Source organism: Hippoglossus stenolepis, chromosome 8 (genome assembly GCF_022539355.2).
Source record: "Hippoglossus stenolepis isolate QCI-W04-F060 chromosome 8, HSTE1.2, whole genome shotgun sequence".
Lineage (NCBI taxonomy): Eukaryota > Metazoa > Chordata > Actinopteri > Pleuronectiformes > Pleuronectidae > Hippoglossus > Hippoglossus stenolepis.
This window is the reverse complement of record NC_061490.1, coordinates 25,299,074-25,366,418: the sequence shown is the minus strand read 5'-3', so window position 1 is coordinate 25,366,418 and position 67,345 is coordinate 25,299,074. Positions and strand designations below refer to the sequence as shown.

General features: G+C 43.8%; 4 protein-coding genes across 9 annotated transcripts in view; 2 read left to right on the top strand and 2 right to left on the bottom strand.

Annotated features, from left to right (window-relative positions):
* lingo4b (leucine rich repeat and Ig domain containing 4b) overlaps positions 1-15,794 on the bottom strand; it is a 17,955-nt gene extending 2,161 nt beyond the window's left edge. Inside the window, exons 1-3 of one of the 5 annotated variants that reach the window (XM_047341010.1) lie at positions 14,204-15,794; positions 1,516-1,631; positions 1-1,204 (exon numbers count right to left, since the gene is read on the bottom strand). The exon at positions 1-1,204 is cut by the window's left edge and continues 2,161 nt beyond it. In XM_047341010.1, the coding sequence (XP_047196966.1) occupies positions 1-1,192 (1,192 nt within the window). In that variant the 5' untranslated portion in view covers positions 1,193-1,204; positions 1,516-1,631; positions 14,204-15,794. The other 4 variants (XM_047341012.1, XM_047341011.1, XM_047341013.1 and 1 more) reach the window with 4 other exon arrangements.
* Positions 15,795-28,061: 12,267 nt separating this feature from the next.
* On the top strand, positions 28,062-37,884 carry ctsk (cathepsin K). 2 transcript variants are annotated; one of them, XM_035164220.2, is made up of 8 exons: positions 28,062-28,199; positions 29,666-29,789; positions 32,514-32,636; positions 34,395-34,547; positions 36,152-36,370; positions 36,479-36,644; positions 36,895-37,003; positions 37,166-37,884. In XM_035164220.2, the coding sequence occupies exons 2-8, from the start codon at positions 29,667-29,669 to the stop codon at positions 37,263-37,265; spliced, it is 993 nt and encodes a 330-aa protein (XP_035020111.1). In that variant the 5' UTR covers positions 28,062-28,199; position 29,666; the 3' UTR covers positions 37,266-37,884. The 2 variants fall into 2 exon arrangements, with proteins under 2 accessions (XP_035020111.1, XP_035020110.1); XM_035164219.2 differs by lacking the exon at positions 28,062-28,199 and adding an exon at positions 28,680-28,949.
* An 874-nt stretch (positions 37,885-38,758) lies between these two features.
* On the top strand, positions 38,759-46,007 carry ctss2.1 (cathepsin S, ortholog2, tandem duplicate 1). The gene is made up of 8 exons (XM_035164176.2): positions 38,759-38,978; positions 39,643-39,767; positions 39,885-40,007; positions 40,408-40,560; positions 41,470-41,694; positions 43,675-43,840; positions 44,043-44,145; positions 45,498-46,007. Exons 1-8 carry the CDS (start codon positions 38,957-38,959, stop codon positions 45,595-45,597), a joined length of 1,017 nt encoding a protein of 338 aa, XP_035020067.1. The 5' UTR covers positions 38,759-38,956; the 3' UTR covers positions 45,598-46,007.
* A 3,098-nt stretch (positions 46,008-49,105) lies between these two features.
* On the bottom strand, positions 49,106-61,037 carry onecutl (one cut domain, family member, like). The gene is made up of 3 exons (XM_035162937.2): positions 60,933-61,037; positions 59,087-60,473; positions 49,106-52,408 (listed from the first exon to the last, which is right to left on the bottom strand). The coding sequence occupies exons 2-3, from the start codon at positions 60,132-60,134 to the stop codon at positions 52,098-52,100; spliced, it is 1,359 nt and encodes a 452-aa protein (XP_035018828.1). The 5' UTR covers positions 60,135-60,473; positions 60,933-61,037; the 3' UTR covers positions 49,106-52,097.
* Between the last annotated feature and the right edge of the window lie 6,308 nt (positions 61,038-67,345).

Genomic DNA, 67,345 nt, shown 5'->3' with positions numbered 1-67,345 from the left:
TCTCCGAGAAGTCTCTGAATTCACGCTGCCGCACCGAATCTGGGGAGGAACAAGCGGGCTGATGTCCGTCAAAGTTCAAGCGTAATCTGCGACGGACCACCCACAGAAGGCGGCAGTCACATGCTAGGGGATTCCCATCCAACCGCAGCACCTGAAGGTTCCCCACGGAGTGGAAGACACTCTCCTCCAAACTGGTGAGCTGATTGGACGTCACATTGAGCATGCGGAAGTAGGCCAGGCCCCTGAAGGCCCCGGGCTCTATTCGTAGCAGGCTCCCCCCTGCTAGGTGTAGCTCCTGGAGTCTCAGGAGGTCCCCGAGCAGATTCCCTTGGATAGCAGTGATGGGGTTGTAGGACAGGTCCAGGTAGCGCAGGTAGACCAGGTGACGGAGCGCTGAGTAAGGAACAGCGCTGATGTTGCAGCTGCTGATGACGAGCGAGGTCAAATTGAGACCAATCAGGCTGTTGCTAGCTATCGAGTCCAGGGCTGGCCAGTTTGCTATCAGGAGGCTGCGCAGACGGTGGAGTCGTCGGAAGGCGTTGTTGGGAAGTGTGGTGATGGTCAGGCGCAGCATTCGAAGACGCGCCAGGCTCTGGAGCTGCGACAGCGCCTCAGTGGGAATAGACGTCAGATTGCTGCGATCTAAGTTGAGCTCCTGCAGATTCTGGAGACCAACGAACGCCCGCTGCGAGATGAACACTAAGTCGTTCTCTCCGGCCTCCAGCGTTTGCAGGCTCATCATTTCTCTGAAGGTATAGTCCAGGAAGACCAGAATCTCGTTCTGGCTTAAGTCTAGAAGGCGCAGGCCGGACAGGCCAGAGAACACCCCGACCGGGAGGATCTTCAGTCGGTTATTCTTAATCCGAAGCGTCCTGAGATTCTGCAGGCCCTGGAAAGCCTCTACCTCAATCATGGAGATTATGTTATCGCTGAGGTCCAACTCTTGAAGTTGCAGGAGTCCAGAGAACTGGCGGCGTCCCACTGTCTTAATCTTATTGTGGGAGATGTCCAAACGCCTGGCGTCACCGGAAAAACCCTCTGGCACCGAACTGAAATGTTTGCCAGCGCAGATCACTTCTCTGGCCTCGGGTCGACACACGCAGCGGGACGGACACACTCCTGCAGCTACACCCAGTCCGAACTGGAGCAGGACGCTCCACGCCCCCCACCGGACGACTGACTCCACAAACATCTTACCCCCTGCCTGCAAACACAGAAAGACAAGTTCGGATGTTTTCACATGAAATATATTCATTTTGAAATAAAAGAGTTGTGTGCATAAAAGTGTAAAAGCTTTTTCACCCCCGTCCATTTGTTTGCTGCTTTGTTTGTAAGCAGGATGATGCAAAAAACTACTGAACTGATTTCCATTTCATTTTGTGGAGGGGACCAATAATCAGGCTTGTTTAGAGAACTTGTATTTGTGTGAGTGTGTGTAGTTTGGTGCACATCTAAATTAAAATGTGGACCTTTGGGCCTCGGCAGAGTTATGAGCTCGACTGAGCCTCGACGTACCGTTTCAGTCTCGATGTGCAGATTTTCATAACCAGTGGCAGTCAAGTTGGAATCCGACTCGAGTTAAGTCCCGTGTTTGGATCAAGTTCCGTCAGTAACTTGCCCTTTAGAATTTCCTGGACAGAGAAAGAGACAGAAATACAAGATTAAAACCAAAACCACTTTCTTTAACACAGGTCTGATGAGAGTGAGTGAGTGAAAGTTGGTGCAGCTTGAATCTGAGGGGACTGTTTGGAGATATGCAACATTCTAGTTCTAAATTTAAGAGTTTTATCATAAAATAACAGTTACTATTATCCATCATCCCTCAGATTGTTGCTCCAGCTTCCACTTGTTCCTGCTCAGAACCAGGACATCAAGTAGACGAATTAAAAGACAACACAAATACATTTTATTTACAGACTGTCCCGTCCTGTGTGCGTGTGAATAATTCATTTTACAGCAGCTGGTCTCAGAGAGAACAACGAACATGCAGAGACACAACGAGACTCTTGAACAAAAGCTTTTCAGCCTCTTCTGTTTGATATTTGTCTCTAATGTCCCGTATTCATTTCCCGATGTGTTTTGTTCCTGGATGTGAGGGATAACCCAACAGAGAGTGCACATGTTGTAAATCAGAGTGAGTCCAGTGTGAAGCAGATGTCGCGGCTGATAAGACCGAGTGACATCTCTGTACCGCAGACGACCAAATCCCTACTTAACTGATTATCAAAGAACACATCTCACTTTGTACTCAGGACATTTCATCCCCCAAAGACTGGAAAAGAACCATTAATAGAACTTAATACTCTTTGAAGTGTCCGCATATGGTCTGTCCTACCCCCCAAAACACAGAGAGATATAAGTATTAATGCATCCAGCCCCATGTGTGGAGCCTCTGAGAGAACAGATGAGGCCTCGGTGAGAGGAAAGCTTTGCCCTCTGGGCCGGGCATCTGGATTTAGGCTGAGCAGCTGCAGTCGGCGACAGCGTCAGAGTCGTATAGATTCTCTCAAAAACATGAATTGGTATAAAATAAGAAAACACGTCTGACAGTTAAAGTTTAATAAGCAAAAACACTTGAAATCTAAAGTTAAAGAAAAGTGCCACATGCTGCAGGTGGTGAAGAGAAATGTGTGATTTCAGGCTCCTCACTGTAAGTCACAGTTATTTATTATCATATATATTATTATAGTTCGGTCAACTAAAGTTCAGTTAAATTTACGTAACATTCTGTTTCCATCAATTCCAAAAGAATCCATATATTTAAGTAATGAGATGGATTTAATATTTTAACTTCGTATCTTTGTTCCGAGGTGAGAAGCTCGTGTCCAATATTGCGATTACTCTCCTCTGATCACTGGCATGAGCACAGAGCATATTCTGAAGTAGAGTTAGACAGTGACTCATCTGAAGGGAGGACTGGCCGGTTTTCAAAAGACTGAGATTCATCTGCAGTAATTATCTCCCAGACGCATAATGCTTTGGATTGATATCCTGAAATAAGATTAAAAAGAAATAAAAATAAAACAGCTTAAAAATAGTTCTCCAGATGGATCAAAAATATGAAGAAGTCCAAGGAGTCTCTGACGTGAAGCGTTGGACGGTGCAATATCAAACACTATTCTGCAAGTGTCAGTTATATAAACAACCACTGCTACAGGACGAGCAACAGAAGTAACCTGAAAAAAAAAAAAAATCCACAACGACCACGTCCCAGAGCTGCACAGACGATAAAAAAGACCAAAACATAACTGTAAAGTTTCCTCTTCAACCCACACGAGTACAATCCAGTTGGAGGAAAAAGCTGCTGCGGCTCCTCACTCACCATCAGACACTTCGGACTCGCTGCAGCTTCGCCTCTGAGCGGCAGAGCTGTCGACGATCCCAGAGCTGCAGAGTCTTTGTCTCCACCGGCTCCTCGTGCAAACAGCTCTTATAACCGACCGGCCGGAAGCGCTGACTCACAACCCCAGAGTTGTTTCTCTCAGACGACAACAGACACACACCAACACTGACCTCCTACATGTTGGAACTCACTAACAAATGACCACGCAGATGTTTTCCTTCATCACAGCGACAACAAAACTGTCTGCAAAACACTTTAATTACATTTTACTTTCATTTATTCATAAATTTGTCTTGTTTTATGTGAATTCTTACATTATCACACTGATTTTGTGTATTCAATTTGATGCACAGCCAGCGATCGGTGCAAAACAGACGATCCAAAAACTACAACATTAACAATACAATATAAAAGAGTCACAAAGCCTCATTTAAAAGGACAAATGAGCTTTCAAATGCATCGTCCTGCATTTAGGACGAGAGAATCTGCAGCCAGAGGGAATCAGCATAAAGTCTTTGAACTGGCTTGAATCGGACAAGACGCCCTGCACTCGGTGTCTATTTCCAAACCAACACATAAAAGCCAGAGTCCAATTAGACACTTGAATAAAAACAATCAAATGTGAAAAAGCTGCAAAGATCTGTTGACTTTTCAAACTTTAAACCCCTCATCAGTGTGTTTAGTGTCTCATCTGTGTGTAATACATGAGGGGGATTCACAACTTAAAAGTGTAGACCCCCCCCAGGGGGCCAATGTGTGAGAGACGGAGTCCGGCAGGTGTGTGATATCTCACAGAGGGTGGTGGGGGGGGTGTTCCCTCAGTTGCTGAGCCCTTGCAGCCAATCAGGGATCAGCGTCGCTCTGCACACATCGTAAAGCTGCAGTTTGTCCGCAGGTCGCGACCTCGGAGTCACGGCCGGGTCTGACCCCGTCCGTCAAATCAGAATGTGAAGGAATAAATGCGTTTGTAATTTCGAGCTGAATTTCACACCCGTCGTGAGAGCGCGGTCACATGGGTGTCGCGTTGCAGTGTTAATTACGCTAACTATTTTCTATTACACGCGGCCACTTGTCGTTTCTATTAATGACGTTTCGAATTAGAGCGGACGCCGGTCACCGGAGGAGCCACTAATGCCGCGGTTTAAATCCCTGGAACTCCGAACTAAAAACAACTTGATGAACGGCGAAACATTTTACAAATCTGAGGTGGATCCATATAATGTTTTAAACCTCCTCATGGGGCTTACACCATGTATAATCATTATATAGATACATATTGGACGTTTGCTATATTGTTATTGATGAAAATTACAATGCAGTAATTATTGCTGCTCCTTGTTATTCTGTGTATATCTCAATTTATAAAAACATATATAAATGCATATTACACAGTAGTTTCTACTTTCAGACATTGATCATGTTCATATATATATTTCATAACCATATAAATCTCAAACTGTTAATCTCACACACCACAGAGATTAGATCCGAAACTCAAAGAAACACCGAGACCCAGAAGCTGTGATTATGTTGCAGAGACATGAACTGTATAATCAGTATTTGTATAATTTGTGTGGCTGGTAATTGTTAAATAATAATAAATAAAATTAATCAAGTTTCCAAAAGTTGCTTTATAACTTTACGAAAATGAGAATAGAAATAAATTGACGGACAGAAAGTAATCTTAGAAAGCTGAGGGTTTTAAAAACTAATTGGTGAAAAGCTGTAAACAGGTGGGTTTTAAAGATTAATTCAATATATATGAATTTAATTTACTAAAATTAAAAAATACAATTTAAAACGATGGTTTTGTTGTAATGGATTTAGGAAATGCTTTTTTACCGTATTCAGCCAAGTATAAAGAAATTAAACGATTTCCAACATCTGTTTATTTATTTTTTTTGCCTTAATCAAACGTCCTGCTTCCATTGATCCTCTCGGTTTAATTCCTTTAATAACGAGGATGTTTGATGACTGACTTTCACCATCTGCTTGTGGATGTGTTCAGTGAAAGTCTGGACAGACACAGTCGAGTCTGTCTGAACCAACATGAAGCTGATGTCCCTGAATAAATAAAAAAAACAAGCCGAGCGAGTTCCAGCTGTTTCCTTCGTAAACCAACAAAGTGCAAACGACATCGCAGCCAATCGGACGTGACCTCTCCCCAGACAATCCTCTGGCAGAGATGCAGTCGTCTTTTGGACGAACTCCCGCTGTCGCTTAATTCTCTGAGTTCATTCAACTTCTGTGACTTTGCTCAGTTTGTGCTCGACTCTGTCGTCAGAGTGAACTCATCCAGTGTCTCAGCTCGGCTCCTCATCATCTCATCCACCTGCAGACACTGTCCAGCCTGTGGTAGAATCAGGAATCTTCTTCAGTGACTTCACTTCTACTCGGTTGCTCTATGTTCCTCCGATGGTCTCGATTACGACAGAAATGTGTTCATGAAGCTGCCGGTGAAATTAAAAAATCAATCAGCGGAATGATTTCACCGGGCATCGCATCACCGGAGTGTAATTATCAACGCGTGAGGTTATGATGCTCATTAACAGCTCTGATGTTTTCACTTCAAACAGCCGGCGTGGGCATCGCTGCTCAAAGTGCTGAGCAAACAACCAAAAGACGACAAGGAGGACGAGATCACATCCAACGATGAAAAATAAATACTGAATCCACTCCAAAATCTTTCTTTTATTAAGATCCACTAATTATTCTCTGAAAAATCTCTGAAAATATTCAAGAAAGTGAAAATCTGTACCAAAATAGAATGGGTTCTACCCCCAAAACACGATACATCCTTCCAACAAGTTTCCTGGTAATCCGTCTAGTACTTTTTGCGTAATGCTGCAAACAGACAAACAAACAAATCTCCTCCAAGGCTGATGTCCTGTCATTAAATATCTAGACAGTTGTTGCCGCCATGTCCTAAAATCTCTTGCCATAGTTTCACAATGAAGCAAAGATACTTTTTCCACTTCTCATAATCATATGTGATCTCTACCTTGGTGTTTTGCTCTGCTGCTGCAGGTTGTAACTGTGTGCAGCGCTATTTTCAGCGTGTCCATAAAGTTGTTACTGTCCACGCGGACCTAATAGTTGCTGTTGCAGTCGTGCACGTTCCTGGATTTGCCCTTTTGCACCGATCCATTTTAATGGGTTCTTTCATGAATCACACCACGTCCTTCCACCAAGCTATGTGGTAATCAGGCAAACAAACCAAACACAATCTCCGGCCTCACCTCTCTTAAGTTTTTCCTCATCTGTCATTCCTCAACACTCGTGGAAACCTTCGGCCAAATGTGAGAGACTGTGACAGACATCGAGCTTCATCGCGATGCAGACTCCAGGCGGAAACGTGAATTGCGACAGGTGAACGAAAGAGGAACACGGGCCCACAGGATGAGTTTGGACGCTGCCGAGCACGAATCCCCGTGCGAAGCGGCCTCTCTGCCGGGGGTTTCTGACACTGGTCTGAAGGTTATTTTTAGCTTGTCCCAGTGAGAAAGACAAGAGCCCGGCTCAAATCCCCAATTAAAGCGGCTGGAACAGAACAACAATGCAGGGATCACAGAGAGTCGGCCTGTGCCTTTGCACTTTTGTGTAGTTTCTGTGTGTGTGTGTTCCAATTGTTGAATGTGTGTTTGAATGTGTGGTGGAGTTGTGTGTCCGTGTGTGTGTTTTATGGGCTTCTGGCACCTGCTGCAGTGTGACGGCCCCGGAGACCTCCTGCATGCAAGGAGCAAATATTAAAAGGTTTCCTGGCAGAACAGCTGTCGGCTGAAAAACTAAAAGTGCCCCGCTCGCTCCTCTTCGGGTTCGTCAGGGGAAAGGACTCGTACACAAGTTCAAGTCGGGAGACGCGTCTGCGTGAATAAGACAAACAAAAGGGGACTTTGACACAAACAACAGCAGAAATATTAAGTGGGTTGATATTGAAACATCGAGACGCAAAACAAAGGTGACAGAGCTTCTGTGGTCGAGGCTCCTCGGCTCGGGAACTCACTGTCCGAGGATCTGAAGCTGCAGAATCAGTGATTTCTTATTAATCACATTTTATTCATCATCGTCCACTATTATTACTACGTTGTTTTACTGACTGATCTTATTTACCTTAGTCCTGATATGTTTTAATCCAGCTTCAACCATGTAAAACACTTTGTTACCGTGTTTATAAAGTGCTGTAAGTGTATTATTATTATTATTATTATTTTACAATCCAGTTCTCATTCTCTATTATAGGACAACCACAGAACCAGAGCCCGTCCACAAAGAACCTGTCCACTACTGTCATTGTTCTAAAATTGGATGAGACAGCCCATAACTAGATTAATGGAGCTTAACAAGTAGTACGAATATTTAAAGCTGGTACTTGACAAAAAGCCGTTTCAATTTGAATTTTGCCAAATAAAGTATTGATTAAATATCAGATCTGAAATAAAGTAGAATTACTGCCCCGCTGTGGTAGGCTTCCACCTTCCAGTGCAGCTTCTGTCTAATGACCTTGACCTTCGACCACCAAAATCGAATCAGTTCATCTTTGAGTCCAAGTGAACGTTTGTACCAAATTTTAAAAAGAGTCTTTATAAGTGTTCCTGAGATATTATGTTCACAAAGCAAAAAAATGTGTTTGTGAGGTCACGGCGTCCTTGACCTTTGACTGTCGGCCATCAATTTCTTCTTTGTTGAGTCGAAGTGAACGTTTGAACCAAATTTGGAGAGTTCTGCTAACGCTTGCTGACATGTCACCTTCATCGATTCTTACAGAAACGTATCTCCCTACGATTGAAAAGGCCCAAATCTAATCTGATGGAACCGTATCTGTTGCTTCCACCTCGTAGTTATTACATAATCATACAGGTAAACTCTCACATGTCGTCCCTCAGCCGCTGTTATGACACAATCCAGTTTGAGGCGGAGCAATGAAATGGTCTCGTACTTCATGTCTGAATTACATCATCTCTGATTGCAGGACATCTTGTGGACATTGAGGACGTCAGGCATCTCTAATGTTAATTTAACAATGTCGTGAGGAGGGTGACGTCACGGAGGAGGTTGTGTTCGCCTTGTTGCATATTTGACACTGACACAGAAAATGGAAAGTGAATGTCGGCGTGGCTGTGAGCGTATGCGCCCGTGACTAATGGGATTATATTAATTTATTTGCCTCTGTTTCATCTTAATGTTATGAAAATGGCCTGAGAACGTTTTCCATTTCCCTGGTTTGTGATTCGTTCCAGTGCGCGATGCTGAACGTCTGTGCTGGTTTGTGAGTGTGGGTGGTTTTCAACTGTCGTCTGATTCGTTTAACTGTCGTCTACGTTGAGTTTACCTGCAATAAAATATGCAACATTAATAAACTAGTTTTCTTCACCTGTCTCCTCATTCAATTCAGCGACTCACGTGTAGTTTGGATGAAATGCAAAGTCAAATATTGATGAAATCGAAAAAAAGAGGGCGAATGAGATGTGGAGAAGAAAGGAAGATAAACAGAGGGACGCTAAGTGTGTTTGAGTATTTACACCCGTGTAATGTGCGATGGAAGTGGGTCACAGTGACGGATCCACTCCCGTCGGTCTGGTTCCAGACTGCGTGTTGGGTAAAGCACTCTGCTTTAATTCCTCATTCTGACGAGGAGAGAGTTAAGACTCTGTGGGATCGTCACGCAAAGTGCTCCGTCTGCAATATTAATAATAGCACAAATAAATGAGGGAAGGGAATTAGTCTCTCAGCGCGGCGCCTATGCGTTGTGACAAATTAGGTCGTCTCAGCGAACAGAGGCGATGCGACGCATCCATCGCCGCGCATCAGAGGGACGATGGGAGGTCACGCACCGAAGGAGAGGTGACTGGTGGAAGGAGCCGGTAAAACTAATTCAGGGCAACGTGTGTGAAAGACTTCAACTGCAATCAAGTCCCGGGAAAATCTGGGACAGCACCCAGCAGATATAGGAAAACACACGGCCTCGTGTTTCTGTCGGAGAAGAATTCTGACTCCAACAGAAGAGAAAGACTCATGTTCAAGTATTTATCACAGGAAAGATATTTGGGTAAAAGTGTCGAGAAGAACAACAACGTCCAAGTTTGTTTCTAAGATGAGATAAGAAATAACTTTGTTGTTCCTTCGTAGAGGAAACTCAGATTCGACCGAGCAGCGTCAGAGGAAGTGTCATAAGAAATAAAAAGATGAACAGAAACAGAATCTAAAATAAATAAAGACGAGCTGATAAAAGTAAAAACCATAGTAGGGTGTTCTATAAATGAAGTTGTGAGAATTGGCCAAATTCATTTGTAATAAACAATATGTGAAAGCCGTCTTTCGTGAGATTTTTGATCTCATCATTTGGAAACACAAAGGAGAATGTAATGACGAGAAAAGGAGGGAAACAGAGGGAGAGAAATCAGAGAGAAATCAGAGGAAAGGAGGTAAAGATGGTGTGATCGGAAAAATATACATAAGAGGGACGAATAAAAATGGGAAGAATGGAAATAAGGTGGAAGAGGAGGAAGAGGAAGAGCAACAACCTACTTAGCAATACAAAGGGGAATAAGGAGTGAGGAGACAAAGTCGAGGAAAGGAGGGATAGAAACCACTAAGGGGATAAGAGAGGGAACAAAAACACGAAGAATAAAAAATGGGTAAATGAAAAACCTAATAAAATCAAGTTTCCAAAAAATGGAAAATCTACTCACGTACAATTTAATGTCCTCAGTTTCTGCACTTTGCACTTTTGTCCTCGAGGCTCTGTGATAAAAACAAATCCCATCTGTCCCCAGATGCACTTTGTTTAAAAACCTCAAAGTTACGTCAAAGAAATGAAAGTTTTTTGAAGCTGAGGAGTAAACTGACGTCTCGAGGACAAAGAGAACAAAGGAGTGATGCTGTTATTGTTTTATTCCGCATGAAAGCGATGGTCTGTGTAATCTCCTCTCACTCGTGTGGAGGTGGAGCTTTTCCTCTTTGGCGCACTTGAAGGCCTGTTCGCTAATCTCACGATCCCACCTGGTTCCCAGCTGAGCCCGAGCCAGGAGCGCTGGTGCAGAGACCAAAACAAACAGGAGGCGCAGACCAATCATCCAGAGAGACAGTGTCGTCAAACCTGTCTCACTCGCATTGTGTCTGCAGCGGCTGCACCTGCGGGGGCGGGGTTCAGACGGACGCTCTGCGACTGGCAGGTCACAGACTCGATTCCCCACAGACGCTCACATCTGGGACCAAACGTTACGTCCAATTCATAAACATTTTCATTAATCTTGATTAAATCATATAATATCGAAGATTTCTTTGCCTTATAACATGTTTGTGTTAAATGTCAGTGGATATTCTCCTGAGGAGTTTATGATCTAAATCTCCAGCTTCAATTCTTCTTCAATACAACACCATGTTCATTTTGTAAATAAGTGCTGTGCCTGTTTGGCCTGTGGTAAAACTTATGGAACTTTATTTCTAAAATGGCAGAAGCCGGGGGAACACATGCACGTAAACGAAGGTCGCAATCATGTTCAACAGATTCCGAGTGACAGCTACACAGAATAAAGACGAGTTCTACTGTGGGAAACACGCACAAACGCACAAACGTACAACTGCAGCTGAAACTATGAGGTCTGACTGTCTGTGTGGACAGTAAAAACTTTATGGATGCTGCACACACAAAAAAACTAAACACCAAGGTGACTCTCTGGTTCTTTGCTGCTTCCTTTGTCCATGAAAAAAGCAACCAGCTGGAATGTGGTTTAAAAGCCAGTCACACAATCCAAACACAGGAGAAAATAATCAGACCGGAAAGGACAAACACGTCGTGATAAAATGAACGAGAGAGAACTTGAAAGAAACTCTGATAAAAAGATGTTTTTTTCACGAGGAAACAACACGAAGCTGCTTCCAGCCTGAGGCCGGAGCCATTCAGCTCCTCACTGCATTCCTCCAGGGCCAGTTAACGATTGTCATTCATGTACAGAACCGTTACAAAAGGCTGAATAGTGCTCGTGTGCACGGCGGGTTCAAGGGTGAAGTCCAAAGTTCAAGAACGTCACGAGAATGAAGATGGATTTCTTGGTTGAATACACAAGTGAGAATTGGAGCCTCGCATTGTGCAAGTTGTTGGTTTATTAATGTTTGTTCATTTTCATCCTTTTCTTGGCTCGTACATTTCATCCTTTACATTTTATCTCTGGTGAATTAAATCGCCTGTACATGTTTTCACGTGCGGTTTCACAGCATCAGATGTAGAATCAGAGATTTATCTAGAAACAGGAGCAGAACCTGACTCTAATCTCGTGGCGGTTAAAGCTGGAGATGTTGTGGGTGGATGAGCAGACGAATTGTTCCCGGCTCAGATTCACCTTCTCTCCAAAAGCTCCGCACTTCTTCTGGTTAAGCCTGGAATTAAGGAGCCGGAGTTGGAACCAAGTCAAAGCTGCAGAGAAATTCTCTCTCATTCAATTTTTCTCAATTCCTCTAATAGGACAATGAGCAGGAAGCAGATTCTGGGATGGTTTTAAAACCTTATTGTCAAACTGAAGTCACTGGATTTACTTTCCGCTGATCTGGAAAATGTTAAAACACAAAGTCTTCAAAACGTATTGATTATTTTTTTACTTCTTCTGTACTTTAAATACAGGGAAGAATAAAAGAGTATTTCCCAGATTCACAGGCTGATGCATCACCGAGTTACTTGGATATTTATTACGTTTGAGTATTTAATCTAAGAGAGTCTAAGATTAATTCAATATCTGATTCACTTTAAATTTGGCAATGTTTCATATGAGAATTAATATTTGATACTTGTGGTGAGTTTACTTTCAGAGAGGGTGAATGAGGATAAACTGATTGTGTTTATATTGTGTATTTCCAGTGTTATCAACCACTCAAAGCTCTTTACATTCACCCATTCATGCAGCACTTCTATATGAAGTACTTCTATGTACAGCACTTCTATATGCAGTATTTCTATATGCAGCACTTCTATATGCAGTATTTCTATATAGAGCACTTCTATATGCAGCACTTTTTCAGTCACACACTGTCGGCACAGCCCTTGGGCAGTTGGGGTCCAGTATCCTGCACAAGGACACTTCAGGAAGGCAGAATTGATGAGCCGGGGATTGAACCACCGACCTTCTGGTTAGTGAACGACCCTCTCTACGTCCTGATCACCACAAAAACGGATATATTGTTGTCTAGTTGTGGGAACTTTACCGGACTTGACCAGTGAAGCTTTTCTCAGAAACCACGATCAAAGTTCCACAAGTGACCGAAGTGAATCTGAAAACCAGCCACAGAACTACAGATGGAGTTTCTTTATGATTTAAAGCAGCGCCGTGAAGCTTTTTATCTTCCACCAGCAGCTTGATTAAAATGAGTCTGGTGGTTGAGTGAGTGTGAAGTAAAGCTGAACTCAGTTAATCAGTTAAAAAGACTTGGAATTCATTTAAAAAACCAGAGTTTATCTCCACCAGTCAGCAGGAAACCTTTTAGAATATGAAGGATCCATTAATCAGATGAAGTCAAAGTGCTCCGATACAAACAGCTCAGATTACATTCACAACACCAGCGACAACACGCAGGCGAAGCGAAGACGTTAAAGCTTTGTCTTGTTGCCTGCGGCTGAAATCAATGGAGGAGTGGAGCGACACACCAGTCCAGGTAAATCCCCCTAACAAGGAGACTGACATACTTCCTGTGCATAAAGTGCCCTCTGATTAAATTGCCCATTTGGCAGATTCCCAAGCGTCAAATCCTCGGTTCTCCCTTGATGGTGATCTGCTCCTCCAGAGGCGCACCGTAACCGACGTGTCCTCGTTAAGGCGGGCGACCCAGAGTTTGTTCACCTCTGTGGCCTCAGCGAGCTGACGTCAGGCTGAGGGGGTGAAGATCAAACGTAACGCCAGGGAACCGGTTCGAGAACAAAACGTTTTTTGGGTGACATGTGGAGGTTTGCTTTTAAAACACACACACACACACACACACACACTCACACACACGCACGCACACACACACACACACACACACACACACACACACACTGCGTCTCACACTGCGGTCACTGCCCGGGCCCTTTTTAGGTTTATGGAACAAACTCTCTGGAGGATTACTGTTCACACGGACACACACTGTGACTCCACAAACAACAACAACAACAACAACAACAACAACAAAACGACAAACTGAAATATGTAATGTTAAGTTTTTCTAAACTTTTATATTATTTTAAGAGATTTAATAAAACATACTTAGAACCTATTTGCACTGAATACAACACATGTTACTGTTGATATAAAAGTGTTATGGATGTTTCTATCATATGAATTGTTGGACAATGACCAAATCTGACTGAAAATCAAAATGTGAAAACACGTCTTCAACCTTATCGTCCAAATGACGACTAAACTTCCACAACAACAACAAATAAGTATAATAAAAAAATTTGAAATGTACTTTTTCACGTTTTTGTTCATAAATGCAAACGATTTTGAAAATACGAGTTAGTCTTGAGGAATATTTATAATATTTATATATTTATTTCTAATAACATATTTTTGATAAAATGTGATATTAGAATATTAAAGCACATTAAGGGTGAAAGAAGCGACCGAGCACCAACAGAATTACTTTATAATAATAAATGAAGTATAAGTACAATAACACACTATGTCTATAGGAATATTACAGAGACTGTGGTGGAGCCTATATGTGAGATTCAGTCAGATTAATACCTAAATATGAACTGGATCCCTGCTGTAAATAAATAGACGCAGGAAAATCGTGGCAGCTTCAGAATCAAATCAAACTAAAAAGATTGTTCCAGATTAAAAAAAAAGAGAAATAAAGTTCATATATTTACATTTTACAGATTAAACTCACCAGATGAAGATTTCAGTGAAGGAATCATTGCAATAAATCATCCTCGTCGTTTGTCCGCAGCAGAAAAACATCTCTCAGATCTCTGTTCAGGACAGTTCCTCTGCTCTTCCTCCTCTTCTTCCTCCTCTTCCTCCTCCGCTCTACATCCAACCAGACTTTCCCAACATCTGTCACATCCTCCGTCCTCCTCCTTCGTTAATTTCTTCTCTCTTCTCTTTTTTTTCTTCCTCCGGCTGCTGCTGAATACCCAGGGGCAGCTTCGGGATAATTGCGTTACTAAATTAATTTAGGTCGACTGTGTGAGTCTGCGTCGCTGCTGTGCGTTTGTGTGCGGTGACGCTGCGGCGAAGCTGCTGCTGCGTTCTGACCGAGCCGCTGCTGCTGGTGGTGCTGAGGCTGCGTCCTCCTCCATCCCTCCCCCATTCATCCCTCCTCCATTCATCCCTCCTCCCTGCTGCGCTCAGCGGGATCAAGAGTCCCACAGATTGAAAGGCTGGATCTGCGCCATGTGTTGCCACCGTATGATGCTTTAAATCCCCCGTGTAACGAGTACGGTAACGAAGAATGGACGCCGCTGCTCGTTCTCACCGGGGCTCCGTGGTCACCATCAACAAAATGAAAGAATTCCCATCATTCTGCTCATATCTCTCATGATTAAATCCATTTTATCTCAGAGTGATATTAAATCATTAAAAGAATAACAAATGAACACTTCAGATCCTCAGAACACGGATTCATTTGATCCAGAGCTTTTCCAAGTTTAATTTGAATGTGTTGCTCTACATTTTTCTGCAGTTACATTGATTTGCTGGGTTTAATGGTTTGCATATAAAACAAGTGCATTGGTTTCGTAAAAGTTTATACCTGATGAAAGTAGGTTTAACATCCAGCTGCGGGAGCTGGCAGCGGTTTGAGCTGCGACACCAGACAAACATTATTTGGACAAACATGTATTGGCTCAAACATCCCTTATCCCCCCAGTGGATTTGTTTTGGTTGACCCCTCTGCGTTAACTAACTTGGACTGATTGGACCCAGACTGAAAACGTGAAAGATAACCCTCATATTTCACCACCGTACTCGTCTTTGAATAATAAAGTCTGAAACCAACAGATTGATAAAAGCAGCTTCACATCCGAGGTGCAAATAATAATATGGGTGATAAACCCCCCCCAAGCTGTCGGTCCTGAGGGGATTAGTGAGTTTCTCTTTTTTTTACACTGAGTGGCGTGTTTCCAGGACAGTACGTTACTATCGCAGCTCGGAGCGAGAGGCGGGGTCAGCCAAATCTCTGGTTTCAACCAAACAGCTGGATACGACAGAAACGAGTGGGCCTGTAGTAGTAGTGTGGAATACCCCCCCACACACACACAAACACATATAATACCAACACACATGGCCTATTAACGAGGCTGCCAAATGTGAGCGTCCATCACACTCCTCAGTTCAGTCGTCCTGTGGAATCAGCGTCGTCGTGGTTACACCCACAGACTGAGGTGAGAATTAAAATGCAGAGCTGTTGTTTATCTGCATCACAATATCTGGAAAATAACCTGGAACAAAGCGACTTCTCCTTTTTCCTCATCACCGACTCGTGTGGTTCCCCCGGCTGGACTGACCTTTTGTCCCTGGTCAGAGCCAAAGAGACGCTCCTCACTCTGCGAGGCTGAAGACTCACCTGATCAACATGGACGTCACGTTGCACACAAACAAACATGCAACGTTCTCCACATACCAAAGTGTTCACAGACACAAGTTTGGATAACGGTGGACTTGGTCTCATGATGTGTTCACAGACTGTAAATAAAGATGAATGCAGCGTTACTCCCACCATCCAGACTAAATAAGTCTAAATAACGCTGCCATCTTGCAGGGACTGAGGAATACTTATCTCCGTCATCGTACACAAATCTGTTATTATCCACTCTCGGTCCAGGATGCCTGTTGCAGGGTTCAGGGTTCAGGGTTCAGGGTCAGCTGGCATCTGTCCCCAAGGATGGAGACGACAAACTGAAAATCTGAAAAAGCTGATTTCTTCAAAGACGACAATTGCCATTTGTCCGAGGTCCCTGTTACGACTTTACTCTAACTCAGTTTCCTCCGAATTTTGTTTGCAGCACAAAGTTCCCCTCAGCCGTTAAAGAGAAGAAGCGTCGAGTGACACAGAGAACAGCCTTTCTAAGTTCGTGTGTTCATTAGCGGTTTCCTTTTTCCTGTTGTTTTGTCACTCTGACATTTTTCTTTGGGCGGGGGGGGCTGCAGGAAAAGATATGGAAAATGTCTGACATGACATTTGTGTTCTCATTTACAGCCTCTCTAGTTTCAGGCGAATATCCGGACTTCAGCGCAGCAAGAATAATAAACTTTCAGTCCAGTTGAAGCGGTGCCAGGTGAAATAAAGTAATTTAAAATGGTTGTTTTAACTTACAGGAAGATGCATCTATTCAAACTTTGAAACCAAATTGATATGAAAATGTAAGCTGCCCTTTAAAGAACCAAGCAGCAGAACATTTGCCCCTGACTCCAAATGAATCACAGGGAACATTGAAAATGAATGAATGCCTCCCTCCTCCTTTTGTTTGTGTTCTGCTGCAGCTGCATTCATTCTCAGTCTGGACCCAACCGCCCCCAACGGGAGCCGGCGCACCTCAAAGGCCGCTGCTCAGCGAGGCCCGACTATTCAAGCATCCAGCTGTTGTAAACAGGTGCAAGGACATTTTCACCTGAATGCATCCCGGTCTAAAATGCAAAGTCACCCATCCACAGAGACGTCCCCTCCGGAGCTGTGCCCGTCAGAACAGGAGTGCACCGAACAAAACAGCCACACAGACACCGAGGTGGGGGCAGACAACCGGAACCGAGGCCGACGGCAGAATTTAAATGAAATTCAGCTCATACGATGAAAAGTGGATTTAAAAGTTATGCTTGTAGAGCTCTGAGAGCAAGTTCAACCAGGACGACTCCGGTCAACAGCTTCAACGGATCATCACACTGAGTCTTTACCTTCCTTTACCTTATTTGGTCCGGACATTCAGACTTTTCAGTTTAGTCCGAAAATAAAAACATCGGGTGCGAAAGGTTCCTCGGACCAAAGGACGTGTTCTGGGTCTGGATCAAACTGAACCGTGGTTTGGTTCTGAAAGGGAAGTACGGCTTTTTTCTATGCACTTTATTCAAAAAAGTTGGTGAACACATTAACTGAAGTGACAACACGCCCACGTCAGACACCGTCTACAAACCAATCAGAGTCAAGTACAAGTAGACTCCGCCCACGTAGGTGATGACGACAGGATGTACGTATGTCAGACAAAATTTTTAAGTCCCTAAATTACAATGAGAAACCAAAAGTAACAGATCAAGTGAAACTATGGAACAAACACATGAAGCTGGTTCAGACTCTCAGGTGAGACAACGACCTGAGGCTCCACCTACTTTCCTATCATCCAATCACCATCTTCGCTGGAGAACATTTAAACCAACTCACATGTGTCATCTCTCTTCTCTCAGTGCTGTCAATCAACCTGCAGCCACCAGCTTCTCCGATTGGCTTATTCATTTCAGTTTGTTCGTACTTTTCTGTCACTTCCTGTTTTTACTTTGAAGTTTCCAACCATTGTGTGGTTTGCTTGTTTCACTTCCTGTCTTTGCTTTGTCAATTTAGTGATTGACAGCCCCTGACGTGTGTTTCACCTGCGCCTCCCTCGTGTCTGTGCTCCTCTGTCTGTGTGTCTCTTCAGGTCTGTTGTTTCCTCCACAGACTCTAACCCTCTCTGATTAAATCCTCTTTGTCTGCACAAGCCCTCACTGTCTGGGTTCTGCAGTTTGGCTCCAGTAAAGTAACAGATTGGGAAATTAAAGCTAAAATAAGACGTCACATTTATCTTAGAGTTGATCTGTTTTTGCTTTCAGTTATTATCACTGTGCAGGGACGCAGCTTTTTGGTTAACAGACCATAATCATCTGTTTTGATTAAAACCTGCCAGAATAAAATGTTAATTTATTACCTGGACAACCGCTCTAGCAAATTAAATGTCCACTCTGTGGGCCTTAAAAAGCCCCCCCCCCACACACACTGTTTTTAAGGCTGTAAGCAGATTTCCAGGATGCGTTGCGTTCAGCGCTCCCAGTGGGCGACGCTGGGTCGGGGCTCAACCTCGCGTTCAATTTTAATTAGTCCTCCCCCGTTGGATCGTGGTCCTGTGATATGAGCGAGGCGGACTTTACGCTTCGTCTTTTCCCTGAAGCGCAACGCGGAGCATCTGCGGCGCAGGAGGCTGATCTCCATGGTCAAGAGGAGGCCGCGGTCGATGCAGAGGTAAGTGCAAGAAGGTTGTTAAGCAAGTGGGCAACCCGGAATCAGGAGGAGAAGATATATAAATACTAAAACTATGCAGAATTATGATATGTTTAGATACCCACCCTGCATTAAAGGAACAGACGGCATGTGGACACGTGGAGCCTGGAGGCAAACTGGAAATCTGCACGTGGAGTTCCAACCATCAGTGTTTCAGGAGGTGAATGGTGCTCGCTGCAAATTCCAGAGGGTTCAATTAAACCGGGCACGAAAGGGTCAGCACTTCCTGAAATGAACAATGTGGAAACTGATGCCAATTAGAAGGTTGGAATCGTGGCGCTTGACCTTTGGCCCCAGGGAGGAGCTCCTGTCGAGATCCTGGAAGCTGCAGCGGCGCTGACGGGAGTCAATACGGAGGCGTTTATACATTCACCCTGTGATCAGGAAGAAACTTGTTAATCACTTCCTTGATGTTCAGATGTACCTGTGAATCTAATTTGCTTCCACCCCCGATGATTAGAACTGGTGTAATTTGTAGAGAGCGGTTTCTACATGATTAAGCAGAAACGTGAGCGGACTCTCAACAGCACGAGGCCGATTCGCTCCGACAAAAATAAACAGCTGACGTCCGTCGTGTCCGTGAGTGTGAGGAGAATAATTTTTCAGGGTTGGTTACTTCATACTGCTCCTCGTCTGTTTCCCCGTCTCTTTGTGAGTGAGTGTGTGTGTCTGTGTGTGTGTGTATGTGTGTGTGTGTGTGTGGGGGGGGTGTAATATCATTATTTGCTGGAGGAAGCAGCAGAAAACACGATTAACATGAGCTTAGTTTTAACGCTTGTGTCTGAAATGCTGTTTGAGGACATTTTCCTCATTGTTGTCGCCACGCAAACGTCAGTTCATATTGTGGTGAGCATATTATCCCACTTAAATAGAAAACATGTGGTGGTGTCGTCTTTTCTGTTTGTCGCTGGAAATGAATTAGAATCACACTAAATGCAAAAGGTAGAATATGTTGTGTACAATGTGATGTAAAGAGTCTGTGGCCTGAATCTCCTCGGGAGCCAGGAACAGACCAACTGTGCTCACTTCAGTGAAGCAGTATCTCTGCCTCAGTGCTGACTGGCTCATATAATATTTAATGTAATGGTTTTTATCAGCAAAGAGACGCTGGCTCCTGCCCAGCATGCAGGGGAGGAGACTGGGAGCGATGGTGGAGGTGGTGGTGGGGGAGATTCTCATCCTTTTTGTGTTTGCTGCCAGAGACATCTGCTCATCCTGCTGCCGTCCACGGGCCTGTTTCCTCCAACCATTCACATCCTCTTCTTCACAGCAGATCTGGAGCAGGATGGTGAACAGGTAGAAATGTGTGGGATCGTTTTGTGGAAATTAAAACCAAGGAGAAGACTGAATGCTGCTTGTTCCTGTTTCTGCAGCAGCAGAATTAAGAAGTGAAAAACGGAACCAGAGCCTTGATGATGAGGATTAGAAAATCAAACTGCAAATAAATATTTAACAACAAACTTCTCAGAAACATATGAACACTTGAACAAACAGCAAAATAAGAACTATCTGAAATGATAGAAACCATAATATCTGCTTTTAGGACAATCATGGGTTCACAGTGACAATTTTAGACAAATAAATCAAAAGATCTGGAATTGTAATTGTAAATTTAAATTCAGTTCAGGTTTAGATTTTACAAACCAAAGGAATAAAAGTGATGGGCTATATTTGGATATAATTTTAAGCTCTCGATAAGCAGAGTCCATCTGTTGGTCTGTAAGTGAGGGAGCATCAGAATAATTATGAAAATACAAATAAATACAGACGGTGCATTTCCTCTTCCTCCAGTTTTACAAACATTAAACCCAAATATTCTGGATTTCTTCGCCGCCATCTTGTGCTTTTGACGTCATTTGGAGCCAGAGTCTGCTCAAAGGTTATATCAAAGGTTTTATATCATCAAATAACTTTCATTAAAACCAAATTTTAAATATAAACACTTGTACATACATAGAATACTGCAGCCAGCCTCCAGGGAGGAAGTTTGGCTTCACTTGTGGAAGCTGTGATGTCGTCGATCTTCACGGTTCAAACTGAAAACCATTGACTGAGCTGACGGATTTAAACATAAATAATCTGCAACACCTGATCTGAGCAGAATCACAATGTTCTGTCATGAAGGTCGGCCGTAAATTCTTTGATTCCTCTTTTATTGTCTTTCTATTAAACGCTCTCCGACATGGATCTTCTCGGAAGCCCCGAGGCTCCTGACGATTAAAACCCGCGGATGTAAATCTCCGTCTTTATGAATGAGGCCGTGATGGACGATCAGCTGGTTTCAAAGGTCGCACTAATGCTGGTTGATGGAACAAAGCGCACGAGCACCAGTCGACCTTCTGACTTTTAAATCCACGCTGAGGCCTCAGCTGTCGCTTCCTCTAATGACAGTCCGGCTGATGCTGAGTGCACAAATAGTGGTTGGGGTTAAATTATTGGCACCGCCACAAAAAGAGTGTCACTTAAGCTACGAGCATTAAGCTCATTCAATTTTACCTTCGGGCAATTTTTCTGCGCAACCCCTCGTCTAAAAATATGAATTAGAAGTGTCGACGCAGCGCAGTACTTTGAAAAACCTCCTGTGGACGTCTAATCCCCGAAGAGCCAGCCTGGAGACGGATCAGCACGTGACTGATCCACCGCTGGACAAATTATGAATGTGCGGGAACAGCTTGTGTTTGTGAAGCGGGTTTTCATCCTGGTGTGCGTGAGATGGGGGGGGGGGGGTTCTCTCTCTGCTCGGAATCAACACTAATCCCCACAAAGAGATTAGAGGCCAGAAACCATGAATGACTTTGTTTTTGTGACGGGATTCTTTGATAATTTTCTCCTCGGGACGGGACAGAGATGAGAGATGTAAAGGTCAACGGAGGGTTGATGGTGCAACGCCACACACACACACACACACACACACACACACACACACACACACACACACACACACACACACAGTTACTGGGCAGATAACAAGGCTGGATTCAGTGAATGAGTCCAGATGATTATGTTGTTGAACTTTATGAGTTGTGGGTTTTTTAATAATATTAATAATAATAATAGATTTTATTAATAAAGCAAAGGCTGCAACGGTTATTTGATTGGAGGTGGGACATGTCGGTGGACGTTAGAAATTTAAAGCAATCAAACTAAAAACTGAATTTATGTATTTACCAAAGACTGTAAATAAATATGAACGACATGACAGCACCCAAAATGAAGCCAAAACATCGCCCCCTGGTGGCTGGCTGCAGAATAGGTCATAAACTTCACCTCCTCCATGTTAGCAGATGGGACATTACCTTAAATAAATGTTTCTCCTGGATGGTTTCTGTCATTTTGGGTAGTTCTTATCAAATGATCACTTTCTTATACCTGATGGACATTGATTTAAAAAATGCTGCATATCCACAAATATTATTTTTAATTTTTTGGATGTGAGGCATGAATTTCAGAACCCGATTTTCCAAAATGAAAAATCTCCTATTTAAAACATTATCAGTGATTGTCGTCATGAAAGAAGATATTAAAACGTTCAATCACCAAATATAACACAACATGGAAAATAAATAAATGAAGAAAGGAAGAAGAGCAATGTGGTTAGAAAGCAGATGAAGAATCTGCAATAACAAGTTGTTTTGTCTGAAAAACATTTTTCTAATTTACTAAACAAAGAATCATTGAAACTCAGATCAGTCCTTGAACCACCCACACAGAAAATGTTTCAATGTTTTCTCTCACTTATCAATATTCGATTTGTTGAAAACACTCATGTCATGCTCCATTAGTTTGTTTTTATTGACACAAAAAGCAAAATCAATCCCGACCGCGTCTTTAGAAACAACGTAGGATTTATTTGACATGTGTGACAGCCGCCTGTTACCCAGCATGCCCTGTGCTTTCTGACGGTTAACGGTGCAGATCACAGGAAGCACATTGGATGCAGAACCTGCCCCCCCCCCCGAGGCGTGAATGCTAAAGAGGATGATAGCAGCGCTCTGATCAATGCTCTCGCCCTGAACACCTCCCACATGCTGCTCGTCTTCTTCTTCTTCTGGATTTATATGGAGCTTTGTTTTCCACAGTTTTTCAGCCACATGATAAATCGTGTGAGCTGTGAGTTAACCAGTTTATTTTCAATAAAACAGTAAAATATCTCGACAGCTGAATCGATGTCCTCGGAACAAGGAGAACAGATTTACTGTTTTTATTCTAATCCAACTGTTCCTCGTACTGTGTCGGGATGATTCCAATTCAATTTTATTTGTGTAAAACCAAGTTAAGACGTAAATTATCTCAAAGCTTTTTACATCGAGACCTTAACATTATTAAAAATCCCACAGTTACGACTTCGAGCAAGTTTATAAATGATGATGATGATAAAAAACTAGTTGGGAAGTCGTGTCGGGGACTTTAACACAATACATCTCTTAATATTAAAATATTTTCAAAGCTTCACAGGTTGAATACATTTTTCTGCAGATGAATTTGAATAACTTTACTAAACACAGGTCAAACCCCTGTGGTCGTGCCTGTGACTCACTGTGCTCCAGTTTATTGTTTGTGTAGCGTTGTGTCCTTGTGTCCTTGTGTCCTTGTGTCTGTGGCCTGGAGGTCGTCCTGTTTCCTCCGGGCTCGTTCGTCTGCCTCCGATTAACCTACTGAACCGTCAGCTCCTTGTTTTATATTCTGATCCAGTTCCCTTCACGATCACGACCCCGGTTACATGGATACGCTTTATTTTTATATTGAGGAAAAACTGTTTTTCATTGCCTCTGGCAGGGAAAGTGATGTGTTCACCTCTGCGCCCATTGGCTTGTTGTGTGTCTGTGGCCAGAGGCATCGTGTTTTCAGGTTGTGCGACCATTCATCCCATTCTTGTGCAAATAAGATCTCAAAAACAGGACAAGGTAATTTCTTTATATTCATTTGTTCTCACAGATTAACTGATTGGAATTGGTTGGTCGAAGGTCAGAGGTCTGAACAGGGACTTTCTTCAAAATGTGACTAGTTGTCACTTGGACTCAAAGAAGAACTGAACTACTTTCAGGGGTCAAAGGTCAGAGTGACCTCATGAGTCTGGGGAAAATGAAAACTAGTCTGCAACAGCAGGACAGTAATTCTAGCTTGTTACTAGTGAATATTTAGTCCGATATTACGTCTCTTCTGGCTCCGTTTTTGGTCTCCACCAACTCCTGAAGCAAGTATCCGACTCTTTAGCTTCTAAATGCTCCAAAAAGTCTGGATGCAGTGAATTTGGTTCCATAAGACGACTGTTGGGCCTCGGTGTTGCACCTTGATTCACCTGGTGGCAGAGCTGACTTCATTCTGTCTGAATATCACAAATATAACATATTCACAATAATTAACAAAGTACTTTAGTATTTAAAAGTAAGAATCGACATTAAATGGCATAAAGTTTTTTCTGCTGCTCTCATATGAAGTTGTTAGAAAACAGAACACACACTTCTGTTCAGAATCAATCACAGTGACGTATTAGAAATGTGTCGAAAAGACGCTCAGAGTGCGGTTGTCGTGAATCCGAGTCTCCACCGTCTCACGTCTCGTCCGGTGCAGCTGAGTCTCCTCTGGCTGAGGGACCGGACTCCTCCGAGGATGAGGAGTCTCCTTCCTCCGTCTGTTCTCTTCTCAGAATCCATCCGTCACCGCAGCAGCTGAGGCCAAGAGTCAGAGCTGATTTAAAAACCCAGCTTCTCTGCTTCTTCAGCGCTCATCTCACATTCACTGCTCGGAGCCCTTTTGTTTCTGGGTTTGTTTTTTTTTGGAGACTTCACATTGTGCTGGTGAACGTGGACAAAATCAATATGAGAAACTCATCTGGATCCTGGGAATCGAACACACGAGCAGTAACCTGGAAAAAGAGAATCGGAGATATAAGGAGAAAAGGAGAAATAGATTTATTCCCAAGGATTCAATTCAATGCATCACAAGCTGCCTCAGTTTATTAAATGTGATCTGATCGAGTCTTAAAGTCTTCATCCACCTCTTTTCATCTCAGATTATAATTACTTTCTGATTATGTCGGCGAAGGAAATTTAAAAAGTATTAAACTTTCAAAGTTTATATATAACCCATCGACCACAGTGCTGAACAGGCTTGAAATATGAAAATAAAAGAATATAAAAAATACATATACAAACCACAGAGTACATAGAAAGTACAAAAGACATAAAGTGTTAAACAGCATAGATAAGTGGATCTTTATCACAGTTTAAATATCTCATCACCTATCACTTTATTTCTTTATTTTTAATATACAGAAACTTCAGTGTGCGACGAACATTTTAATAGTTTATTTCTCCTGGTAAAATATAATCAAACATTCAGAAAAACTGACAACAAAAAAGACAACAAGTTCTCCTCTGGATCCAGTTTCCTGTTTTTTCTTTTTCCCCCCGACAAACAATCTGAGCTGAGATTGAAAAAAAAGACAACACAGTCTAATCTGCTGGAATCAAAACAAGCCTTTAAAACCTCTTTGGTGTCTGGCGCTCTAATCTCTGCACCGGTCAGTGAAGAGTGCACCGAGTGGAGATCAGGATTTACAGCCTCTGTCCGTCTCTGTCTCCGTCTGAATGAGGCCTGATGTTCCTGCTGCTTAAACTCTATTCACTTCAACAGGGAGCGATGTTAGAATGACGTAATGTGTCCCCGGGGGATGGGTATAGATCGGGGGGGATGCATATAGAAAATGGGATGTCATTGGTTTTTCCCCACCGCTGTGATGTAAGATCACTCCTCGCCATTCCGTTAATAGCGAGGAGGCTGCATCCCGTGATTGGTCTGAGTCAGCGGGTTGGTCATGTGACGGAGCAGAGCATCCTGGGATCCTGCGGTTTTGTGGTTTTGATGGTGGGCGACGAAATGGGGAACAGATGAGGCCCCACACAGGGAAGAGGAAGAAGAGGAAGAGGAAGAAGATGAACAGGTGATGTAAAAGAAGGAAGATAACGAAGAGGATGATGAAATAAAGACGGTGACGAAGACGAGGAAGAAGAAGATGAAGAAGAAGAAGCTGGGCCTGGGATGACATGTCGGTGTGAGCACCACGAATCGATCACATCAACCGGATAGTGGCGGCCATAAGTACAGAGACGCTGTTTCAACATCGGCGTAAAACAGAGATATTAATAGATTTTCTAACGCTCCAGGTAAAAATGGAGCCATCGACCGCTCGGTAACAGCCTTAGTCAGGAATATTGGATTATAAATCTATCACCGCCTGCAGCCGCACACACACACACACAGGTCGTGACCTCCTGCCTGATGGTATGTTCACCAGCGGTGCTGAGATCGGAGGGTGGAGCTGGATAATGGATCAGTCCGACACCCTCATCCAGCAGTCTCATTATCTAAAGTGACCACACAGGAACCGGGAGGGTCTGAAAGCAGCTTAAGACGCTCGCTCCCGCCTGGTGCAGCCCAGCGAGGGGAGACTTCAGAGGAAAGAGGGGAAATCGATGGATGGGACAGATAGTGAGCTGTGAGTGATGAGAGGCCGAGGCTGCAGCCGCTCGCCGGCGGCCGCCGCTGCACTTAACACGCCACAGATCTTAACTCGGCGCAGCTCCCGGGTTCTCTGCACACGAGGGAACGCCGTGACCTTGAGGAAGCTGCGGACTTCAGAGGCCGAGAGCTCCATTAGTGATGCTCATCACTTCATGTTGTGCTGCTGACGACGTTGTAGTTGTGTAACTTCTGACCCACACGTACAACACAGTGGTTTATTACTGTGGGCAACAGGGGAGGGTTGGAACTGAAAGGGTAAAACTCTGCCCCCTAGAGGCAACAATGATTACCTCGTTAAAGACCTTAACGTGGTTCTGGAAATAAAAATCCTTTTCATTTTCTGAATAGAGGTTTTAATAATCAGCTGTAATATTTTAACCATCCGAGGTAGATCTACCATGAGATTGTGAATTTATGTTATTTGCTCCTGTAGAAGCTTTATTCAGGATATTAAAGAGAAATACTACACTACCCACAATCCTCAGGGGTAATCGTACACATAATCAAACTCACGATGGAGTATTAGGGACAAATTGAAAAAAGAAAATGTTAGATTTCCTGAATAAGGCCATAATATTACATCATTAGGTTCATTTAATTAGTTAAGTCTAGTTAGTAACAAGTTTCATAACTTTTGAGCCTTGGCAGCGATATGAGCTCAACTGAGTTCCCTCCAGTTAACGTCTGAAGCAGCGAAGCTTCTTCAAACGTCTGTTCAGCTACATGAATGAGTAAGAGCACGGCCGTGTGTCACTCAACATATGAGGTACACGCGACGCTCCTATATTTAAACATGTGACTCTGACGGCTGCAGGAGTCACACGACATGTTCATATTTACACACAGACCTGACGGACGTTGACTAACAACATGAGGAAGTGTGAGTCCAGACAAAAATAATCATGTCAAAGATATTTTGGCTCCTTCGTGGGCAATGTCGTCAAATCACTTGATGCTCGTGATGAAGTTTTTTAAAATATGTTCATGGACTATTTAACGATTCTTAAGCCTCCGTCCGACACACGCAACGAGCCTGACTGTTCAATTAACCATCAATTATAAATGTTGTTATAATGTTTAGTGGCAACATCGACAACAGTGAATAATAATTGAATAAAAGCTTCATAATCTTGATTATTCTCAAGTGTGTGTTTGTCCTCCACCTGCTCGAACACAAGGTTTTTATATATTTAGATTTTTAAACACGTCTGTAATGGAAGAAAAAACTAAAGTATGAATGAACGTCAGCTTTTCCACTCCGAGTCCTGGTGGACAATCACAATATAAACTTAGTGATGTTCCCTGTACGAAAGAAGAAGTGATCTGTGTTTCATGTATGATGTAAATCAATCAGAGTCGGGGCCTTTAACGTGTATTTGTACGTCTCCGCCAAACATTCAAGTTGCATTTACTTTAATGACTTTAAAGACTTAAGGGGATTCACTTCAACTATTACATTTTGTCATGAACATACATGAAATGTTGAGTTATGCTTTGCACCAATAAATCAGTTCATCCTTGAATTCTGATATGTTGCCTTCACAAGTGTGGGATAGACATTAGGTCATCGTATCCTTGACCTTTAACCTCCAAAATCCAAACAGCTCATCCTTGAGTCCAAGTGAGCAACTGAGCCAAATTTGAAAAGATTCTCTCGAGGCGTTGTTGAGATGTCGTGTTCACAACAACAACAATGATGGAAAACCATAAAACCTGAAGCCTCCGACCACAGATGTGAAAATAACGAAGAACAAAGCTCATGTTTGTGTTTTTAATAGTATAATAAATATTACACTTGATGTTTGAGGTGAGAATGAAGTCCCAGGTTTTTTTTTAAACGTCTTCTTCAGCTCTGCAGCAGTGACTGAGCCTGCAGCTCTTCTCCTCAGACGATGTAACGTGACACCTGACATCATCTGGTTCAGAGACCTTCATCCTCTGAGTGAAACCAGATGTGATTCCCCTACATGGAGACTAGACCCTCCTCCTCAGACCTGGAGCTCCCCTCCAACTTCCTCAAAATCCAGCTCATATAACCTCACACACTGACCCACTGTGCAGCAGAGGACCAGGACGCCAGACTCAGGACTTCACCAAACTCTCAGACTTTGAACTTAAGGTAAAGTTTATTGTTTATTACTGATCCTGATTTACTCTGTTTTGTGAATTTGAGGGAACAACGAATGTACCAACTTTAAACCAACGTGTGCATGAGCTGAACTGCAACAATACAGAACTAGGAACCAGTAACTTCCCAGTAAAAACCTCGGGTTTGACTCTTAACATTCATTCCCTTTAAATTCAGCCTCTGATAAATTCTCAATTCCCTTTTCCAGCTATGAAAGAAATCAGTTTTGAGCAGACGAGGATGAGAGAAAGATCTTTGACCCAGTTGCATCTCAATAGAAGGATTTGTGGGAGTCGGGGCTGCAGCTGTAACTCTGCTCAGTTAATGTTAATGTCACGAGACACAAATGAACAGACTGAAGTCATCACCAGGAGAAACGTCACGACCCGTGCAGCACCAGGCACAAGCCACTTCCTGTAAACTATTTTCACACAGATCATCAGACTGTGACATTTAAATCGAGAGATTCAGTTCAAATCATCTGAAAGTGAAACGTGAAGCAGCTCATTGTACAAGTTACTAGACAAACAAGACGTTTACTGCTTTTAGTTCAGTTCAGCTAAACTCAGCAGAGCGGTGAACTGGAAACACAGTGAGAGGGAGAGTTGATGAATAACAGATGGCAGGAAACTGAGGGAAGGAAAGAAAAAGTTCAGACTGCAGCAAAACTTTGTTTTTGTAGTCGAGAGAATGAGACACAGATGAGAGGAACTCTGAAAAACTGCAAAAACTTATACATATGTAAGTATAAGTTTATAAATAGGAAACACTTGTTTCCAATTTAATTACATTTTAATTTAAATTGATTTAATTAAAATTTTAAATCCTGCTGAGTTGACCCCAACACTTGTCTTGTGTTAACTTACACACGACAATACAAGTTGAAACTTCACAAAACAATTAAAAAGCTTTTTTTAGATGAATTCTTCGTGTTCGGGCTTCGGAGAGAAAATGTTCATTTTCTCCAAATGTGATCGTGTCTGTGCAGAAAATCCAGAAAAGGCGACTTCAGTAATTCCTCCAGACTTTTGTTTGTGTGGAAACTGTTCTCACAGCAGCTGCAGATGTTTGTGCTGAGTCACTATGAAAGTTGTTTTCTCCAGAATCAGCTGTGTGAAGTTTTCGATAGAAATAAAAACTAGTTCCTTCCTCCTGCTCCTTCATCCTCCAGATGAGAGACGAGCGACACTGACAATAAACCACTCGACGGAAACACACGCACAGTAACGTTAATGTGAACATTCAATAAATGGTTTATACTTTTAAAATGCAATGAAGCAAACATCAGAAGCTTTTATAGCCGGAGTCAAAACAAAGCTCAGGGTTCATTTGTCAGTTTGAATCTGAGCCAACACCCGTCTGTTAGTGTAGTGTGGCTGCAGGTAGTGTGTACTAGGTGTACTGGGTGTCGGTGTTGTGTTTGTAACATGAGATCTTGTGCGTTGCTGCTCCTGCAGGATGTTGTCGTGCGTGTGCGTGCTGCTGCTTGCGGCCTCGGCTCTGAGCCACATGGACGAAGCCTTCCTGGACTCCCAGTGGGACGAGTGGAAGATCACACACCTGAGAGAATACAACGGCCTGGTCAGTGGATTCTTTCCTCCTGTTTGTGAAATGCCTCATGACAACATGGGTTAACCTTCAATTTAAATTCTAAAACATTTCACGTCAACATGTTCTGGGAAATTTTAATATCTGAAAACCGCAGAGCTTCTTCCTCTCTTCTTCTTCTCCAAACTTAAACTTCTGTTCCTCTGTGATATGAATGTGAACGTACGGCTGCATGAGTGACAGCGGAAAGCAAAGATCAGAGACGAAGCAGCATGTGGTGAATCATAAACTGCATCTGTGGTGAACATGAAACACATGTACAGAATAAATGATTCTTTTTGACAAAAAACGTCTGCTGTTCCAACTTCTGATGCAAATTCCTAAAGATATAAAAAGTTCTTTACAGTTCATTCAACATGTTCAGGGAGCATTTACCCAGCTTCTCTTCTGCTCTGGTCTCCTGTCTTCAGTCGAGCTTTGTTTGTTCCCTCTTGTCTCTCTGTTCTCCAGCGAGTCTCTCAGCGAGGACGTCTCTGTGTTTGACTCACTGTCTGCCTGCGTCTGACTCACTTTAGCAGCCGCTCACTTCAGAGTGAGTCCGCTCCGTGTCTCAGCCGCTCTGTGTCCGCTGGATATTTACTCTGCTGAAAACTCAGCACATCTTCCTCTTGGAAATTGACACCAGCATCAAATCTCTGGTTGCTTTTTCAAATTATGATCTTCATTATCTCAAGGCTTTAAAAAGTTTTGAAGAACAGTTTCTACAAAGAGCAGCACTGACGACTGTGGAGAGAAAAACCTCCTCATTAACTGGAAGAAACCTCTGGGACCAGAAATCTGCCTCGACCAGTTGAACGGAGAAATTAAATGAATAATCATGGAATATAATAATGAGGGATATTTCCAGTTCAATGACCAGTGCTGTATTTTAACTCTCTGATCTCAAGCTGTGGTGATGCTGGTCACATGTTCTCTCTCTGAAGCTGTGACCTGCACTGAAGCTTGAATAGGAAACGTCTCCGTCCTGGTGACTTCAGGTTAGTTTGTCTCTAATAACGAAACCTCCCTCGAGCAAATTAAACAAATAAACAGGAACTTCAGTTTGCGGCCTTTTGGAAATGAACCTGCCTGAGTTACTGGCTGAGGACGCGGAGGACGTCGAGCTGTCCATTCTCATTGTGCTCGTCCTGCTTTACTTTTACTTCTGTGCTGACTCCATCTGTCTCGCTTCCACTTTGAGCCCAAACACAGAAGTAGAGCGAGCGGTGCTCCTCCCTCACACGCGACGGCACACGGGCTGAAGAGAACACGAAGAATCACTCTTATACACAACGTCTACTCGTAGTGACGATGCAGCAGCAGCAGCTCTGATTCCAGTTCCATCAGAGAGATGCTTCCTGTCTCGTATAAATCCAATAAAACATCAGGTGAATCTCAAACTGTGGAGCGGTTCTCCAGATATATTCTGGACCTGATAGACGTTCAGTCAGTGCAGCCGTCACCAGATGTCCCACATTTCAGTGGAACGGAGGAAATTACTCTTTCCTCTTCCTCTTCCTCTTCCTCTTCCTCTTCCTCTTCCTCTTCCTCTTCATGTGTTTTCCTTCCTGTCTGTGAAAAAGGAAACAAACACAGTTTAGCTGGTGTTAAACATCTGCTTTCTTCGCCTCCAGCCAGAGGTCAGCGCTCCACAGCTGCAGTGTGTGATGTGTGTGTCTGTGTGTGTCTGTGTGTGTGTGTGTGTGCACTTTATCCACAGCGCAGTTTGTGTGGACGTGCACTCACTCGTTTGAACGTGTGTGCGTTCACATGCTCACGATGTGTTGTTGCCAGTCAGCAGAACAGACTCTTCTTTAGCTCTCTTTCTCTGTCGGGGTGATTCTAATCACTCTCCCTCCATCGGTTCCTCGCGGTAATAGAATCTGTCTTCGTGCACAATTTGCATTTTCCATTAGCGGGAGGGAAATAAGACAGAGACAATGATCCTTGTCTCTCCAGTGGGTTTTAAGACCATGGATGTGAAGCTCGGGCGTTTTTTCAGGGAACCAACCAACCAAGCAATTGACTCAATTAAATCCTGTACTGAGACTTTAAGCAGCACTGACATCATGTGAACGTGTTTAACTGCAGCTCAGTCTCTGATTGGATGTAAAAATTCTGTAATAGACAATGATTGCTTAGGACGGTTGTGTTGCAGTAACTATACAAGCAGCTCGAGGGAAACCTGCTAACCTGCACCAGTTTAACTGTCCCAATTAATGAAGTGGGGCACTAACACAGCTTCCTCGTTTTTTTTTTCTTTTCGCTAATTAAAATGTAAATTTGCCCTATTTGTCCAGATTGATTTCTCTCAGCTGTCAGGTGCTGGTGCACGAGTTAAATAAAACTTCAGTTTGACTGTAGGAGAATATTCGTTGATATTTCACGGCCTCGTTATGAAGCCAGAGCTCAGGTGATGTGACCCAGTGAAGATCCTCCACACTGAATATCTGTTAGATGTGTTATATCCTAAAGAAATGCAGACTTCAATACGTCCTCATGATCCCATAATCCTCTGGGGTTTAACGATGCCTTCAGGTGAATCTGTCAACTTGTAAATTGGGAATTACTCTGAGATCACTTCATTTTTATTCCAGATCTTGTTTCGTATTTCGCTGCATCAGAAGGATTAAAATCTAAAGCTTCTCAAACAGATATCCTTCATCTCTCGAGGTGTGAAGAACACATCCATTTACTCTGCTCCTGTGTCTGTGTCAGGGCGAGGAGGGGATCCGCAGGGCCGTCTGGGAGAAGAACATGCGAATGATCGCGGCCCACAACGAGGAGGCAGCGCTGGGAATCCACTCGTACGAGCTGGGGATGAACCACCTGGGAGACATGGTGAGTACGAGGCTGATCCACCTGGAGAAAAGGTGGAAGTTGTGACGACTCCTCAGGACGTCTGTGTCTGGCCTCATCCGTCCCCTTTGAGAAACCTCATCCCACATCCATCTGACTTTAAAAACAAACATGTCCCATAGACAGAAATCATGCATATTACCAGTTTGCATGCAAGAATAAAAACCAGTCTCCACTGGTCTGGGTTGTTATCCATGATATCAGTGGCTCAGTGCAGCTGCTGTGGAGCCTCCACATCTGTCTCAGGTTAATCAAGTAAGACAGAACAAACAGGAAGTATAATAATAAAGCCTGTGTGAGCCATTAACATATAACTACTAACAAATCATTAGTTTTATTACTGATTTATATTGTCTGTGTTCTCTGTGAGGAAACCCCCTCTTCCCTCCAGAGTTTCACTTTATGACATAAGATGAGTTAAAATAAGATAAGATAATCTGAGCTAAATAAACAGAGAAATATAACGGCAGCAATAAAATATACTATGTCAACAAGCTGCATGTAACATATTTGCACACGGACAGATGTTGAAACTGCACAGATTCATTGATTATTGATGATATTGATGTTTAACATAAAACATTACAGGCGTCAGGACAACTTGTAAAAGCGACATAAGACAAAAAAAAAAAAAGTTTCATAGAGAATCAAAGATAAATGTGTAATTATTTGATTTAATAAAACTCTTTGGTATTGATTTTAAAGAACTGATCAAACTATCAATTACTAAAAAGATTGTTGCAGATTGATTTCCTGTCGACCGACTGATCCCTAAACTGTCTCCTGTAGATTCAGCTTCAGTCTGAGCAACGTCTCGCTGTCGGAGCTGAGACCTAAAGATCGTTAGCAGCTCTAACAAGTGATAACTGGTCCGTCTGCAAACAGCCTCCAGTAGCTTCACGTCGTCTTCACACCAGCGTCTCACGTTCAACACATCGCACTGAACGTGTCTCATCTCCAGGGACGTGTTCAGTTAAAGTCTGATCCTAATCTCAGATATTCACCTTTTCTCCTCCTCGGCTGCTGTCGACTCGGTTTCTCTTTCTTCTCCTCGCTCGTGTTGCAGCTCGATGGGAAAAAAAACCCAAATATGATCCGTCGTTAATGATCCTTTTCACGAGGACGCTGTAAAACAAGCTCACGTTGTTTGGGCTCATTCGTCAGGCGTCAGCAACACGAACACACGTCTGAGTTCTGTGTAAATGGAGGATTTCATGTCTGTTTGAGAACAGGTGGCTCGGGAATCAAGGATGTGTTGAAGTGAAATGAGAGAAACGAACAGATGGTGGGAGTTTCCTCCATTAGTGGCCTTTTGGTTTTCAGAGCGACGTGTAATCAAAGCACCGGAGAACTTTAATGAAACTAAAACTTGTTGTAGCTTTTCTACTGTTGATGCACCGTGCAGGAGGAATCATGACATTTCACTAAACTGAGTTAAAACCCATTTCTTCATAAAATACATTTCATCCTCCGTCAGAATCAAATCCTCCGTCCTGCATATCGTCTCTGAATTGTTCTTAAGTCTAAAAATAAATCCTTTCTCGTTCTTTCCCCAAAAAACATTTTTCTCTCACACGATTATTCCAGGAGCCGAGCAAAGTTTCAAACCATCTATTGTCAGCGTGATACAACGTGTAACCTTCGACCTCTGGTGGCTCCTGGTGGTTTTAAACCCAGAGATTCAAACCTGCTGTTGCACAATATCTGAGTCTGATGAAAACGTGATCTGTGTTCACGCAGACGTCCGAGGAAGTGGCCGAGAAGATGACCGGCCTGGTGGTCCCAATGGAGCACGAGCGCAGCTTCACCATGGCTCTGGACGAGAAGGTGTCCAAACTCCCCAAATTTGTCGACTACCGCAAGAAGGGCATGGTGACCGCGGTGAAGAACCAGGTGAGACGGACAAACACGATCTTATCGAGCATCCAGTGTCTGTAAACTGTTGGATTTGGTTGTTTTTCCAGAGAAAAAACCCTTTGATTTGATGTTAAAAGGCCAAAATAACATCGTATAAACTGAAAATGTGAAAAAAATGAGAATGTGAAATGAGTTTACACAATGAAAATACCAAGAAATACAATTAACAGAACATTAACCAGAAATGTATGTTGAAACACAGTTTATTTAACGAACAGGGAAGTGAAAGCTGCAGGTCTAAGAAATATGACAAAAAAAACTAAGTAAGCTTTAAAGAAACCAGATCATGTGACGAAGGCGTTTTCGACCCTCGTCACCGAACGAGTCAAATCACTGAGTCATCTGAGGAATTTAAAGTGAAACCGCCGCTGCTCAACAGAGGAAGTTTTCCGTTCCTGTAACTGAAGTTAGTTACAGATTGAATTTCCTGTTGAGTTTGAGCATGTGATGATGTTTTTTAGGGGATTTTGAGGAAAACTGGGAAAAAAGTTCCCAAGAAGGAAACATAAAAACCTCGTGGATTTCAGAGGAGACACGTGGATATAAAAGATAATATCAACAGGGAATAGGAAATATGTGGGAATGTGAGATATTTACACATAGAAATCATATAACTTATCATTTCTCCACCTTTTGATGCTGTTGCTCTCATGAAATCCTCGTCGTTAAGTGAGTGAGTCGGCAGTAAAAACCCTTTTCATTCATTCCTTCTTAAACAATCCTCCGACACGTTGTTTTCCAGCTGCATCATGTGACCCGGGTGAGGTTTAGAGAAAGTGCTGAATGTTTTGTGTTGTGGCCTCGGAGGAGAGAAAAAGCAAAAAAAAGGGATAAAAGCTTTTGGAGAAACACCTGAAAACCTCCTCCAGTGTTTCTGCGTTCCCAGTGCGATGCTGGAACCTGCAGAAGGAAACAGTCTGCTCTCACTTTGGAAACAAAGGTCTGATGGTTTGATGTAATTAGTCGTCGGGAGCAGATCGGACAGTGTTGTGTTGTGTTGTGTTGTACATCTGTGCTTTGTGCTCACGGGCACGTTGTGTTATTATCAGAGTCTAAGCTCGAGTGTTGATGTTTTTTAATTTGTACTTTTTCTTAATTATCAGCAGAACATTTATAATTGCTCTTTCCTTTTTGTTTGAAAACTCAAACCTTGTGGGGAAAAAACTCGACACAATTATGTGTATTTTATTTTTTATTTTTGTATAAGTGGTTTAATTAAAATTTAAATAAAGTAACTAGTACAACTATCAAATGAAAACAGACTGAGATGAAAGAAGGAGTGTGAAGTTCATGTGGACGCTGTCTCCCCCTGGTGTTCGACACACTGACCTGCAGGTATCATCACTGTGTTGAGTTGTGTCTCTGGAGTAAACGCTCACACCTCTGTGGTCACAGTCTGCCCTCTAGTGGACAACAGACATGCTGCATCTTTCCATCCTCATTCTTAGTTGTTCAGTTGTTTTCCTGCAGTTTCCTCTTGGATTCTATTGTTCAGTGATATAGAAACAAAGCTGGATTCTACAGACACAGTGCTCACATGTATATTCTCTATTCACCCCGCCCCCCCGCCCTCCTGACAGGGCTCCTGTGGCTCCTGCTGGGCCTTCAGCTCCGCCGGGGCCCTGGAGGGCCAGTTGGCCAAGCAGACGGGTCAGCTGCAGGACCTCAGTCCTCAGAACCTGGTGGACTGCGTCACAGAGAACAACGGCTGCGGAGGAGGATACATGACCAACGCCTTCAAGTACGTCCAGGAGAACGGAGGCATCGACTCGGAGGAAGCGTACCCGTACGTCGGAGAGGTGAGCGGGTCGCACTGACACACCGGACTGGTTTGATCCTCGTCCATTTCCTTTTCCTGTGAAAACAGAGAAACGAGAAACTGATATTCTCTCTCCTCTCGTCCGCAGGACCAGTCGTGCAGCTACAACTCCTCCGGAATGGCGGCCCAGTGCAAAGGCTTTAAGGAGGTGCCCGTGGGCGACGAGCACGCTCTGGCTGTGGCTCTGTTTAAAGTGGGTCCAGTGTCTGTCGGCATCGACGCCACGCAGAGCAGCTTCCAGTTCTACCAGAGAGGTCAGAGAACCAATCACACGTCTGCTGACACGACCATTATCATATTATTTCAATTAAAATGGGCCTTTTGTTTATAAGGGGCGTTCAGCTGCAACGTGACACTTCACCACTAGATGTCACTATACTATACTATGAACCTTTAACAACATGTTTGGGGTCTTAGCAGATAGATTTATTTAAAAAGTTGACCTTAAAGAAAACAGTCTGAGCTCAGGGTCTCTCCTCCTCCTCCTCTGTGTCGTGTTCTCAGGTGTTTACTACGACCGCAACTGCAACAAAGACGACATCAATCACGCCGTGCTGGCGGTCGGCTACGGCATCAGCTCCAAGGGGAAGAAGTACTGGATCGTCAAGAACAGGTGGGACGCGTCGCCTGTCTGTCGGCAGCAGGTGGCTCGTCGTGTGACGTGATGCGTCTGTCGATGCCACGTCCATGACAAACCGACGATGTGATAACGCTGTTTCACCCCCGGCGATGCTCGACACCCTCTCACCTCTCTCTCCTTCCTTCTCCGTCACAGCTGGAGCGACACCTGGGGCAACAAGGGCTACATCCTGATGGCGCGTAACCGTGACAACCTCTGCGGCATCGCCAACCTCGCCAGCTTCCCCATCATGTGAGGGGGCGGAGCTCAGAGGAGGACGGAGGAGGACTTCGATCGGACCACATGAAGAGAGCTCCTCCCCAAATCTTAGTTACTAACAAAATTAAGTTCTGTCAACAAACGTGTTTTTCTAAATTCAAATTGAACTTTTCCCGAGTGAATCTCCTCCGGAATCAAACAGGAGTTAAATGTTTTTGGACTCTTGAAATTCAGGCGTCCGTAGAAAGGAGGACGTTTGTTAATCTTGAGTTATTTGAGGCACTTTAAAGCCCTGAAGTCTTTTCAGGTTTTATCTCCAGAGCAGCAGACGTCAGAAAGAACCACGACACAAACCTCCGGGGACGCGACGTTAGAAACTCGTCCCCTCGGTCCCTCGTTCGATCCGCAGACCCGCGGGGAACAAACCGAGTTCCTCAGTGTTTTGTCTGTGAATGTTCAGATTCTTTCAGTGTCATCAGTTTGTGAGGAGGAGACATTGCTGGGCGATGGAGGCTCCTCCTCTTCTCACCTTTCAAATCCAAGTTTGTCACCTGATCACTTTCTTTGTTGTTGTTGTTCTGTTCAGCACTTTTTTTCCGATGATTCAACTGGAAACTGATGTTTTCTATGAACTTGAATAAAGGTTTCATTTTGAATTGGATTGTGTCATGAAGTATTTATTACAGCTAAGATGTCAGCAAGTAGCCAGAAGCGGAAATAACTGGATCTTCAGGACATAAGCAGAAGTAAACTGATGAATTAAACCTGAATCATTAGATAAACACGATAAAAAAACCTACATGAAGCCAATAAACAGCAAAATGTTAAAGTGACATATCACGTAAATATGTGAATATAACAACAAACACAGCTTTTACAATATTAAACATATATAATCTACTTTAGTTGCATTTACATTAAATTGTTTATTTCTTTTTTATGCACAAAACTACTATAGATTCATTACATTAATATAATGTTCATGTAAGAGCCAATAAAAGACCAGATCTGAAACTGGCTCCACACAAAGACACTGGGATTAAGTCTAGATTTATTTATTCTAATATTTATTGATATTATTTAATAACAGATTTATAAAATGTAAAGATCAACAGAGTCATGAAGGTTGATTCTGTCCGAATGACGAACAGGAAACTGCTTCACATCAACAATCAGCTTCATGGAAACATGACGGTTATGGTTTTATTTTAATGACGCTGATAAAAAAACATCTAATTTATCAGAATAATTTGAGAATAAACATTTCAAACATTTAGTGGAACAGAAGATAACAGCTGACAAACAAACAAACAAACAAAACAAATGTTATTTTTATAGTAGTAGTTTTATCATAATAACAGTTTTAAATTAATATATTTTTAATAATTCTGTGTATTTTCTGTTAAAGGATTAAATGTTTGGTTTAGTTTTGTAAGATGCAGTTCATGCTGCAGCCTCTAGAGGTCACCACTGAGTTAGTTCTGTGAATATAAATTAAAATCCTCATTCTCCAGGTTTTTCCACGTTTTATTTCTGAGTCTTCCGGGAAACAGGTGAAGAGACGACTGTGTTTATTTCTCTCAGTTCAGCTTCAGGTGAATCCGCGACGGACGCGAGAAGCAGGGTTGTGTTTGAAAAGAGGAAGAGGAGGAAGAAGGAATTCAGACCATGTGACCCGTTGTTCTTCTTTATGATAGAGCAGGACAATCTTTCAGCTCAGTCGTGACGATGAAGACTCAGATTAAACAAGGTGAGAGAAAGTTTTCAACTTTCAAACGCTTGACTCTCTCTCTTCGGAATCAACGCGGAAACTTTAACTGTCGGTTTTAAAAACGAATCAAGTGTGAAATGAAAGTTTTACTTTCGTTTTCACGTTTTAGTGTCGAGACAACAGGTGAAGTTAAAGTTACTGAAGAATAAAACTGTAATAATAATATAACACTGAGACACTGCGACTGTGGAGGTGAAGACTACTACTACTACTACTACTTCTTATAATGATACTACTACTTCTTATAATGATACTACTACTTCTTATAATAATAATAATACTTCTACTAGTACTACTACTATTACTACTTCTTATAATAATAATAATCATAATCAAAATAATAGTAATAATAGTTATAACACTACGATTAATAATAATAACTGTAAGAAGATTAAGTTATTCTATCATATGTATTTTATTTTTGTATTTCCTCATTTGGGAAAGTTGCGTAACTGAGAAGTTGTTTGTCTCAAGTTCTGGTTAAAAACAATATAACAGCAATAAATACATAGAATCTAAATGAATATCTTTGGAAAAAATAAAATCAAGATACGAAATATATTTGAAAAGTATGTAAACATGTAAATAAATAGGATATTAATTGTTTTCATATCTATAATTAAATGTGTGTGTGTGACCACAGAGCTGATGCTGGCGAGCCTGCTGCTCGTCTCCCTGTGTGTCCAGGCCGCCGCCATGTTGGACGGCAGACTGGACGTCCACTGGGAGCTGTGGAAGAAGACTCAGGGGAAGACGTATCCAGATGAGGTGGTTCCTCTTTGTTAAAAAACGCTCGGTCACAGATTTTACTCGTGACTGGAAATAAAATCTGTGTTTGCGGATTTGTAAAATCCATATTTATGTTGTGTTTGTGCTCGTGTTGAGGTGGAGGATGTGCGCCGCCGGGAATTGTGGGAGGAGAACCTGATGCTCATTACCAAGCACAACCTGGAGGCCTCGATGGGGCTTCACACCTACGACCTGAGTATGAACCACATGGGAGACCTGGTGAGACGCTCGCTCCGAGGCCGTTCACACCAGGAACAACTGATCATCGATCGTTATTGATTCGCCGTCATCACGTCTATTTATCAATGACTCATACTAGGGACCCCCGAGGGCCCCAAAGGGACTAATATGTTTTCTATAATCTCCGACCAGACGATTCACATCTGTAATATACTTCTGAAGAAGAAGTAAAGCAGTTTAACATGTAACAGATGTTTATTGTGGCTTCACACATCCACGATATTGATGATTTCAGTGATTCCACCTTAACAAAACATCCATCCACAAAGAAATAAAGTGAAACCTAACTTAAAACTTTATTTAAAACGCTGCTGAATGAATCTGGATGGTTTGACCTCAGCGCTTCCTGTTTCCTGGTGTGTTTTCTACTTCCTGACAGACAACAGAGGAGATCATGCAGTCGTTCGCCACGCTCACTCCGCCTGCCCACATCCAGAGGGCGCCATCTCCTTTCGAGGGGGCGTCAGGCGCTGATGTTCCAGACTCGGTGGACTGGAGACTCCGAGGTTGGGTCACCAGCGTCAAAATGCAGGTAATGAGTCAGAGTTTCCTTCGGTGAGGAGCCACAGAGATTCAGCAACTCGCACGTTCCTCCTGTTCCTTGTTTCTGTAAATCGCTTCTTGTTAAAACAGGAAGACGTCACCACAACCACATGTTTCTCAAATGTTTCACCTCGTCCACTTGCAGAGGAGGCGTGAAACCATGACTGAAACCCAACACACACACATATATATCATTAGCACATGTTTTATGTCAGTTTAATGTACCTCATGAATATTTATTATGACTCTATTGTATTAGCTTTAGTGTTGAAGTTTGGTTCTGATGCATCCAGACACTTTCAGATCTTTAATTCTTTTATGTTTCAATAACCTTGTTTTTTTTCTGTGACCTTTTTGTCAGTTTTCACCGAAGAGATGATATTTAATTTGAACTCTCTTATTATTAGTCATAGATTTAAACTGTTTTACATTTGAACAAACTCTTTTCTGGAGTAAGAGGATGTTGGTTAATGGGCATAGAAACAAAATAAAATAAATCGGTGACCTTTTTCTTTAGTTAGTCACTGAAGTCACTGTGAGAGTTTGTGAAAAGTCAATAACAAAAGTGGAAAATTTAAATGTATTTCTTGTGTCTGAAATATTCAAACAAGAAATGATGTTCAGAACTGACACATCACAGCTGATCATTCAACCAGAGTATTGATTTCACAACAAGTTAAATATAAATATAATTGACAAAAGTTCTTTAACCTCTTAATCTCTTTTCCAACCTCCAGTGGATTCATCTGCTCAGACTTGTCTTTGTGTATATTCGGATGCAGAATATTATATTATTATCAAGTTTTATAATATGGAGTATGCTTTAGGAACAAGTTTGAACCTGGGAGTAGGTGTGAGTGTATTTGACGTCACAGTAACACATCTTGTTATAATCCAGGGTTCATGTGGCTCCTGCTGGGCCTTCAGTGCCGCCGGGGCCCTCGAGGGCCAGTTGGCCAAGACCACAGGGAAGCTGGTGGAGCTCAGCCCCCAAAACCTGGTGGACTGTTCTGGGAAATACGGCAACAAAGGCTGCAACGGGGGCTTCATGGACCGGGCCTTCCAGTACGTCATCGACAACCAGGGCATCGACTCAGAGGCCTCGTACCCGTACAGAGGAAAGGTGAGTGTGCACTGCTGTGAAGACACTGGGAAGTGAATTGGAGATGTTCTGTCTCTGAGGTATCTCACTGTCCTGGGTCAGGGGAACAATCTGTGATCAGAGCAGAGAGAAAAGTCTCCTCTCTGATAAGGATCCTCAGGTGAGGAGAGAAGGTGCCGATCCACCGGGAGCTGCAGGTGATCACAGGAGACCAGAGACGCACAAGCTTTTTATTCAAGTAGAATGAAGTCGTTCTGGAGCTTTCTGATGATTTCTAATGATCTTCATGAGCAGATGGAGTTTGTTTTAAAACATTTAGCATCTAAATGAACTTTGTGGTGCGACCGTTCCCTCAGCTGCTTTTTTCTTGGGTCAAGAAAAACGTCTCATGCAAAAACTACTAAACCGAACTTCAACCGAGCTTGGTGGAGGAACGGAGCAAGAACCCATTAAGTTTGCTTCATAAAGCATCTGTCAACATTATCATTAATTCTTCAGGGAATAATTTAAAGATAGATCTTAAAAAACGCTTCCTTTTTTCTTTTCTATTTCTACGATGAGAACCAGACAATCACGTGTCCGATTATTCGACCTTGGCAGAAGTATGAACTCTGTCATTGATGTATTTATTTAATAACTATATCGTCTGTATTTAAACTCACAGACGTGGCCGGAATCATTAGTTTCACTCTCAGTTTACACACCAGCCAACAGGGATTATAATCCCAAAAAACGCGGGGTTAATCCAGGACTGAGATCTGATTTCTGTTAGACTTTGTGCTGTTTTCTCAGTTCAGGAGAAATAAAAACCTAATGTTCTTTTAAAGTGTAAACATGTAGGGAACCGGTGCAAGCTCAGGTTTACGGTGAGAGGATTCCTGTGTGAGACAAAGTGTGTGGGTGTACGAACAGCAACAATAAGTTAAGCACAACCCTCCAGGCTGCAGACAGCAACACTCTCCTCACTTGTCTGTGGTCGGCTGTTAATGTCTCTTTGGAGCAACAATAAATTAATCGGAGCGGACAACATGTTTGTCCTCCAGGCTCCATCTGGTTCGCTGCTGAGTGGAGGAGGAGGAGGAGGAAGAGGAGGAGGAGGAGGAAGGAGGAGGAGGAGGAGGAGGAGGAGGAGGAGGAGGACAGATCTGCTGCTGCAGCCTCGTGGACGTGTCGTCGATCTAGTTCAGCCCAAAAGTATAAAAACACTCGTGGAAGTGAAACAGCTTCTTAATGAACACGTAGATGTCAACCGGCATTTTAGATTTAAAATGTATTCCCTCTTTCATTTGAACCACTTCAAGAAACTCAATCTCAGGACGCGGCTGCGTTTGTAAATGAAGATGGACGACACGTCTCCACTTCCTCCCACCGCAAAAAAAAACGTCTCGCGGTAGTGACGTCATTTGTAGCTCGACCAATCACAAGTCAGTCTCAGCTGTCAATCATGACATCTCAGCCTGTTTTTATGACATCATCACATAACTTATTAAAGGGAAACTTATCAGAAACATGGAACACGTGTCCATGTCCCAATTGCTAACATGGAGGAGGTGGGGTTTATGTCCTCTACTACAGCCAGATCGAGATGGCAACTCCTTAGTAACGCCAAAGTGTCTCGATCGCCCCCTGGTGGCCGGACCTTTATGTGCCAGGTTTGGATTTAATTACTTATGCTATAAAAACAGGCGTCATGATTGACAGCTGAGACTGACTCACGATTGGCTGAGTGTGCGTATCGAAGGTCTAAAGTCTGGCTCCAAATGATATCATCACCACAAGATGGCAGCGTTCGTATCCAGGATATTTTGGCTTCATTTCTGGATTCCACAAAATTAGTTAAATCAGCCACAACGCAAACAGTGGAAGGTAAAGTAAGTTGATGTTTTGTTTGAATGGGGCCCCCTGGTGGCTGTGGTGCTCCAATTAGAGGGTTCATTTACGCCTCAGGCCAAAATCCATGACGTGGACGCTGTGTGAATCAGTTTGATCTCCTCACCTCAGGCTGGGCCGTGCCGCTACAACCCCGCCTACCGCGCCGCCAACTGCTCCAGCTACAGCTTCGTGCCTGAAGACGACGAGGGGGCTCTGAAGCAGGCGCTCGCCACCGTCGGGCCCATCTCAGTGGCCATCGACGCCACGAGGCCCACGTTTGCTTTCTTCAAGAGCGGTAGGTCGCACATCGTTAAGACTCTCAGGGGCTGAATGTCCCAACTGGATCGGTTTGCTGACTTCATATGTCCCGACATTTGTTTTGTATAAAATATGCTCGAAAGAAATCGGTTTAAATGTGTCTAAAAGTTATATTATGTATGAAATTAGATATATTGAGGTGTATTTGTTATTAGTGAGTTTTACTGCGCTCGTTTCAGGAGTGTACAACGACCCGACCTGCACCCAGAAGGTGAACCACGGGGTGTTGGCTGTGGGCTACGGTACTCAGGGCGGGCAGGACTTCTGGCTGGTGAAGAACAGGTGAGAGACCTTTACACATCTGGTCCACGTAACACGTACTTACATATATGAACATAGGGACATTTGTAATGTATGTTCCTCCTTTTGGTCGCGTCCGTGCATCAGAGGATGAACAGGGAGTGAAACAGGGAATTCAGGATGTGCTGTTCTAGCTCTTTAAAATGTCACAAACGTCACAAAAGAAGCAGCGATGAAGAAGCAGAGATGAAGAAGCAGCGATGAAGAAGCAGCGATGAAGAAGCAGCGATGAAGAAGCAGCGATGAAGAAGCAGCGATGAAGAAGCAGCGATGAAGAAGCAGAGATGAAGAAGCAGCGATGAAGAAGCAGAGATTGACTCCGACCACGAGTCTGGTCTCAGTCAAACTTATCTTGTGAAACTGGTCAGAGCGGTTTATCACGTTCCTCACCACAGTGATTTTCTTCATCACTTCCTCCTCGGTGCATGTTTATAGTTGTGAACAGTAACTCAGTGCATTTAATCATTCAAGATCTTGTTCTCGAGTATTTCAAATTCATTTTACGTTAAAAAAAAAATCTGAATTAATCAAGAATCATCATTAGTCCACTTGGTTTATTTAAAGCTGTGGTTTGTGGTGATTTCTTGTGAATTTTCAGATTCCGTTTAACACACTGATATAATGATATGATATCAAAACACTTTGTTAAAGAATAGACTATTTTTTTTACCTTAAATGTATATATATCTATGTATATATAGATATATATATGTATATATATAAATATAAATATAAATCCCAGTGTCTGATCTCCTGTGGTGAAGTCGTCTCTAACTCACCTGGATCTTATTTCCACCTGACGACTCAGCTGTGAAGAGGTGGGCGGGGCCGACCTTATAAATTCAGGCTGGTTGAGTCACGACGAAGATGAAGAAACGTTGTCGTTGTCGTTGTTTTAGCTACTGAAGAATGTGAAGAGCACTTTGATGTTTTCAGTTAATGAGCTTAACTTATAAATGTAGATAATCAAAAGGTCCTTTAAAAGAACGTCAGGCAGGCGAGAAACTCTGAACTGTTTCTGTGCATGTGTCTGATCTCAACACATGTATTTGTAATATGGTGATAAAGTGATGATCTGCAATGTGCATTTAGAGGAAGACAAACTGATGCAGTCAAGTTTATCATATGAACAATATGCTGCTTCCATCACTTGAAATTCATTTTACATTTATGTTTCTTTGGATATGTTAAAACCAAACATGTAAATGAGGATGTGTCTGCACCACATCTGTTCATTTGCTCATCACATGACATTTACTCGTAATGTCCCAGGAAGCTCGTCCTCTGCCTGTTTTTTTAATTCGTGGTGTTCTCCTCCGTTCTCTTCGTTCCAGCTGGGGAACGACCTTCGGGGAACAGGGCTACATCCTGATGTCGCGCAACAAGAACAACCAGTGTGGCATCGCCAAGTATGGCTGCTATCCCATCATGTAGCAGCACGGAGAGACAAAGAAATCTTTAATAATCATAACTCAATTCTTTGTTCTGTGCAAATTTTTCAATGAAAATGTTTTACAGTAAGAGCCACTAATGGTCCACTAAGTGTTACTAAAAGTACCAGCACTCTTTGGTGTATTCTTATAAACGTATCTCCAGGTGGAAATTTAAAAGTTTTCCTCTAAGCACGTCATCCCTGAAACTCACTGTCTCGTGTTTGTGTGATTTTTTAAATCTGTAATGATGAAAGGTAGGTACTCGCTGCTGAGGCTCAGACAGGTTTGGATCCATATATAGGTTTAGTCTCAGTAAACATCACGTCTGTGCCTGTGACGCAGTCGAGGTGAAGAAGTGATTTTTGCTCCAGCAGCTGTTAAACCTACCACAAAAGCCCCGTCTGAAAGGAATCCAGTGACGTGGGAAATTGGTGTGTTGGTAAATTTAGCTTTTACATGTTACCAGGGATCGTCAGATGTGCCCATTCATCTCCTGTTAGATATCTGTGCACATGTTGATGTGGCATGTACAAGCTGCCTATAGGCAACTCGCGTGATCGTGCACGGGAGAGAACAAACGTCCTTCTGGTGTTTTTTATTTCCCACTGACTCCCAAATATTCAACTTTACCAAGACGTCGGGAGACAAACAACCATTCACTGTCACATTCCCACTACGAGCAGCTCAGAGTCTCCAGTTAACTTTAGTTGTGCGTCTTTGGACTGTGGGAGGAAGTTGGATGAAATCTCGCTTCGGGGGGGAACATGCAAACTCGACACTATTAACTATTAACCACTGCGCTGCCCGACAGATTCCAATTTTATGGAAACTGTATTTTCAGTAACACAATCCTCGAGTCCTGATGATGATGCGTATATCTTCTGTTTAATCCAATCAAAAAGTGATGACAAGTTGTGGTTTGACAACACAATGATTTGTTTGTTGCAGTGAACCTTTTAAATGTTGCAGCTGTTCTGAGTCTTAATGCTAAGCTAACCAGCGTCTGGCTTTAATTTCATATACTTTCTCTGCAAAAAAATAACTAATAAGCAGGTTTCCTCTAATGTTCAACTACTGTAAAGAAAGACAGTAAAATGGGCTTTGACAATAATTAAACTGATGAAACATTAATATATTCTCTGTGTCCGTAGTGGCTGATTAATGAAAAGTGTTATTTTAATCCACAACACTTGATTTTGATTTGAAGTGGATTCGCAAAACCTCGAATGTGTCTCGAGGGATTTTGGGGGCCACAGGTAAAAGGAAGGAAGCGAGGGGCATTGGTTCTTTAAGGGGGCCCCCTAACAGATCGGGAGCCCTGCTTTGCCCATCCTTTCGCAACGGCCCTGGTGATAAATCATCATAGTCCTGTAGAGAAGAATAAATATATTTATACTATAAAACAATAAAAATACATAACGTATTGAATTTGTTATGCAATCGAGTCCAAAAGCTACCGAAGGCCAACTTCAGGGTTAATGAGGATGAATATGATAATGAATATAACCAATTTAAGAAATACTACAAGTTAGAACTGCCAAGTAAAGTATTACTTCATTATGTAAAGATATATCGGTGTCTCCGACGGCCCCTGAAACAAAGTCAGCCGAGCGCGGTGTTGGGTTACAAATGAGTCATTTTTATTTTTTTAGTGCAACATCACAACAAACAATTTTCACATGAGGTATTCAAAGGGATTTTCTTTAGTTGTTGATACAAAATGTCCCACCATGATTGACGTTTAAAGTGTTGTGTATCTTTTTTTAAAGCCTTTGGTTGGTTAGCCACATTCATTAGTAAGTCTAACACATGAACAAGAATGGCACGAGAAAGCATGGTGGGTCGAGTCCGAGCTGAGGAAACTTAGACTCAAATATAATATTCCCCTCAGCTCTTCCCCGTTTAAAGCTTTTTGAATGGATTTCATTAATTCCTACTTACAACAGTGGGATCGAACAGTATTTCAACTACACTAAACATTTCGGAAAAAACAGGGTTGGGAGGGGTGGCTTACAAATGTGGAAAAATAGCTTCTGTCTCCTCTGACCTTTTTTTTTTTTATCTTGGGGCGGGTGCTTGATTCTTGGGCTTTTTCTGTTACATGATTCTCGGAAAACAAGGAATAGGCAACGTTGATTACAGCAAGATCCTCCTTGCTTGGATTGTCACCTCCTTTTTTTTTTTTTTTGGTCTTGAGAGTTGTATTTATATACAGAGCATGGATCAATGGGACACTCTAGCATACTGGACTTAAGCTTTGGCTGGACGGGGGCCACGTTCGGCCCCTGTTACGGATTGATTCCAGCACGTTTGGTTTTCGGAGTAAAAGGCATGAAGAAGAGACGGATGGACAGACAAGATAGATAGATTGATAGATAAGATAGATAAGACAGACACCCTGACAGGATGGATTCTTTGGTTAAGGAATATCTTTGCCACACAACATCTCACACAGTTGAGGTAGATGGGTAAAGTCTTCATGTACACACAGGGTTAGGGTAGGGTAGGGGGCGAGGACGGGAACAAACAGGGGACACCGGGGTTCACAGAGTCCAAAGACTTCCATCTGAAGACACTGCCTCGTGTCAGTTTCTCAGTTCCAGCTCAACATAATAACACAACTGTCTTATGTAACATAAATACTCAGCACGCCGAACCCCACTGGTGCTTTTTTTTGAATCCTCTGAGTGCTACTGTAGCTCTGATAGGGAACTGCTAAAACTACCCATGATACATCACGATTCAGCAGTTACCCATCAATCTTTGGTTGTTGTTTTTTTTTTTTTTGGTTTCAACATTATCAAAAAAAAATGTACGTTTTTTTTTTGGTCTTTTATCTTTTTTTTTTTTGGTTGTTATTTATTCTGAAAGTATATATTAGCTTTCAGTTCCGCTATTCCATTATTCACGCTCCTCCCCCTCCCTCCCTCCCCTCCTCCGACTCGCTCTGCAACGGCCTTCTGCTTTTCAGGGTCAAGTTTCTGTAAGAGCCACTAGGGGGTGCCGCAGGCTAAAATGGCAATGCGGATCACCTGCAGCAGCCAAATGGATTCACCTCCTCCCTCCTTCTTCCTCCCTCCTCCTCCTCCTCCCCCCCCTGTACAGAAAGGGAAGAGCCTCCCCTGCTTGACACGGAGCAGAAGGTGGCTCAATACAAAAAGCTCTGTCTCCATTTTAGGCCTCCAGTCAGCGAGACAAAGGGGAACCTGCAAGGTGTCACCTCAGCTTTGGTACAATGACAGTGGAGCGCAGGGGTCGACCGAGGAGCCTCCCAGCGCTTTTATTTTTCAGTTTTTTCCCTTAACTGCACCCCCCCTCTCAGCATGCTTACAATTGTTGCTCATTAAAGTTTAATTCAGCTCCATGCCCCACTACTCCAACACCTCCTGTTCCTCGAATAACCCCCACCTCTCCTACACACACACACACACACCACACTACCACTGTCTTCGTTCTGGACGATTCAGCCTCCTCTCTGATCTCTCCCCCACGCCCTCTGAATGCCCCTAAACCCCACAGGTCTGGCCGAGAGCGGACCCCAGACCAGATACCCAGAGAGGAGATGGGATGAAAAAGGCCTCGGCTTTGAAGTCTGCGGAAAAGTCGATGGCCTCTTTCATGACCGCCCGTCTTTCAAGTGCACGCTGTGAAGGGGGCCCCGGCAGCCCACCCCTCCCAATGTTAAAGACAGTGAGAGAGAGAGAGAGAGAGAGAGAGAGGGTGGAGAAACACCGGGCTCGCCTCGCCACTCTTTGGCAGCGTTTACACCCGGGTCAGTGAATCAGATCCTGGGCAATTTCTCCTGATTCAGGCATTTAGCATTTAAAACACTGGGAAATCAGGTCACTTGAGCCTGCAGCAGGTTGCAGGGGGAAGACGGCCACAGACACTATGAGCCTCGAAAGCCTTTCAGAAAGTTCAAGGGACACACCCTAGGAAGTTCAGGGAGCCTAAACGGCATTGCAACTAAATTGGAGATCTCCAAAAGAGGAGGACCAAATCTCTCAGAAGACTTAAAGATCCTAAAAGACCAGGAACAAGGTGTAAGACCTTCAGAACTCAATCAACACAAACCCGAGGAGTCGAGGAACCCGCTGGACATTAAGAGCCTCAAACTCCAGGAATGAATCCTAGCACCCGCAGAACCCTGATCCACGTAAAACAAGGAACCTCTCGAAAACCAAGAGCGAATCCTAGCACCTTCCAGAACTCTAGGAACAGGAAGACAACCCCAAGATCCACGTAAGACGAGGAACCTCTCAAATCTTAAGAACCTCCCAGAACCAGGAGTGAACCGTCTTGGAACTGAGACAACTGGCAGAAGGGTTTAGAATGTGGAGGACAGTAAGATCACACTGAGCTGGACATAGACAAGACCGTCTGCACTGCACTGGGGAGGGGGGGGAGATGGGAATGGGAGAGAGAGAGGAGGGGGTCACAACCATGCATTTCCCCAGGCAGACAAACTGTACGCATGTTTGCATGTGACCCTGAAGGACTCGCACTCAATGGGACCTTCAGACAGCGCTTTAAGTGGGTCCCCAGACACAGTCCGCCAGATGGCGTCGGTCCGGACACAACTTTACAAGCAACCTGTGAACCTATGGGATGCCACATCATTGTTGTTGTTATCGGTATCAACATCATTATTATTGTCATTATTCATAGTGTTATTAATTATAAATATTATCACAACATTCAAACAAGCTTTGGCCTTGACGTTAAGAGCTGACCGCAGAGACAATTGCAAGAGTAAAGAAATCCCCGTTATTCTACAAAAAACAAAAACAAAGGCCAGGCCTGGAAGATAGAGAGAGATACGTAACATCACTGGGTGGTTCGGGGTCGGGGGTCAGGGGTCAGGGGTCGGGGACTCAGGCCGTACATTCAGGGACGCAATGTTAATCTTTGGTATTACGATGGGATTCTACAGCTAAAAGTGCCCATCAGAAAAAAGTCTTCAGTTTCACACAGACATACAGAGCATTGTTAAATAAATACTTACAGTATATAGATTAGCATAAATAAATAACCAAATAAATAAGAAAGAGGGAAAGAAAAGGGGAAAATAATAAATACACAAATGCAGTAATAAATACATTGATCAGATCAGCAATTGCATTTAAAAGGATCTTGGTTTGATTTAACTATTGGCTATAAGGAGGCATGTCAAAGCCTTTCCTTTGTGGACCAAAAAATGACCTTGTACGTCAGCAGGGCTGAAACAAACGGCCCCGTGCTCCCAATGTGTTTCTATAAATAGAGCGATGTGCTTGAAATCTGTACAAAAAGGGCTGAAAGAATCACATTCCTCCATTTGTCTAGACATCTGTAAAAAAATAAAATAAAAAAAAAAAAGATTTCAACATGGAGCAGAGGTGTGTACAGTTTGAAAATGAGTGGAAAAAAAAATAGGACAATGTCACTGTACATTGTGTCGAGTGTGCCTCTGCACCGCGGCGCCTCCGTGGTCAAAGGCCGTTTCTCGTTTTTCTTCTTTTTTTTTTTGTGGCTTGATTTTCGAGTCAAAAAAAAATTGGCCGTGGAGCTCACGTCTGGAAGCTCGGTGAGAGTCTTGAAGCTGGACGTTTGCACCAACAAGTCCGTTTCTGCGTCCTACTTGTTTATTGATTCGGTCCGGGCGTACAGCGAGACGCTCTGCGCTCTCCCCCCCCTCGAAAACTCTGATTCATTCAAGGCGGGACCATCCTCACAAAAGCACAGGCAAGGCTCCTGCTGACGGTGAAATGATTGACTGCTGGAAGTTACAGACGCTACAGAGCCCTCCTGATAATTCCAGGCTCTGGACTCGAGACAACGCCGCACAGACGTGGGAACCGTCGCCATGGAAACACATGCTAAGAAAGGGAAATTAGGTTCTTCAGGAAAAAAAATGGCTAAGTTTTAAAAAAAACGCCTTTTCTTTCCTCTTTCACCTTGATTCTCGAGGAAAAAGCCGACGCGACCGTGTTTGTGGAGCACACCGGGGCGGGGTTAACGTCTTTGGATGGTGGTGAACAGTTTTGATTAAGATGTTACACGATGGCGCTCTCCAGCTGTGAGCAAACGACATCTTGATTCTTCACGTTTGGAGAGATGACAATAGATTTGAAGGTACACCAAAATATGCTTCCTCCTGATTTGTAATACCCTCATTATCTCTACTCTACATAATCAAAATAATGCAATGAGATGGCGTCTATGTGAGGGCGTGACTCTTCTATGAGTCAAATAATCTTTGCACCCTCGACTATACAAGCAGGACCTCACATCCTGCGTTCATATCACTCTGGGTATCGCCCCCCTTCCATTTCAAGGAAGCGATCAACTTTGGTTTGGGAAAATGCTTCATCTTCATAATATCATCTACAATCGCTGGCTCCGTCGCTCCTTCTGATAACGAGGAGGACATTTATTACGGCTGATCTCTGCCTAGACCAGTCTATGTGCCCCCTAGCTCCCTCAGCGCCCTCCCCACCGCACCTGCTCGGCGGTCCGTCATCACGCCGTGCTGCAGGACACTGCGGAGGAGGAAACGCTGGAGCCCGAGGAACCCGTGGAGGAGGGACGGCCCTCGTCTGCCCACTTGTTGATGTTGCGTCGGCGGGCGTTCATGAAGAAGTTGCTGACGGTGGACAGCTCCAGGCCCAGCTGCTGGGAGATGGTAACCTGCAGCTCTTTGGTCGGGCGGTGGTTCTCCCTGAAGATGGCCAGGAGCGTACGCCGCTGCAGGTCGGTGAACACCAGCCTGGTGCGCTTCGGGCCTTGATTCCGCTCCAGCTTGCTCTGCTCCTGCTCCTTCCGCTTGCAGGCTGCGGGCACACGGAGGAAAGATAAATTTAAAAAAGGCGAAACGGGTTAGCTAACACACTGGCAGGCTAACTAGGACAAATGGATTAAGCTGAGGGAAAGTGGATTTGTTGAAAGAAAACAGATTAGCTAAGCAACTTTGATTAGTTAAAAGAGACGAATCAGCAGCTTCATTGTTGTGTAAAGGAATCAAGATGTGGAAGCCATCACGTCTTGTTGCCAGTGAGCTGCTGGGAGGCTGCTGGGATGAAGCAGATAACCACGTGCAGGCCACAGCTCTGACGTTTCCCTCATGGTTTTCATTACGACCCCTTTTTGAAAAAACCCTGCTCACATAGATCTAAAGACAAAGTGCAAACTCGTCATCGGCTGACAAAGGCTGCGTCCCCCAAAAAAAACCCAATATAATCACACTCAAAGACACAAACAGATGCGATGCTCGTTTTGAAAACAGTCTTTCATCCACTACAAGGGAAAATTACTGCGAGTTATTATGGTATATTATATTTTGGCAGTTAAAACTATCGCAGCAGTTCATATTCTGGCTTGTACTCGTCCGTATATGTTTTACATTTTAAGTTGTAAAACACATCCAGAGAGCGGCGAGAGAGAGAAAAGCCAGAAACATTTAAAGATCACTTCACATTCAGAGAGAGATCAGCTGATCATGAAACGTTTCCAGCATCTTGTGGCTGCATTTAAAATAAATGAATTGTGACTGTTGTCATATTTTAGGCAGACTCTTTCTCTCTTGCCTTAATATACTATTTTTTTTAATGCCCTGGTCCACGGAGGATAAAACATTATCTCATTATTCCTCCGTGTATTAGCTCCGTGTCAGAGTTGGCCATATTCAAAGTGGTAATAGAGGTGATGAAGTCTCCTGGTAATTTGTATTTTAATGCAAGTCTTGCTTACGCCGACCAGAAAATAAAAACTCGAGGTCCGGGTTAAACATCACTGGCCGCTCAATTATATAATCAATACTTCCTCTGGAAAAGTCTAAAATTAAAAAAAGAAATGTCCTGCGAAAAAAATAAAAAAAATAAATAAGAAACGAATATAATAAAAGAGGCATTTTCGGTCGAGTGAGGAGGGAGAGGATGCTGATGTGTGTGGGCTGAGCTCAGATCCATTTTGAGAATCAGACGTGCATTTTGAATTCAGGCTGCATGTTCCTCTGCATATCCATCGCTGAACCTTTCACCTCGAACACGCTGTAATTCTGTATTTACAGGAAACACAACACCAACCTCTGCCTTTGTGTACCGAGCCAACTACCCCCTCCTCCTCCTCCTCTCTCTCTCTCTCTCTCTCTCTCTCTCTCTCTCTCTCTCTCTCTCTCTCCTCCGTCCATCTCCCTCCACTCCCTCTCTTCCCTTTACCTTAGTAGACACTTCAACATCATTAGTTTCTCATAAAAGTCATTTACATGTGGCGGCAGTGAGTGAGCAATAATCACTTTAGGGGGGAACTAATTTATTTTCTATTAAAGGCGGGTTACGTCAGGGGTGAGTGAAACAAGCAGAGTCGGCATTGCCCCGGGTGTTTAGAAGCCTTAAGTGGACTGAAACATATTTGGGGGAGTCATGCAATTACCTAAATGCACACGCACTTTAAAGAGGTTTCAATCAGCTCGGTGTGGCTGAGCGACTGTTTTGCTGATGGTATCAAAGGCGTTTCTAAGTGTAAGCATTGGTGTATGTGCACTCAACACGCACGTGCACGCCAACGCACACACACACACACACACACAGTAGGGATGGATGGACTTGTGCCGACAGCAGACTTTTAATACCGGCCAGCAAACTGGAAACAAAAATTGTCCTCTTCTTTTTGTTTTGTCTGCATTTATTTATTTGGCCGTGCAACACCTGCTTTATTCAGCATGGAGCGAAATATTTGTGATATTAACACAACTCTCACTTTGGCTCCTCAGAAGAATAAAAATGTGGGCGCAACGCTGAGTAATTTGACATTTTTGGTATTAAACTGTAAAAAAAAAAATTACGTAACAATGTCGACTACTATAACCGTAAAATGCAGAATCTAGAATTAAAGAATACAACATTTTGTTTTTAAAATCTTGACCCAAACCACTGGAAAGCCGGTGAAATAATCCTGCTGCGATGCCAGACTTCTTCACTTGCTCTAAGAAAACAAGGTTTATGAACTCTACTATTGACTCTATTATTGATCTTGATTAGATGAACATATCAGCCGGCAAAAGCCTCGAAATCCCATATTTCAAACACACACACACACCTCTCACACACACAACACATGCTACACACACACACATTAGATTAACCGCAAATGCTGCCTTTTGCTCTGAAAACAGCGCTCGGTTGATTGGCTTATATCTTCCTATTGAGAAGCAGCTCACAGCGCGGGGGGGGGGGGGCTGCTGCTGCTGTTGACTGTACGACGGCTCCTCACTCCTCCAAACTCACTGTGGCAAATTTCTCTCATTAGCCGAGTGCTCGAGAAATAAGTGTGACCTTACAGACGTCTTTTCCCATCACGGCGATCGTCACGACGGCATCAGAGCCGGGTCCGGGGGGGGCCCGCGTGGGCACGTGGCCCCCCCGGTGGCCGGGCTCTGACTGCCCTGACATCCAGCCGAGTTTCTGAAACTTAAGCACTGGACTCGACGTGAATAAATCTGGCCGCTGAAACCCCTGCATACGCTCTCCTCTAAAATCATTATCTGAAGGAAATGTTTGGACTCGGGGATGCACTCTTGTCAACTTGAGATTACAGGGGCCTGTTAGCGTTTAGGCATCCAGAGCTTGTTTGCATTTCTGAGAGTTATCGAACGACGTCTCATTAAAATCTGAACAGGCCGAGATGTCAGCGGCATGTCAATATCACTACAAGTGAAATTTCTTCTTCTCTTTTTTTTCCCCAAATGCTACATTTTTCACAGGCGTTACACCATCCACGCCATCAATATTTCTGGGTTGGGGGTTGGGAGGCGGGCTGCAGCTATGGAAGGTGTATATACAGCGGTGCACTCTCAGCTCATGTAGTAATGAAAGGAATGACATGATAGTGCAGGCTAGCTTGCTGGTAGCGTGGATTTATGGCTTGTTGGAGGAGTCGGGGTGTCCTGCAGCTCTCCACCACCTCCTCCTCCTCCTCCTCCTCCTCCTCCTCCTCCTCGCTTCCATCGCCTCTATCCCTGACTGACGAACACAGCGCCGACCATTAAGTAAATGCTTCCTTATGCTGTAATCATGTGTAAAAGGCTCACAATTACCATGCTATAAATCCCCGGTGCTGGGGCTACTCATGGAGACATAAATATTCCCCTATAGGCTTCTTATGATCGTGGGAACAGCCCCTAATCATGATGTACGCCCCTGTCTCGTGTTGCTGAAACGTGATCGAAAGCCCTTTCCCTACCCCCCGGCGTCTCAACCTACACCTCCCCTCCTAGCCAGAGAGACCCCCTCCCTCCCTGCAGCCCCAGCCCACCCCCTGCTGATTTCTTGGGCCAGGGGCTGATAGAAATTATTGATTAAATCTGTGCAGCTCAGACTCCTCGACCCACAGAGGCTGGTTAACCCCTTCAGCGCCGGAGTGGGGGGAGCTGCAAGAGCTAGATAAAAAAATAAAAAAAAGAAGCAAAAACAACAACCCTGTTTGTTTGGTTGTTGCGCAGCTCAGGCCACATCGGCCTGCTTACGATTCCTGATATGTAAATGGAATCGGCTTTGACCTTTGAGCCTCAGCAGCCGAATGTGAACTGTATGCAGCGAGAGGTGGACAAGGCTTTGTGGCTTTCATTACTGTGGGGGTGGTGCAGGCACTGGAGCCGACACGTAAACCGCATTGACCTTTCTTATTCATTTAGACCTTTAGTCAAGGGCTTCGGCCATCATCTTTAAAGTTATAGTCTCTGATTCCCCCCCCCCCCTCGACTTTAAGTGTCGGAGCATGGCTGTACGGTCTTTATCCTGCCTTCTTCTCCAACTAAATCCTGATTGCCTCCTCCACTGCCTGGGGTTGGGGCCGGAGATGCATCTCATATACGGCACAGTAATCCATAGAGCGCGCACACACACACACACACACACACACACACACACACACACACACACACACACACACACACACACACACACACACACACACACGGGAAAAAACAAACAAGATACTGCAGATAAATCCAGGAGATCACCTCCTCCGTGTTTAGCAAAATGTCGCTGTTGAAAGACAATTATTAGAGGAGACAAAATGGCAGCGACCACATTCCATAATCGTCCAGCTCGGCAGCCCGTCCATAAACAAGAGACGTGGTTATGGAAATCGCACCGGGCCCGCTGGACGACACTGAAGGGCCTTTTATGTATTTAAGCGAGTGTTGCATTAGAGAGGATCATCTTAAAACTTGAGGCGTGAAGCAAAGAGCACTTGAGCTATCTTCAGACCGGGGGAGCACAGGGCAGCGCGCATTCAAATTCCAGTCTCGATTTTGCCGATGCGGCCGAGGTGTGTGTGGGCAAGGCGTGCTGCTCTTTCCCATGGAAATCAATAGAGGCTTGTAATTAAACAAAAGGGGTTGGCCGGGAGAGGGAGAGGAAGGGGGTGTTGAAAAAACACAACAACCCCCTTCGGAAAGTAGGTTATGTAGAAAAGTGCCGAGCTGTCTAAATTGTGGCTTTGCCAAGAACTAAATATGCACTTTGAGAGTGTGTGGGAGCAGCGAGAGGAGCATTGTCAAACACAAGCACACTTCTCTGTGTAGGGGCTTTAATTTTTTATGAGTCTGATTGATTGGCTGCTCGGACGCGGGGCACTGACTCGTTAAAATAATGTTTGTGTTTGTAAAGATGAAGGCTCGCAGGATGCTGCGAACAAAGAGAGAATGATTGATGATTAGAAATCTGCTTAGAGGAACAAAGGGCCGTTTCTCCACCCGGACGGGAGCAGGGGGCGTTTTGCATACAAGGTCTGAAAAACCGCAGGATTGGATTCATCAGGCAAAACATTTCTGTGGAATTACAGAACAAACCCACACACACAACTCATCTGCAGATAAGAGGTTCGCGTGTGATTGGTGTAACGTTTTGCTAAATGGAGGATGTACACATGTGCTCTCAGAGCCAAACAATCAAAGATCAATAATTGTGAAGGGATTGCAAGAGTGCACAATCATTACCTATGAACCCTATTGTGTTGTTGGGCTTAATCAGTCGAGCTGCTGACAGGGAGCGAAAAGCAGTGATCAACTGGGAAGGCTCACACACACGTACCACTCACAGACCCCCGCAGTGAGCACAACACTCAGCACACACACACACACTCACACACTCGTCCATGCTCATCTCATATTACTGTGTTCACTTGGATCTCCTTCTGTGCGCCGTGTATCAGATGGGCCCTGAGTCCCAGTGGAGGCACAACACTGTAACACGGCACTGTACAGCGTGCTGTTGTGTCTTCAATTCACATCCCTGAAGAATATTAAATGTCAAGTAGCGGATTACAATGTGCCTTTCAAAAAAAATATATAAAAAAATCGTTATCCCCGTGAAATCTGTTTTAAATTCTGCTTCTGCAACGAATAATTATTTTTTTTTCACCATCGATTTCTTTTATTTTGTTATTTTTCCCCCAAATGATCATATTAATTGAGTTCAGAAAATCTAAATATTTGCTAAGAAAACTAATCAGAATCCGTCAAAACCTTAAAATCCATTGAATTTTATGTAAAACAGAAAAAGGCCTCAAATGCTCAGAAGCTCAAACAGGCCATTTTCAGTCACATCCTCATTTTATCGATAAATAAAATAGCTGTGGATTAATTTCTGTCATCTGCAAATGGACTCAGCTCTAGAGACTCGATGCTCCTCTGGTCGAGCAAATCACCTCTTTCTGTTCCACATGTGCAGAATCTCTCGAACCCACGAGCCGCTGCTGCCTCGGAGCAGAACGTTCGCATTTGGCTTCGCAGTAATTGCCTCAGCGACAACGTTGATAAAAGACGTCTGGCAGAGGCTCAAGTCTAATTTGCATCAGCTACTTTGCCAACTCAACTTCGGCCACGCGCTGAGCTGATATAAATCACTGCTCGAATTAATCAATCGCTCCAGAGTGGCATTTCTGCACAAATTATTTTGTGGGCTCAAAAGCGATTAAATTGCCAAACGCTGCTCAAGCTGATCTTCATGGTTCATTTAAGAGGAGGGCAAATGTCTGTGGCTTTTTTATTGTAGCTACTGTACAAATCAATAGAGGCTGTTTGGGAGCTAAGTAAACAAAGGAACGGCACATATGGTCCTTTCTTTCTGGGAACTGTCCTCAATGTGCTGAGAAGTTCCTAATACCCCGGCTGTTGAGACAATAGAGGATCCGGTGTGAAGAAGGGAAACATCAGTATGATGCTTCTGCTTTTCCTCATGTCTCAACCTGAGCTGCATACTGATTACTGGAGAGGAGGATTTTTTTTTGGAAGACATGGAGAAGGAGGGTGTTTGGGGAAAACAAGGGGAGAGAGTGTCTGTTTGTTGTTGTGATTTCTGTGTGGGAGTGTGTGTACATATGTGTGTGTGTGTGTGTGTGTGTGTGTGTGTGTGTGTGTGTGTGTGTGTGTGTGTGTGTGTGTGTGTGTGTGTGTGTGTGTGTGTGTGTGTGTGTGTGAGAGGCAGATAGAGAGCAAAGCCAGATCTTACCCTCCAGCCGGAGCGAGGCCATTCTTTGAAACTCTGGCTCCTGGAGCCAGCGGGACATCCTCTTAAAGGTCTCGCGGCCGGACTTGAGCTTGCCCCAGGGCTTGGGGTTCCTCAGGAGGTCGGACAGCGTGCCCTGTGACCTACACAGAACCCTCTCGGCGAAGATGGCCTGGGGGATGCTGTACCTCTTCAGCTCGGTGATGATCCTCTGGGCCACATCCCTGGTATTGATCTCCTCCCCGGTGCTGCCTCCGCTGCCCTGCATGCCCGACAGCATGCCCTCGCCGGGCGAGGACGAGGCGGACGACGAGGAGTGCAGGTGCTCGCTCACCTTGGAGGCCTGCTGGCTGGGGTGATGGTGCGGTTGGTAGTGCTGGCTGTAGAGGTGAGGGTGGTGGCCCGTGACATGCTGGTGAGCCTCCATTTTATTCAACTGATGCCCCACGGACACGTCGCCTCCTCCAAGGCCCGGTTGCGAGATCTCGCGGGCGAAATCCGATGTTCTGCAGAAGAGGCTCCCCCCGTGGACGTCGTAGCCGCCGTGGAGCATCTGACCACCATTGCCATTGGGGCTGTTACCCAGACTGCCATAGCCGTGCATGGAGGAGCCCAGGCCTGAACCTGTGGAGGGGGGGGACAGGCTTTGGGTCATGGCGAGGTCCTTGCCATAGGGGTTGTAGAAGTTGGTGCTGAGGCCTCGGTCCTCGCGCATGAGGGTGAAGCTCCCGATGACGTTGCTGACGGGCAGGCAAGGGTGGTGGTGATGGTGGTGGTGGTGGAACTTGTCATCAAAGGGCTGCAGGGGGGTCAGCGTGGTGTAGGTGCTGCCGGAGCTGGACGGGGAGTCGCCGCTGTAGCCCAGTGCCGACATGGAGTGGTCGAAGCCCGGCGGACGGGGCTCGGGCTCCAGGGACATGGAGGGGCCCCCGAGGGAGGGCCTGGGGAAAGCAGCTGAAAGGTCCCGCGAGTGCAGCATGGCCCTGCCGTCCTGACTGTGAGCCAGATCCGGGTGAGTGTGGAGGGACATCTCTCCTAGACCCCCGTCCATCTTCAGCTCCTGCTAATAAACCTGGATCTGTCCCCGTGTGGCTCTTCTCCTCTTGTTATTGTTGTTTCCACAGCCGGGGCCAACAGTCTGGAAGGTCTCTTGTTACACCAGACTATGGATTTATTGATTTGTGAATTAATTGATTTCCGGGCTTATGGGGTGTCTAATTAATTATCTGATAACGTTAAGTACTGTCTTCAAACTCCCTCAAACTCCCGGAGAATCGAGTTGTCCGCCGCAGCAGGAGCTTGGACTGGTTTTTATTCTCACTTGTGCATCAGCTCCTCTGCCCTCTTGTCTCTTTGGTGCTCAGCGGCTCCTCGGCAGAAGCTTTTGTGCCTGCGTGCGTGAGACAAGACGGTGTTAGTCCGCTGCGTTTAAACTTTCATGGATGCAGAGCAGGAAAAAAAAAAACATCGAATACGGTTCGTCTCGTCAGGTTTAGACGCAGATTTACGCACATGCATCTTTAATAAAAACAACCGACGCGTCGGAGGGGTTTTACCTCGCGGGACAAACCGATGTTTTTAATCACTTCAACAGAATCTCGTCTTAGAAATAAAAGATTTTTTTCCCTTCTTATATCAAATAAATCACAGAAGTATCTCACATGCACGCGAGGCGCCGCACATCACACATTTACTCCACATGTAACGAACCCGAACGATGCGTAAACTCGACACTCGACCACGACGACGATCCGTGGACACACACACACACACACACACACACACACACACACACACACACAAAAAAAATCACGGACATGTGCGCGTTCACAGACGAGAACAATCCTACCTTTTTATTCTCACTGTCCACTTCTCAGAGCGCGTCCGCGGCTGTTGTCCGTCCTGAGCATCTCTCGGACTGTGTCGCCGAGCAGCGCTGCAGATTCACACAATCCGCGCCCCGGGGTGCAACGTTCATCCACAGCCAGCGCGCACTAAACCATCTGCGGTCACACGCACACGTCCTCCCTCGCTTGCGCCTTCGTCCCCTCTTTGTGTTCCCACTCTCCGCGAGGAAAAAAAAGAGCTCGTCTGCTTTTCTGTCCCTCTCCGGTTTTTTCCCTTCTTGCTCCACACTAGCTGCTCGCCTCTGTTTCTTTCATTATCTCGTGAGATTTTCCTCCTCCTCCTCCTCTTCCCTCTGCCTGCCACTTCATCGATCTCACCACCAACTCTTTCTCCTTCTCCTCCTCCTCCTCCTCCTCCTCCCCCTTGCTCACATTGACTCTCTGCTTTCAGTGCGTCACGGCCTTAAAAATCTGACAGATGTGCGATGAAATTCCGTCTCCAATTAACCCTTTCTCTCCGGGGCTGGGGGGTGACGAGGCGGGGGTGAGGGGGGGTGATGCTCCCTCTCTCTCTCTTCTCTCTCTCACCACCACCCCCCCCCCCACCCCCACACACAGGTTAAGCTTTCTTCAGCTGATTGCGCGCACAACTTATGAATCGCGTGCACACATCCCGTGTATTGCATGTGATCAGTGGGTTTTCCTCTGCAGCTAATGTCGCGCTGCTCTTCTTCGTGTAACAAGTGCAGCTGCTGTCACACGCGACACAACACGTGTGACCTGGACGTGGAACGAGCTGCAGTGCACGAGCAGTTCAGTTATTATTATTTTATGTTATTATTATTATTATTATTATTATTGGCCTGTTTTTTTTTTTGTTAAATGGCTTTAACTGGGATTTGTCATTAATTACATCGGTGCACGAGAAGCTGTGCAGCACCAGGGATGATTAAAAAACTGAATTAAGTGTGAATATGCTATTATGGGAATCGCCTCACTAACTTATTGACTGCGGAATAAAAATGCATCGTCCTCCTCCAGTTTGTGTTTCTCTCTCACTCGTCTTTCATGGGACAAAACGTAAAAATCACACTTTTCATGAATAAACACTGTGACGTGATACTCGTGCTCGTGCTCGTGCTCGTCTCTTCTCTTAATCAGCGGCTCCAACACTTGAGTCCGAAAGGTCCCTTAACGAGATCAATGCGACCCCCCACCCCCCACCCCACCCCACCCCCAGAAAGAAGAAGACCCTCAACCTGCTGCAGCACTGCAGGCCCGGACAATCCTACGCGTGCACGTGAGCACACATGCATGCGCAGGATTGTCCACTGAATGTAATTTTGGTGTATGTGTGATTTTTATGAGTGCCTATATATATATATATATTACCTCTGTGCGTGCACACTCATCCATTTGCGCGCATGCACATGAGACCAGTGTCCATTTATGAGCGTGCTGGCGCCTGTGCGTGTTTATAACAAGCATATAAATACACATCTAGTCTGCATGGCGAGGCCCGTGCGCGCGTGTGTGTGTGTGTGTGTGTGTGTGTGTGTGTGTGTGTGTGTGTGCGCGCCGCCGGCCTCCGAGAGAGGAGCAGGGAGGCAGCGCGCATACTAATCATATCTGTCTGTCAGTTTAATTTTCAGAGATGAGCAGTTCTGGCGTTTGGAAACAGCGGAGCGCTGCGCGGTGTGGGACCGCCGGCTTCCCGGAGCAGATGCTGCCCTATCGATCCGCCCCGCGCGCAGCCCGCACGGAGGGATGCGCGTACGGCTGGCGAGTAGCTGGAGGTAAAACACGGTCAACGGCTCCACGGCGGAAATAAAAGGAGGTCGGGGTGAAAGTTCACCTTCTGTGGCTGCAGAACCCGAGAAGTCCGGGCTGACACCCGAGCTGCGAGGGGCCCCCCAACTTTTTTTTAACACTGCGGCCCTGGAGGGGAGCTGGCACCCGGAAAGGGGGTGGTCACACTCTGGGTTTGGATTCCATATGAAAACACAGGAATCATCCAAATTCTGTTGATGAACGTACAACGACGGTGATGATTTCAGGCGTCACATCTAAAACCCAACAGTGTAAATGTGTAGTTTCCATCGTGAGTCACAGCATCTACATCTCAGCTGCTCTCAGAGGAACGTGCACCAAACCCATTACACGCACAGGCAATAAATAAAGTGCTGGAAAACTCCGGTTCGAGCCATTTAGCCGCAGCTCTCATCCAAAGTGACTTTAGAATCGGTGGCTGCAGAATAAGCTTTTAATCTGAAGTCAATATTGAGCGTGTTTAGATTTTAACCATTTAGCTGATGCGTGCATCCTGAGGGACGTGTACGGGCTGCATCAAATCCTGCATCACCGATATTACAACCAGCCAACGGCGAGGGGGTCAAGGGGTCAGGGGTCATCGCTGTGACCTCAGAGTGACCACGCGCGGTGCAGGGGAAATAAACAGAATCACAGGAGGAGAGAAGGAAGCAGGAGGAGAGAAGGAAGCAGGAGGAGAGAAGGAAGCAGGAGGAGGGAGAGGAACGAGTGGAAATTGTCAAGAGTGATACAATCACATTGTATGAGAAAGAGAGGAGCGTGCATTTCTGCAGCCGTGGACGAGATGCGCGTGTTGGCACAAAGGCCCATGCGCGCGTCCTCCTCCTGCTCCTGCTGCTGCAGAGGGATGGAGCAGCAGAGCCACATTATTCATCCCGCATTTACACTCGCCCCTCAAATCTGCGGTTTAATCACCGCGTAAACGTGATCACTTGTTGGTAAATTATAATGGATGGAGCGCACGCGCGCGGCCGCAGTATTTTTGAATGAGATATTGACTCGTTGTTTGCAGCAGAGCAGGAAAAAAAGAGGAGAAAGTCCCAATGAGGGTTTTAATGCAGCGTCCGTCGGTGGAAGAAGAATCTAATCTGGAGGATTAGAGCAGCGTCGGTTGATTTCCTATTAATCTGAGTTCGAGTCTCATCGAGGAAAATCTGAGAGTGAAGACGTTTTTAACATCAGGGTTTTTTTTATTATTTTCCATCGTCTGAAATGTGAGAATAATAAAAAGCATGTTTCCATAAAGGAGACTGATGAGGTTTGTTGCTGCGGAGGCTTAAGTGGCCTCTTTGTTTTTATATAACCTGCATTTAAACACACACACACACACACACACACACACACACACACACACACACACACACACACACACACACACACACACACACACACACACACACACACACACACTACTGTACAGTACATAATACACAACAGTTTAATTATGATATTTATAGTTTTTTTATTAGAGGCTGTATAATACATTGGTATATTAATACACGTAATACATAAAACAATACCTATAATACATAGATATGTTATTATACACACCACATAGGTACACATTAATATATAGTACAGTACACTATTGACCGTCAGTGTTTTCATCTCTTATTCTGAAAGGGAAAAAGGTCATAATTCAATATTTATATATCACACTTAGTACTTTTAGAAACAAAAATAAACTTACAACACAAAGTGAAAACAAAAACTGAATAATTAAAAAATAATAAAAGCTTCAGGTCTATTATGACTTCAAACTCTGGTTAAATATATGAATGGTTTTAATCCTTATAATCAATACTACTGTTATCAGTACTGTACTTTAACTCCTGACTGATGTTACAGCTGTTATTTATATTAATATACACATATGATGCGTTAAAGGTGTCACGTGTTTTCAGTCGCTCCTGTAACCAAACGTCGAAACACGTGTTTTTAACGTCATCTGATGTGAATTGATTTTAATTTTCTTCTGTTTCTTTAAACATTGATGGAAACGCAACAAACACAAACTGGAGAAATTCCCTCAAACTTCCTGAACTCGTGAATCTGCAAAAACTGACGCAGGATCTGATTCCAACTCATACAGGAGCTGCTCCAACTATTATATACTATATACCTATTATAACTATATACTATTTCCTAACATTATTATTTTAGTCTTTTCCATTATTATCACAGTATTATTAATTTAAAAATCAACTTTATTTACCAGCAAAACTCGAAACGAAATCCTGGTTCCAGCAGCGTTTCCTGGAAGTTATTTATTTATTTATTTTATTTTGAATAGGCAACGTTAAGTTTACTATAAATTGACTGTGTGAAAGTTTATTTGTTAGAATAAAACTTCTACATTAAAAATCTATTGATTTATATCGTGTTTGACTTTGAGCATCTGCAGCTCGAGTTTAAAACACTGTGAAGTTAAACTTTTAAAACAAGATCTCAAACTCCTATATTTAATATAATATCTTTAGAGTACATGAACAACACATTTATCATTGGACGATTTTTATTTTCATTTAATTTTATAGCTTACTATGAAATAAAAGTGTTTAAAGTGGCTGAGCAGTGAAATCCAGTTCAAAGCGTTTACACACATTGTTTTAAAACACTATTTAAAAGTCTGTAATTGCAAGAGGCATTTATCTTTATGACAAATAGAAAAATGTGAATTAAAAATACATATTTCGATTTTGAAACAGATAAAATAAAGCTCTAAACGCGTTTTTATAATGAATCTATTAACATGAAACTATTCTCTGACACTGCGCTGTTCTCCCTCTTCCCTTTGCTCCTGTTGTCAACTCCTTTCTTTTTATTTCTCCTCCGTCCCTGCAGCAGTCAATAAAATCAATTATTACAACGAGACCCGGCGTTTGCACGGATCACAATGAGAATAATCAATACGTGAATTAATTTCCCCCGGATTAGATCTGAAGAGACCAACAATATTAATAATATTAATAATAATAGTATTAATGAGCCCTGATGAAAAAGAACAGGAGAGATGCACATTAATATTGATGGTGAGGTGAGAACGGGTCTTTTCATCCGTCTGATCCGATCTGTTATGCAACATAAAAATTCTAATGATTTCCAGGATTCAGTCTGATCTTTGCTCGACTCTTTGACACCGAGCTGGTTTTTTTTTTCCACAGGGTTGATATGAACACGTGCAGGGAAATGTGTGTGCAGGCCCGGATCTGCATGAGCAGCGTGTGGCCTGCTGCACACACACACACACACACACACACACACACACACCTGAACACACACCTGAACACACACCTGAACACACACCTGAACACACACCTGAACACACACCTGAACACACACCTGAACACACCGAATCACAAGTCAGAGGACGTATTTCTTATATTGTAGTAATACAAATAAAGAAAATCCTCATTTAATAAGATAGACATTTCCCCTCAGTGGTCACATTAGACAATTTAAAGGAGCTTTTCCCTCCTAAAAACGCAACAATGAACACATGCAATAAAATTAAAAAATTAAAAAAAACTCACTCACATCCCCACTCGGTCCATCTGCCTCCATCAGGTCGAACATGCAAAACGTGGAGCTGCTGCTGCTGCTGCTGCTGCTGCTGCTGCGGGAAACTTTGTGCAGGTGGATGAACGATAATCACATTATTTGGCTCCATTATTCGCAGATTTGGCTTCAGTAATGATCGTGTCCGCCACCACGTGAAACTTGACTTCGCAGCTTGAATAATGTTATTATCGATCATATCTGGTTTTTTTTAATGCAAATTCACTGGTTTAATTCGCCAGATTCGCCTCCTGTGCAGATGAGCCAATAATGCACCGCAGCAGCAACTATACCGGAGGGTGATTATGTGTATAAATACATATATAATATCATACAATTTAAGTCTAAACTGAAAACAGTATGCGTTGCATGAGGGGAAATATTTTTGAGTGTATTTAGTTTTTTTGTTTTTTTTGCTTCATTATTTTAAAAGTTTTCTTTTGGAATAAATTTATGGAAACTTTGTAAAACATCGCTGCAGGAGATAATTTATTTATTTTATAAAAACAAAGCCTTTAGTTATAAAGTTCCTCAATTAGAATTGAATGCATGGTGTGTGTGCATGCATGTGTGTGTGTGTGTGTGTGTGTGTGTGTGTGTGTGTGTGCGCGCAAGTCAGTATCGATCCATGAATTTTAAACAGACCCTTATTTGCCCTGCAACTATTTTTCATATAAAATGTAAATATCTCCCTCTGTAATTGGCTCCACATTCTTTATGCAAATGAAATTATCTGGTGGCTTAAACCGCGCGGGGAGGAAGGAGAAGTGTTTAATTTATGCAAAATGGAGCTGAGGGGGTGCAAAGGTCGATAAGTTTAAACTTGTCTGACTTTATTTCTTTTCTCCTCTTTTATTATTATTTTTTTTTTCAGCTCTGAGTCAACGCTCAGCAGAAGTTTTTAAAAGTTGAACAATTAGCGGCTCCATCATTAGTCAAACAGCAGCAGCTCAGGTTGGCTCTGCTACAGGTGAAGTTCTCCTCTTTTTTAATAAATAGAAATATTAAAAGTGATGATCCAGCTGTG

Excerpts from the sequence above, each read along its gene's own strand:
- ctsk (XM_035164219.2), top strand. Across the intron at positions 36,371-36,478 it reads CGTACCCGTACGTCGGAGAG|GACCAGTCGTGCAGCTACAA; the intron begins GTGAGCGGGTCG and ends TCTCGTCCGCAG. Across the intron at positions 37,004-37,165 it reads TACTGGATCGTCAAGAACAG|CTGGAGCGACACCTGGGGCA; the intron begins GTGGGACGCGTC and ends TCTCCGTCACAG.
- ctss2.1 (XM_035164176.2), top strand. The coding sequence starts at position 38,957 with ATGAAGACTCAGATTAAACAAG. Across the intron at positions 40,561-41,469 it reads TCACCAGCGTCAAAATGCAG|GGTTCATGTGGCTCCTGCTG; the intron begins GTAATGAGTCAG and ends GTTATAATCCAG. Across the intron at positions 44,146-45,497 it reads TTCTGGCTGGTGAAGAACAG|CTGGGGAACGACCTTCGGGG; the intron begins GTGAGAGACCTT and ends TCTTCGTTCCAG.
- onecutl (XM_035162937.2), bottom strand. The coding sequence starts at position 60,134 with ATGGACGGGGGTCTAGGAGAGATGTCCCTCCACACTCACCCGGATCTG. Across the intron at positions 52,409-59,086 it reads GGCCTCGCTCCGGCTGGAGG|CCTGCAAGCGGAAGGAGCAG; the intron begins GTAAGATCTGGC and ends GTGTGCCCGCAG.